At 44.3% G+C, this 72,089-nt stretch overlaps 1 protein-coding gene across 2 annotated transcripts; it reads left to right on the plus strand.

Moving 5' to 3' along the window:
* The first annotated feature begins 12,815 nt into the window (after positions 1-12,815).
* LOC138776789 (phosphatidylcholine transfer protein-like) lies at positions 12,816-48,841 on the plus strand. Of its 2 annotated transcripts, XM_069956194.1 has the most exons (7): positions 12,816-13,154; positions 29,145-29,262; positions 32,595-32,674; positions 34,153-34,324; positions 34,409-34,476; positions 40,741-40,849; positions 48,031-48,841. In XM_069956194.1, exons 1-6 carry the CDS (start codon positions 13,026-13,028, stop codon positions 40,813-40,815), a joined length of 642 nt encoding a protein of 213 aa, XP_069812295.1. In that variant the 5' UTR covers positions 12,816-13,025; the 3' UTR covers positions 40,816-40,849; positions 48,031-48,841. The 2 variants fall into 2 exon arrangements, with proteins under 2 accessions (XP_069812295.1, XP_069812294.1); XM_069956193.1 differs by lacking the exon at positions 48,031-48,841 and having other exon boundaries at positions 40,741-44,780.
* Positions 48,842-72,089: the final 23,248 nt, after the last annotated feature.

Here is a 72,089-nt window from a genome sequence, read left to right on the forward strand (position 1 = left end):
TACTTTGGGTGTCTTACTTTAGGAGGATGCCTAATTTTTGAGGACACATGGTAAGAATGGCTGCTTTGTTGTTTTTACGATAGCAACAGCACAACATCTTAAAGGAGAAGTCCGGCAAAATTTTATTAACGTATTGTTTTGCCCCCCAAAAGTTATACAAATCGCCAATATACACTTATTACGGGAAATGCTTATAAAGTGCTTTTTTCTCCTGCACTTACTACTGGATCAAGACTTCACTTACTGAATAAAATGGTGATGTCACGACCCGACTCCCCGAGCTGTGGCTGCTGGAGAGGATGATGGCAGAAGGATGCTCAGTGTCCCTCCAATGCCCTGTGTCCCTCAGTGTCCCCTTGCCATCATCCTCTCCAGCAGCCACAGCCCGCACAGCTCTGGGAGTCGGGTTGTGACATCACCGTTTTATCCAGGAAGTGAAGCCTTGATGCAGTAGTAAGTGCAGGGAAAAAAGCACTTTATAACCATTTCCTGTTATAAGTGTATATTGGTGATTTATATAACTTTTGGGGGGCCATACATTACTTTAATAAAAAACTTTTTACTGGACTTCTCCTTTAAGATTTACAAAGCTATACAGTGATCCCTCAACTTACAATGGCCTCAAGATACAATATTTCAACATATAATGTTCCTTTTTGGACCATCGTAACTTGAGACCAGACTCAACATACAATGCTACATACAGTTCAGGGCTGGGTTCACACTATGTATATTTGAGGCTGTATTTGGTCCTCATAGCAACCAAAACCAGGAGTGGATTGAAAACACAGAAAGGATCTGTTCACATAATGTTGTAATTGAGTGGATGGCCGCCATATAACGGTAAATAACTTCCATTATTTCAATACAACAGCCGTTGTTTTAAAATAACAGCACATATTTGCCATTAAATGACGGCCATCCACTCAATTACAACATTATGTGAACAGAGCCTTTCTGTGTTTTCAATCCACTCCTTGTTTTGGTTGCTATACAGCCTCAAATATACGTAGTGTGAACATAGCCCACATCTGCGAAACATGTAAAAAAACAAAAAACACAACAACTAGCTGACCGACCAAAGTAAGTGGCCATTTCACTGGTAAAATCCCATTATTAGTGAAGTTTATGCACTGGCTGTGTCTGGTATCTCCTCTACAGTACAGTGTGATGCTACATGTTCTGTCCAGCGCAGAGAGAGGAGGCGCGAGAGCCTCCCATAGACTGTCGTCATGACAGGGTGGCTGGCGGCATTCCGCGTCGGATAATTCCAAGTGTTTTGCTCTGTGTGCACAGCTTGCAGAATGTAGCAAAATGCTTTTATTATATAAGAGTCAGGCTTTTCTTGGCTCCTGAAGTGCAGCAAGCTGTAACACCTCTTTACTCCACTTTCCCATCCCTGACCCTGTTAGGGCTCGACTTCCAAGTGGCAATCAGCAGGGGGGATAGGGGAGGTGTAACAGCATTCGGCTATTCTGGAAGCACAGATGGTATATGAAACGCACCATGTGTCTCCTTGATCCATCAGTTATCTAACAGGATCAGCACTTGAATTACAGCTAATAGATTCCCTTTACAAATGTAAACCCCCACCCCCCAAAAAAAATTGAACCAATAAATATTTTTTGAAAAATTGTTTATTTGAAAATGTCAATATTATATTAAAAACATAAATCTTACAAGTGAACATTTACAAGAATTTATGAGATTATTTTGATTAAACAAAGTCTTCATACTGTAGATAAGGGAAATAAAGGGGAACTCCGGATAGGAAAATTCAAAATTACTAACCTGGTAATTTCTTTTCTTTGAGCCCATGACGGCACCCCTGGAGAGGTCCACCTCCTACTCCCATAGGACAGGAAACAGGATACAGGAAATTCCTGGATCATATAAAGAAGTAAACTCCCCTCCCTCGTCAGTATTTACCAAGGACCTAGGAGCGAAGCTCACAAGACGCACACAAAAAACAAATACATATATACAAAAAACTTTTTTTTTTTTTGTGTTTAAAAAGTTTACTTTTTCTATATTTATATAAGAAATTATTACTATTATTATTATCTCTCTTTTTTTTTTTCTTTTTTATATATCTGGGCGGGATGCCGTCATGAGCTCAAAGAAAAGAAATTACCAGGTTAGTAATTTTGAATTTTCTCTCTTCGCCCTATGACGGCACCCCTGGAGATTAGAATAGGAATATAACCGCCTAGGGAGGGACCACTGCCTGCAATACTCTACGTCCAAATGTTAAGTCTTCAGTGGAAGACAGTTGTAACCTGTAGTGTTTAAAAAATGTATGTGGAGTGCTCCATGTAGCAGCCCTGCAGATCTGATCAATGGAAACAGCTGCCCTCTCAGCCCAAGAAGTCGCTACAGCTCTAGTTGAATGAGCCCCGAACCCAACTGGCGGTATCATGTTTTTGGCTCTATAGCATTCTCCAACTGCCTGTTTAACCCATCTGGCTATCGTCTGTGTGGAAGCTGACTTGCCCTTGGTCTTACCTTGAAAGGATATTAGCAAGTTGCTACATAACCGCCAACTTTCTGTGACCTTTAAATAATGTAGAATAACTCTTCTAACATCCAGACTATGGAAACTTAATTCTCGATCGTTAGCTGGTGTGTTGCAAAATGATGGTAGTATCACTTCCTGAGATCTGTGGAAGTCCGTAACCACTTTTGGAAGAAAGGCTGGGTCGGGAGATAATACAACTCTGTCCTCTCTAATGGTCATGTAAGGAGCTTGTATAGAGAAGGCTCTAATCTCACTGACTCTACGAACTGACGTTATTGCCAATAGAAAAGCCAGTTTGTAAGACAGGAATTTAATACTGCAGTCTGCTAAAGGTTCAAAGGGATTAGCGGTGAGGCCGTTCAAGACCAGATTCAGATCCCAAGGCGGAACCCTAGACCTGATCGTGGGACACAATCTGGAGGTTGCCTTTACAAATCTTTTAATCCATTGATATTCAGCCAGTTTATAGTCATAGAGTGCACTGAGGGCGGAGATCTGTACGTTGATGGTGCTAGGCCTGAGGTGCTTGTTCAGACCTTCTTGTAGGAATTGCAAGATCAAAGGAATGTCAGGAGGAGCTAGGACATTAACAGGTTTATTTACAAATTTACAAAATGCTATCCATGTACGTAGGTATATAGCAGAGGTAACTCTCTTTCTACTGGCTAGCAACGTGGTGATCACTTCGGATGAAAGGTCTCTGTCTATCAACAATTGCCTTTCAACAGCCATGCAGTCAGGTGAAGATTTTGAACTTGCGGGTGAAATACTGGGCCCTGGGTGAGGAGATCTGCCCTGTCCGGAAGAATCCATGGGTCCGTCAGAGACATCTTCCTGAGCCAAGTAAACCACACCCTTCTTGGCCAAAAGGGCGCTATTAGAATTATGTGGGCCCTGTCCTGCCTGATCTTTCTGACTACTCTCGGTATTAGCCTGATGGGTGGGAATGCATACAGTAGGCCTCTGTCCCAAGGCTGGGCTAGTGCATCCAGAGCCCTGGGCTTGTCTGCAGGACATAGGGAAAAGAGTTTTTGGGTCTTCCTGTTTGTCCGAGATGCAAAGAGGTCTATCTCTGGTGATCCCCACAGTCTGCATATTTGTAGAAACACCTCCTGGCAAAGCTCCCACTCCCCCTGGTTTAGAGAGTGTCTGCTTAGGAAATCTGCCTTCACATTGTCTACCCCCTTCAGGTGTAGTGCCGAGAGGGACAGACAATGTGACTGTACTAGTCTGAACATGAAGTGGGCCACTCTCATAAGTTGTACTGATCTTGTGCCTCCCTGGTGGTTGATATACGCCACTGCCGATCTGTTGTCTGTTAATATTCTTACGTTTCTGTCTTTTATTAACGGAAGAGCCTGGGACAAGGAGAAGAATATTGCTCTCATTTCTCTCACGTTTTGTGGGTCCCTGGCCTCTTCTGGGGTCCACAGGCCCTGGAATACTTGAGTGTCTGAATGGGCTCCCCACCCCCTGGGACTGGCATCTGTGGTGATGGTCAAAATGTTGTCCAGAATCCAAGGAAGTCCCTTGGATAGATGCTCCCTTTCCTTCCACCAAGAGAGAGATCTGAGTGTCAAAAACAGAGTGGAGTAAAAACCCGTACCACACTCCGCCTCCGGAACGGGAACCAAAACCTTCTTCACGAGTAAAGACTGCACCTCCGTAAAAAGTGCTGCGTGTTTTACGGGATCGGATGATAAATCCGTAATGACGAATCTTTCCCCTGGGGAGGACAAAAAAGAAATCTTCAAACCGTGCTTTATTGTATCCAATACAAAGGAACTATTGGAAATACCACACCACTGTGACCAAAAAAGAGAAAGACGACCTCCCACGGGGACCTGGCGTCATTGCGCAGGTTTTTTGGTATTGTCTGAACCTTTAAAGAGGAACCCCTTGGATTTTTTGGTGGGCCTCCATTCCTTTCTATTTGTACTAGGATTAGAATTCGTGTTAGGGGCTCTCTGTGTGTTCCTACCTTTTCCCCTAAAAGGGCGGCTAGATTGCTGCGGGATCAGAGGGAACCCCTTTTTTCTGTCCGAAGCCTTCTCGAGAATGTTATCTAAGGCTGGACCGAAAAGCAGGTTGCCTTCACAAGGGACTCCACATAATTTAGATTTTGAGGTGACGTCCCCCTTCCATTCTTTAAGCCACATGGATCTGCGGGCAGAGTTAGAAAGTGCTGCTGAACGAGCGGAGAGTTTAAGAGCATCCGCTGAAGCATTAGATATAAATGAGACAGCATTTTCTAGGGTCTCAAAGGGTTTGAGGAGTTCCTCAGCGAGTGTCCCTTTACTAATCATATCTTTAAGCTCAGACATCCATACTCCTAATGATCTAGAGACTGAAGTTGCTGCCACTAGAGGTTTAAACATGGCAGTGGACGCTTCCCAGTCTTTCTTTAAATAAATCTCTGCACATCTGTCCATAGGGTCTTTAAGAGTTGCACAGTCCTCAAAAGGTAGCACATTAAGTTTAGTAATCTTGGCTACTGGAGGATCTATCTTTGGAGCAAAGCTCCAGGAGTTTGATTCCTCATGGTCAAAGGGGTACTTCCTTTTGAACTGAAAAATAATTGAAAATAGGTGTTTAGTCATATATACCAGTTTACGCCTATACTTGTTTATCTAGGAACAGAAAAACACTCACAGCAGCCGGAACAAAAAATTTCCTATCCGGGTTGGACCATTCGTGTTTAATCAAGGCCTTAATGTTCTGATGAATAGGAAAGACCAAGCGTTTCTTAGGCGCCAGCCCTCCAAACATACGGTCTTGTATAGTATTGGCTTCCGGAACCTCTTCTATGCCCATAGTCTCCCTTACTGCTCTGAACAATGATTCTATATAGTCAGCAGAAGGTGATGGTGTAGCCACTTCTTCCTCCAGACTTTCTACATTAGATGGGCCTGCTTCTGGTTCGTCTATACCCAGCGATAGGTCCTCATCGTCCCCCAAGGAAGATGGAGGCTGACTGTGAACAGACTGCTCCACCTCAATAATAGGGGGTACTGGGGTAGCCAAAGGTAACTGAGAGGCTGGTGCAAGTTCTGGAGGAGAAGCTGTGGCAGTGGCTGGAGTCTGAGAGGGCATGGAGGCCTGAAACCAAAAATAAATGTACAAAAGAAGTTTCCCCCCTTTTTTTTTTTTTTTTGGAAAAGACAAAGAAAAATTCTACCTACCCTAATTTCCTTCTTTATCATGTTCTTCATGTTACGCATAAAAGAGGGTCCCTGCTCCTCAAGGACTCTATTCATACAGCTACCGCAAAGCACCTTAGTGTAAGAACTACTTAATCTTTTCCTACAAACGGGGCAATCTCTGCTCTTAGCATGACTCTTTTTAGTAGGACCCTCCTAAAATGAGAAACATGGCGATGTATTAGACAAAAAAGAAAGAAAATTCTGTTGGGGAAAATCCCCTCTTACCCACTCCATACCACTGGGGCTTGAATCATAGCTGGAGTAGACTCTGATAGTTCAGCGCTTTCAGCCTCCATAGTGATCAATCGAGGTCTTGGAGGTGTAAAGCTCTCTGCAGCCGTTGTTCAGAAGCAGTAGAAAAAACGCCAGGCAGCAGTAAAAAGATACTGCTAGAGTACACAGACACTGAGCACTCACCTGGCGTCCTTCTCGGCACCCCTTTTGAATCTGGCGCCGAAAGTCACGTGACCGGCTGGTTCCGCCCCCTCCGCCGCGCGCTGAAACGACATCACCCTCCCGGCGCTCCACCTGAGCAGGCCGTAGGCCCCGGAAGTTGCCGAACACGGCCAGCAGAGCAACCCCTTCTCCAGCACAATGCAGTACCCATGCCGCAGGGCGCGCGAACGCAGCGCCGCGGATCGGGGCACCGGACCACGCCGAGGAGGGCCAGGGGAGCTCCAGGGACCCATCTTCTGGAGGTGTCGGGGGAGGAAGCCAGACTTGGAGGCTGCTCCCCACTCGGAGCCTGACGCCGCCGGGAAGCCGGTAAGTTATTACCCGGTAACCCCCAGTCATCTTCTTCATCCAGGGAAGGGAAGGGGAAGAAGCCCTTCCAGCTCCTGCTCCCATGGGGACAGGAAACAGAAACTGACGAGGGAGGGGAGTTTACTTCTTTATATGATCCAGGGATTTCCTGTATCCTGTTTCCTGTCCTATGGGAGTAGGAGGTGGACCTCTCCAGGGGTGCCGTCATAGGGCGAAGAGAGAAAAATTATTTTCTATTAAAGTTATATAGCTGTCGCTATATAATGTATTACCATATCTGTGCGGTTCTGCCACACTGGTAGTTGATCCAGGAAGTAAAGAAAGCTATATGTGTATATGACGCACACTTTCAGCGCTACCCTGTATTGTTATGTTATGTTCACACTCACTATTTGCTACAGTGTAGGAGCTGCGTATCAGTAGAGTTGTAACCTGCCAACAACCTCAGTATGTAAAAGGTCATATGTTAATTTATATAAATTAACAAGTGAAGAAAGCTGGCCTCTATGCCAATCCACACTGTCTTCTGCTCCCTCTGCTCTTCCCCCTCAGGAGATTACATGCCTTTGTCTCACATTGAGTTTGTTTGCTGAGCACAGGCTTATGGTACAGACTTGACGGGGCAGGACGTGATGTCACAGGAGAATACAGCACGCTGTGCAGGTAGGACCACAATTAAATGATAAAGTAATGCAATTAATCCAATAACACAATGAAACTGCAATGTTTGAACCAGGGCTGTGGAGTCGGTCTCTATTTGGCAGCTTGTTTCTGAGCTGAAAGAGTCCATTTTGTGGGGGGGAGATCTGTGCTGTTCTCTTACTGGTTGCTGGATGATTGAATATGTGCAGCAGTGTAATATGAAGATATCCTGTGTAATATAGAGGTGGAGGAGAAGCCATAAGTAGTGTAGCAGTAACCTCTGTCCTCAATGTGGTGTTTTCTCTCAGAGAGAGAAAGGCTGTGTGTCTGCTATGGCTACAGCAGGCTGTATGTGTGTGCTATGGCTCAAGCAGGCTACATGTGTGCTGTGTCTGCAGCAGGCTGTGTGTGGGTGCGTGCGTTACAGCTGTAGCAGGCTGTATGCATATGCTATGGCTGCAGGTCTGATAAATCTGGGCCTATGGCTGACCCCTCTGTATCACTATGGCTGATCTCTTTATCACATCGATCTGGCATTGTTAGCAGTTTGTGTATGGTGAATATTTAGTTAGAAGTGGCAGTAAAAGACCACCTGGTCCATCTAGTCTAGTTCTGAGTTGTTTAACTTTAAGACATGGAGGCTGCATCCACTGCACACACACAGGAGAAGCTGCTTTATATCTTTCCTTATTCCCTCAGAAGTCGACAAATAAGTCCCCTGGTGTCTGACTGTTTATGAAGGAGCTGAAGTCGGAGTCAGAGTTGGTCCTGATAAAATTTAGGAGAGGGAGCCGGAGCTGTGGCTTACCGACTCCACAGCCCTGGTGTGAACACAGCCTAAGATGTTCTAGAACAGTTTGGGCAGGGGATGTGATGAACAGTACCCGGAGTACCCCTTTAACCCCTCCAGGACCAGGCTAATTTTCATTTTTGCACTTTTTTTTCCTCTTGTTTAAAAGACCATAGTGCTTGCATTTTTCACTTACAGACCTACATAAGCCCTAATTTTTATGCGACACCAATTACACTTTCCAATGGCAGACTTCATTTTTCCATAAAGTATGCTGAAGTCAAATAAAAAAAACAAAACAAAACAATGTTTTCATTTTGGGGGGTTCACATCTACGCTGTTCATCCTCTAGTAAAACTGAAACGGTATTTATGTCCCTTGAAACAGTACGGTTACAATATGTAATTTAGATAACTTTTATTTTACCTGACTGCTTTTAAAAAAAACACTGAGGGACAGGACAGGAGGGACAGGAATCTACTGAGGGAGGAGAGGAGGGCCTTTCCTTTTATCTCTCCCGCTTTCCTGTCCCTGGCCTTGGAGTCCCTCTCTCCGGTGGTGCTGTCACGTCAATAGGGAAAATCAACAATTTTGCACTTTGGCGGGTTTTTGCGCTGACGCCATTTATTGTGCGAGATCAGGAGCGTGTATATATGCTCCTGCTGCACGGGGCATCTGCAGCAGGAACATATATATATATATATATATATATATATATATATATATATACACATATTGTGGACATGAATGGGGTTGATAATGTTGTTATGCAGTTGCTAACCAATGATGCATAAAGTACTTCTTACCATTGATGTGACTTCTTGTGCTGCAGGTTTTGCTGCAGGTTTTGTAGTCACACACACTAGGGCTGGGCGGTATACCGTAAAAATACCGATACCGTCACTGACCTCAACTTTGCCAGGACGGTATCTGCTGTATTTTTACTATTTTCCTGCCTGAGCCTTAAAGCGTAACTGTCACGTTTTTTTTTATTGCAGAAATCAGAAGTATAAGCGATTTTAAGAAACTCTGTAATAGGTTTCATCAGCCAAAAAAGCCTCCTTCTGTACTAAAGAAGCAATCTCCCAGCCTCCCCCCCCCCCCCCCCCCCCCGACTTCTTATCTGTGCATTATCAGGCAAACACGTCTTCATTACAGAGAAGCCAGTGAAGACGGGCTCTGCTCTCTCCATTGTAAGCCTATGAAGGGGGGAGGGGGAGGGGCTGAGGGAGCAGGAAGAGGTGACATGAAGGTCAGCTGTTTGTAGACTCTCTGGGCAGCTAAAACGCTAAATTCAGGTGTCAGAAAGGTCAGTGCTTATCTATGAACTTACTGAGAAAAGATTGCAGGGTGTTGTGCTTTGCAGGACTGCTCCATGCTCAGTCACTCCTAACAGCCCCTCCCCTCTCCATAGCCACATAATGGAGACAGAAATCCTGCTTTATCTGATGTGAGGGGGGAGGCTGGGAGATTGCTTTTTCAGTACAGAAGGAAATTCTTTTAGTACATAAAACCTATTACAGAGTTTCTTAAAATCGCTTGAACTGTTGATATTTAATGTTTTCAGAAAAATGGCCCTGAAATGACAGTTACGCTTTAAGCGCTGCACAGGTTGGAGGAAGTCTCCGATGTGCAGTCTGTGCAGGGATGCACAGACTGCACATAGAAGACCGGCACCATGGGTCTGAGCGCCCCTGCAACCCCCTACTCTCCTGCCCCCCCCGGTACAGCAGAGCGCCTCGCCCGCCCTACAGAGCGGACCCCCACTCGCCCGGAACAGCAGAGCGCCCCCCCCCCCCCCTCCCCGGTACAGCAGAGCGCACTCCCACTCGGCAGAGTGCCCCCGCCCGGCACAGCAGACCCCCTCTCAACCGGCAAAGCAGAGCGCCCCCCCCTGCACAGCGGGTCAACCCTCTCCCTACACGGCAGAGCGGACCCCTACTCACCCAATACGGCCCTTTGCGTCCCCTCACATAGTAGATACCACACGGAGTGCTGCGGGACACAGCCTGGCCCCATAGTCCACACTGCATATGTTCTGTTATGCCCTCCCTTCATGTTCAGATCCTTGTCTGTTCCTAGCTTGTTTTCTGCCGGTAGAGCCATCCTGCCCCACAGTCTACTGCTGCCTGCTCTCAGCTGTATCCAGTGTAGGCAATGCTCTGTGAGCTCCAGACTGATACATTGTACATAGCTAGTCGTGCTCTCAGCTGTATCCAGTGTAGACAATGCTCTGTGAGCTCTACAGCCTGGACTCCACATTGATATATTGTACACTGAACAACTCTTTGTATAAACCCTTGTAGTGAAGTTAGGATTTAGCAGAGCTTTCAGTGCCCTTATAATGTGCCACCATGTGCCCCCCTAACATACCAGCTACATCCCCCCAATAATGTGCCAGTCATAGTGTCTCCATAACAGTGCCTCTGTACTGTCACCTATATGTAATATAATACCTGTAGTACATAGCTTTATACCTGTGTATACACGTGCTGTAGTGGCTGTATACCTGTGTGCACATGTCCTGTAGTGGGTGTATACCTGTATATACATGTCCAGTAGTGTGTACATAGCTTTTGTTGCTGCTCGGTTACTTCTTATAATTATTTTGACGTCATTGAAACTAAATATTGCATTTGGCACAACCAAGTAGGTGTAGTTTGTAAAAAAGGGGCGTGTCATAATTATCGCTCAATTATCGTTACCGCAGGTATATGTACGCTAAACCGCAATATAGATTTAGGCCATTATCGCCCAGCCCTAAAACACACACCCCTGACCCCCAACACACACACACTACCCCACCTGACCCCCACACACACACCGCCCCATCTCACCTCCCCACACACACACTACCTACGCCATTTGAGCCCTCCACCATGCACACCCACACACATACTACCCCATCTGAGAGATAGGAGGATGGGCAGTTAAGCTGCTGATGGTATATTCATTTTAAACAATGTCAGAAAGGTGCTCTCTGGGCTCTCGAAATGCTCAGATACACTGTCAAATTAATAGACCAACATCTGATCTGTGTGGCTGATGCAGAAAAATAGGAGCCACAAAGTGTACTATAAGGGCGGCCTTCACAAAAATGCCAGGAAAAAAGCCAATGTGGGGAATTGCCGTTTCTGTCATGTATTTGCATTGCTGAGGTCAGTGTTTGGGTCCAATTGCTGACCCAAAGGCACTTGCGCCAGAAAGGGTTAAATGCCCATTTCCTTGCTGGGCATAGTGCTTTTTGTGTGCTGGGTTGCAAAGATGGGGGGAGGGGGGGGGGGGAATAAGTGACAAGACTGTCTGTGGGCAAGACTGTGCTCCATTAAAATATAAAAAAAAATTAAAAAAACGTTACCCCTATCACCATTGCAGAGGAGGCAGCATCTGATGCACATAAAAAAAACTACGCAAGTGGGGGAACTGGGCGGCGTTTAAAAAATAAGTAATTAAAGGTGCTGGCGCTGATTTGGTTCAAGTGACTGTACCACCAGGCCCAGGCAGAAGCACTGGAGGCGGGCCGACCCACCCTTAGTGGGAAGAAACTCCAGCCCCTCCATGACGTGACTCCATTAGAATCAAAGGAACGCTATCATAGAGGGGCTAGGGTTTCCTCCCACTAAGGGTGTGCCAGCCCGCCTCCAGTGCTTCAGCCTGGGCCTGGTGGTACATTCACTTTAAGGGGGGAAAAAAACAAATCAATGGACCTGATGATGCATTCACTTTAAAATAACAGCTGTTGTTTTCATTCTTTACTGATTTTCACGAAAGTCTATGGAAACATTGCTGCTGGTTCACATAGTGTATAAAATAATGGCTGCTATCCGCAGTTTCTAAACAGATGATCAGCTGATGGAATAAAACATCATTGTTTTAATCCACCTCCTCACTGGCCAGTATTAAAAAAAAGAAAGTCTCCTGCTTGGAGTACCCCTTTAAAAATCAGCAGAGCCCAGAAAGTGTCCCAAGTGAACAGAAAAGCACATCAAAGCCCAGCATGCCTCCCACTACAGAAGTAAACTACAAAGCCCAGCATGCCTGCCCCTACAGAAGTAAACTACAAAGCCCAGCATGCCTCCCACTACAGAAGTAAACTGCAAAGCCCAGCATGCCTCCTCACCACCCCAAGTGAACTGCAAATGCCAGCATGCCTCCCCCTACAAAGTGAACTGCAAAGCCCAGCATGCCCCACCCCACAAAGCGAACTGCAAACCCCAGCATTCCTCCCCCCCACAAAGTGAACTGCAAAGCCCAGCATGCCTCCCCCCACAACGTGAACTGCAAAGCCCAGCATGCCTCCCCACCACCCCAAGTGAACTGCAAATGCCAGCATGCCCCCCCACAAAGTGAACTGCAAAGCCCAGCATGCCTCCCGCTACAAAGTGAACTGCAAAGCCCAGCATGCCTCCCCTCTACAAAGCCCAGCATGCCCCCCCACAAAGTGAACTGCAAAGCCCAGCATGCCTCCCCCAAAGTGAACTGCAAAGCCCAGCATGCCTCCCCCAAAGTGAACTGCAAAGCCCAGCATGCCTTCCCCCCTACAAAGTGAACTGCAAAGCCCAGCATGCCCCCCCACAAAGTGAACTGCAAAGCCCAGCATGCCTCCCCCCCACCACCAAAGTGAACTACAAAGCCCAGCATGCCTCCTCCAGAAGTAAACAGCATAACTATAATAAGATTTCCTCACCCTAAGAGTATACTTGGCAGGTGAGCAGCCCAGCATGCCCCCACCCACACAAATACAAGTAAAACAACGATTCCCTCCCCTCAGAACCTCCTCAGCACAATGTGACAGTCAGCACCTTCTCTGCACTACAGGAGCCTGCCATTGGGCGCCCGGGAACTCTCTTGAATCTCCAGGAGTCACATGGACAGCAGCACCACGTGATCATGCTGTCAGACCTCACAGAACCACGTGATCACACCTCCTCCTGGTCACTGTACTTCTAGCTTCAACAGTGGCCTTGGACCCCGCAGTAAACACGGAAGTGATGGCAAGTTCCCTGATTGGTCCTCTAAAAGTTCACCAGTTACCTGATTGGCTATGGCGCTGTTCGACTAGTGACGTCACCGACGCCCTGTCAATTCTCGTGCTAGTGCCGGGATAATGGAAATCAGGTTCGGAGAAGAGCAGTTCCAGGAGGCCTGGAGGGAGCTGGATGAGCGGGCACTGCCCGCAGGGTGGGAGATGTTCACCGAGAGCATGGGCATTCAGATCTACCGCCGCTACGACCAGGTACTGTCATCCTGCACACTGTGACGTCACCTGAGCTATCCCTCCTGGTAATAATACCCCTTTAAGGACAGGGAGAATGGGAGAAGTCACAGACAGAGCAAAGTAGTCACCAGGAACATTGGGTGTAAGCACCCTGAATGCATATTCAGCTACCTACTCAGGATAAGCAGAAAGGAGGACTTTCCCTTTAAATCACTTACACTGTATGTATGTACCACGTGTCATAAGAGAGAAGCCTGAGCCATCCATAGCTGCTGCTAGTGACAGATAGAATAAGCAGAACAGACAATGGATTCCCAATCCCACTATTAGTTCTTTATACTGAAAATATTAAAGGGATTTACAGTATTGTCAGGCTTCCTGTTTGCTGTCAGTGAATGATGGCGGAGGCTGCATCAGACTGGATATTGTTTTATTCTCCTATATGACCCTGACTCTCTGACCAGGTTGTCTTGCTGACATGATTTGGCTCTGGCCGCCGTCTCTCCGGCCGTACATTTGCCCATTTTTCTTGCCATCTAATGCATCAGCACTGACTGTTCATTTATTGGCTGATACAAACCACCCTGACAGCGGCTATTGTTTGCAGATAATCAATAATATTCACTTCACTTTCATGGGTTTAACCCCTTCAGGACCAGGCTGATTTTGGCCTTAAAGTTTTTTGCCGATTTAAGCTCACTTGTCCCCTATGCATAGGATTGGAGACAAATATGAGAGCGTGGAGGGTCCGACCTCTGTGTGCCTCGGCCCCCGTGTTTTGAATGGATCTGCAGGTCGGCACACTAAAACTAAATGTAAGATCAGGTACATATATATATTTTTTTTACATTAGCAAACAGCCCCGGCGCAGGGATCCTGGTGGCGTGTTTTTTTTTTTTAAAAGCCGCCTGATTCCCGCGCTTGGTGCTATTCTATTGCCGTGCACCAGCCTGGCTCTACACACTGGAGCCGGGCCTGCCGCCCCCCCGGTGTGACTATATCACCTTCCCTCTGGTGTAATTTAATGTAGTGTAGTGTACAGTGCTTTATTGAATGAATACATCTATGGAATACTTTGGGGAGCAAGTGTCCCTGCTCCCCAAAGTATTGCATAAATGTATTCATTCAATACATTAGGATATCACAGTAAGCCCGCCGATCCGCCGCATTCCCGCCGATCCGCTGCATATACACTGAACTACAGCTCCCATCATCTGCTTATAGTATGAACAGGTGATGGGAGCTGTAGCTGGGTAATGGATATCACTTGCCTGCGATGCCACTGCTTATGCCGCCGGGCGCAGGGGGGAGCCGCTCAGTACACAGGAGCGCTCCCCCCCCTCCTCCTCCTTCCGCGATTCTTCCCCCTATAGCACTGCCGACTCCCCGCCTGGCCGCTGCTCTCATATACCGGCTCGCGATGCATCAGCGCAGACAGAAGGGAGCATCGGGAGACGGTATATGAGAGCGGAGAGCGGCGGCCAGGCGGCCAGTCAGCAGTGCTATAGGGGGAAGGTATCCCGGAAGGAGGAGGAGGGGGGAGCGCTTCTGTGTACTGAGCGGCTCCCCCCTGCGCCCGGCGGCATAAGCAGTGGCATCGCAGGCAAGTGATATCCATTACCCAGCTACAGCTCCCATCACCTGTTCATACTATAAGCAGATGATGAGAGCTGTAGTTCAGTGTATATGCGGCGGATCGGCGGGCTTACTGTGATATCCTAATGTATTGAATGAATACATTTATGCAATACTTTGGGGAGCAGGGACACTTGCTCCCCAAAGTATTCCATAGATGTATTAATTTAATAAAGCACTGTACACTACACTACATTACATTACATAGAAATCCATAGAAACAATAAAGTCCCATAGACTTCTATATAGAGAGCGCCCCCTGCTGGACACTCCATAGGAATTACACCTTTCGTCGTGACGTCACTGGATCTGAGAGAATTCTAACACTTCCTGATCTACTAAATTAAGGGAAATAGCCCTATATGTGCATTTCCTATAATTAATGTACATTAGAAATTTGTATAACTTTTCATAAGTAACAACATATCAAAAATTAATTTTGGCCGGACTTCTCCTTTAAGCAGCTTAACTGCTGATGATCCCATATACAGTGTAGATTTCAGCTCACCTATGGCGGGTCCTGTCTAGAAGGGAATGGCTTTAACACATAATAAGCCCTGGAACATATCAATGTTATCACTGGGTGATCAGGAAAAGTTAGTGGAGCTCGGGCTAGTGAGCAGTGAGGATTGCAATGGCAGTGGTGGGGAGCAGGTAAACAGTTTTTTGTTGTTGTTTTTTTTTTACCTATGTAGCCCAGCCTGGTCACTCTTACACATAAAGGATATTGTCGGACAGCCACATATAACATTGGTTAAACCTCCAAAATAAATTCTGCTTGTAGTATGCTTTTGAGACTAATAATGACTAGAATGTCTTTCAAATAGTAGCCCCCAGTAGATAGGTGGTCCACTACTAGTTCAAGTAGAAGGCTGGGGATGGCCCCAGGCATAGAAATTGATGTGGACCCCTTCCAAGTAGCAATGCCATCTGATATTTGGAAAGATGACATAATATGTGGATAACTTATGTCGGCCATAACATTAAATAATTTTGAATTTGCCAACAGGCTGACCCTAAGACTGTAAATCAGCATTGCCTGATGTATCTTGTAGCTTTTTATCTCCCTTGACCATACTGTCAGGGGTTCTCCATCGACAACCACCTTGACTCACCCCATTTTACTTTTAGAACCTCTTGGGGACAATATGAATGTGTGATGTGATGGATCCGCCATACTGTAGATTCTGTAGTGTCAAGAAAACCTTGGCAGTGCAGCTTACAACCTTAAAGGAGTTTTCTCAGCAAAACAGACTGATAAGCTATCCACATAATGGGTCATTAGTCACTGATCGATGAAGTTCCAAGACCTGGCACCCCTGCGGATTAGCTGTTCAGTGCCCACACAACCCAGTCATACAGACTTTCTGCTCATTCAGTGCTAGAGATAACAGCTAAAGTAAACATTTTTTTAAATAAAGACCTATAGAGAATTTTTTTGTACCATAATAAGTATTAAGCAAGAATAAAAATAATGTTTTCCAAAGACTATAGACACCATAGTAAGTATTATTATTCTGCACAGAATCCGCAAGGAAAGTGTTCCACCCCCAATCAAAAATTTCAGAGCAGAAACTCACTGCTCAATTCATTTCAATGGGATTCTGCCAATAAAATCCGCCAGAAGTATTGACATGTCAAATCCTTTGGAAGGAAGAGGATCAACGGTGGAAAATTCTGCACAGAAATTCTGCTTTGTTAATTGCAGAGTGCAAATTCCATAGAACTCAATGGAATTTGGCTCTGCACTATATTTTCGGGCAAAATTTTCAGTGAGGAATCAGTGCTAAAATTCAGCGCTGATTCCTCAGTGTGAACTGGCCTTAAAGGACAACTCCCACAAAAATTTTTTTTTGCTCATTTAACACACATTACAAAGTTATATAACTTTGTAATGTGGTTAAATACCCGGCCTGGCCCCCTTCCCCCACTTTCGGACCCCCGACCCCCCACCCCGGAAGTTAAGGAATGTATACATTACCTATTACGATCGTCACGGTCCTCTTCTCCGGGGCGGCATCTGGTGACGACGACGTCAGAGCCGAGGGGCGGTCCGGGTCTTCTTCCTCCTCGGCGTCTTCATGCAAAGTGAATGGGGATGAAAAGGTGCACCAGCAGCCTTTTCATTGGCTGGAGCGCATCACATGGCTTCCAGCTTGCTCAGCCCTGATTGGCTGAGCTTGCTGGAAACCATGTGATGCGCTCCAGCCAATGAAAAGGCTGCCGGTGCGCAAGCGCACTGGCAGCCTTTTCCATCCCCTGGACCCGGAAGTTGGAGACATCGCTGGATGGCGGACGGCGGCGACGGAGAGGCGGACGGCGGGCGAATCGAGTGGCGATCGTCACCGGAGAGATGGTGAGTATGGTGTCTGTGTGTGTCTGTGTTTTTTTTTTTTTGGGGTCCCGCGGGAGTTGTCCTTTAAGGAGTTTAATCCCTATGCTAAATAAGGCTTTTTGGCACACTGGACGTGGGACTTCTGTCCTCCGTGCACTGGTCTGCTCTGGCCAGCTGACCTCGGGGGTCAGCCCACCCAGTGGTCCTGCTCACCCAGTTCTTCAAAAAGCCTATTTAAAGGGGTTGTCCAGCGCTACAAAAACATGGCCACTTTTCCCCCTACTGTTGTCTCCAGTTCAGGTGCAGTTTGCAATTAAGCTCCATTTACTTCAATGAAACCGAGTTTCAAAACCCCACGCAAACTGGAGAAAACAGTAGGGGTTAAATGACCATGTTTTTTTAGCGCTGGATAACCCCTTTAACATAGGGATTAAACTCTTAGAATGGAAACAGCACTAAGGATGAAGGTAAGAAACTTCATACTGAGCGCCCTGTGTGCTATAGGGACATATCAGGGGGTTAGATGGTTCAAACCTAGTTTCCCTCTAAAATTTCTCATTACCAGTGCTGTATTCATTCAGCCATCCTGTATTACGCAGAGTCTGTAATATCAAAGATGAAGTTCAGGTTAGGGAAGCAGAGCCTCTTGACTTTTGCTGTGTCAATGTCCTATTTCTTGGGCTGTTCTTTCCTTTGAGGAACAAATATAGAGAATGCAAACATGCAGGTCATCCTAGTTCGTGTGAAAGGGAAATGGGAGGGAAAGTAATGATTCATTATAAGTTCTCAAAGTCACAGCCGCAAACCGTCCTGAGATGTAGTGACGAACAAGTCTGCTTTGACTGGTCTCAGAGTCTTCTCCCATTGTTATGTTTTCAGGTAGAAATTACAAAGAAAAAGAGCACAAGAGAATTTGGTGCCCACTATTGTTTTCCAAACCTAAAGGCCCTATTCCAAAGAACGATTATCGGCCGTTACAGCCCATAATCGTCCCGTGGAATAAAAGGCAACGATCAGCCTATATCGTTCATGGCGGCTGATCATTGCGTCATTTGTCTTTCAAGCATGTTGAAAAACAAACAACTGGGATAGCAGCGTTATGCTGCCGTCGCTCCATGGAATATTATCCCATTAGCCCATTATCCTCTATGGGCTGTCCAGACGATCTAGCGATCACCCGGGCAGCCCCCCTGCAGCTCCCCGCGGCCCCTCCTGCACTCACCTGCTCGCTGCTGCCGCGTGGAATAGCTGTGGCAGCAAGCGGGGAACGAGGAGCTAATGAGCACCAATAGCGCTTGTTTGCTCCTCATAGTTGCCCTGTGTAATTGGGGCTTAAAGAGGATGTACCACCAGGTACATCCTCTTTAATCTGAGGCCACAGATCGAACGCCGCTGTCACGGGGAAGCCGGTGCCGCTTTCCCCTGCTTGGCGCTGTTCTATGCATCGGAACCGGCCGGTGCTGAAGCACTGGAGGTCGGCCGGCCCGCCCCCAGTGGGAGGGAGTTCCCTCCCCTGTATGACGCGGCTCCATTTATTCTAATTTTCTTTTTTTTTTCTTTTACAAGACCCTTGGGGGCCTTTTACATGTAGTCTTTAGATTGCATTTACTGATCATTGCTATTCCATAGGCATAGCATTGATCAGTGTAATAGGCACTCTGCTCATTGAGCCTGCCTGTGGCAGACTCATTGAGCAGAGTGCTGATTGGACCGCACCGAGTAAGGTAGGAGACCTCTGGCGGTCTGTGAAAGCGATCAGGACCACTGCAGTCACACTGTGGGGGTCCTGATCGGTAAGTGACAGGAGCTGCACCTGTCACTTACACTAAACGCCATGATCGTAGCAGCCGTCATTAACGGTGAGGGCCCAACTACTCACTGCAGCCGGCCCCCACCTGCTTCATAGCTCCTTAGTGACCCAGGACGTACAGTTACGTCAAGGGTCATCTGGTGACAGACATCCATGACGTACCTGTTCGTCATGGGTCATCTAGGGGTTAAAGAAGCATTCTGGAAAAAAAATTTAATTTGTCCCCCTGCTGCATGGTGGCGTGTATACTCACCAGCAATGATTGGTGTTCCTCAGCGCGGCTTCATTCTGGTCCTGCGGCGCATACAGAATATATTGGAGAGCGTGACTTCCGGCATTAAATCGACAGGGGTACAGAAGGGCAGTGAAATTGAATGGTGCCGCAGGACCGGAATGAAGCCACACTGTGGGACACCGATCATTGCTGGAAAGTATACGGGACATGGGGGGGGGGGCAATAGCTGAACTATATTCTAGAAAATACTGAAATGCATCATATGGCTAAGAAATTAATAAGAAGAAAAAATGCTGTAACTGATGGATTGTACAGAAATTGTAGTTCCTTCAGTGTCTGTACTAAATCTTTTTTATATCCGCACATTCTTCAACCGCATGAAAAAGCCGCTGGAGGCCGGAATTCTTGTATTGCTGTAGGGAAGCTACATTCAGGTAGAACGGCTGCACTGTAGAAAACAGGATAAAAAAGCATATGTTAAAGAATGAAAGCATCCAGATTTTTAACCCCTTAGGGACACAATTTTGGTCTTAAAGGGATACTCCAAAAGAAATAAATAATATGTTGAAATCAGCTGGTGTCAGAAAGTTATACGCATTTGTAAATTACCTCTATTTCTAAATCTAAAGTCTTCCAGTACTTATCAGCTGCTGTATGTTCTGTGGGAAGTGGTATGTTCTTTCCACCCTGACACGGTGTTCTCTGTTGTTACCTTTGTTTTTAAAAATACCTTTGTCCGTGACAGGAACTTCCAGAGCATGAGTGGTTTAAATCATCATAGAAAATCTCTACTGCTCTGGATGCGTCCTGTAATGGGCAGAGGTGGCAGCAGAGAGCAGTGTGTCAGACTGGAAAGAATACACCACTTTCTGCAGGACATACAGCAGCTGATAATTACTGGAAGGCTTGATATATATATATATATATTTTTTTTATAGAAGGAATTTACAAATTTGCATAACTTTCTGACACCAGCTGATTTGAACACTTAAAAAAATACTGTTTTATTTACATTTAGCTCCAAATTACTCACTTTCAAAAATGAACACAGAGGTATGTGCCATCTGTACATAATTTCTCCTGTGTAAAGTGGTTCCCCACATGTGACCTTATACTGCTGTTTGTGCATATAGCTGGGTTCAGAGGGGGAGGAGCGCCATTTTTAGTGCAGATTTTGCTGGACTGGTTCTAGTGTGCTATGTTGCATATGTATAACCTCGCAAATATCAGTAAAGTAGGGACCCCTGACAAGTGACTCCATTTTATAAACTCTTAAGGTATTTATTTAGGGGTATAGGGAGAATTGTAACACCATCCCAGGGCAATTTTTTCCGCAAATATACCAGTTTAGTGCATAATATTTAACCTTTTTATGTTACCTTTTTATTTAACAAATTTTGCACAATAAAAACACCTTAAGGGGTTACTCCAAGATTAGTTTACCAACCATCCACAGGATTGGTAATAAGTGATCAATTGGGGTCTGACTGCTGGAACCGCACCAATCACAGGGGGCCTAAGTGTATGGGTGCCCGGAGGGAAGACTCTATGAGGAGATTGCCAATTTAACAGGATAAAAGTAGTTATTTCTCCTGCGCAAGGCCGGCCCTCCTCCTGCAGTGCTCAGGTCCTCTCCTCCCCTGTGCAGCGCCGGAGCATGACGTCATCCGGATCACAGGTCCAGCAAATCAGTAAGGGGACTTGCGGTCTGGGTGAAGTCATGCTCTGGCGCTCAGGTAAGAGAACTCTCGGTGGGGGTGATGGCTGTGTGGGGGGAGGGCTGGGGGTGATGGTTGTGTGGAGGGAGGGCTGGAGGTGATGGCTGTGTGGGGGGAGGGCTGGGGGTAATGGTTGTGTGTGTGGGAAGCTTGAGCCTGGGGGCAGGATGGGGGTGATAGTTGTGTGTGGGGAGGGCTGGGGGTGATGGTTGTGGGGGAGGGCTGGGGGTGATAGTTGTGTGGGAGAGGGCTGGGTTGATAGTTGTGGGGGGGTGGCTGGTGGTGATAGTTGTGGGGGGGGGACTGGGGGTGATAGTTGCTGGGGGGTGGCTGGGGGTGGTTGTTGTGTGGAGGATGGCTGGGGGTGGTAGTTGTGGGGGGAGGGCTGGGGGTGGTAGTTGTGTGGGGGAGGGCTGGGGGTGGTAGTTCTGTGGGGGGCTGTAGTTGGTGGGGAGGTAGGGGTGGTAGTTGTTTGGGGAGCTGGGGGTGGCACTTGTTTGGGGGCTGGGGTGGTAGTTTGGCGGGGGGCTCGAGGTGGTAGTTGGGTGGGGGGCTAGGGGTGGTAGTTGGGTGGCGGGCTAGGGGTGGTAGTTGTTTGGGGAGCTTTAGTTGGGTGGGGGTGTTAGTTGTGTGGGGAGCTGGGGGTGGTAGTTGTGTAATGGCTGGGGGGGTAGTTGTGTGTATGGCAGCGGGGGGGTGGGGTGGCTGATGGGTGTTGTCTGGAGGCATGGGAGGCTGAAGGAGCTTTATGTTACCTTAAGGGGGGAGGGCGCCAAAAAAAGGTTTCGCACAGGGCGCCATTAACCCTAAGGCCGGCCCTGCTCCTGCGCCTGTCAAGGAAAGTGATCGAGATGGTCCTGATCAGTCAGTGACATGTACTTATCCTTTCACTTACTCCCTTAAACACTGCGAGTTGCTGTAGATCGTGGCGTTAAAGGGGTATGAAAAATGGATAAAAAAATTGGGTTGCAAAAACGTAGTGTGGACCCAGTCTAATTAACACACCTTCTCTACACGCATGTGGCCCCCGTGGGCCAGACCACGAGAAGCCAAGACCTGATGGCATAGATGCAAAGCAATGATTTTGACCCATTGGGGTTGTGTGCCATCCAGGATATGCTGAAGACCCTGGGGGAGATTTATCAAAGGGTGTAAAATATAGACTGGTGCAAACTACCCACAGCAACCAATCACAGCTCAGCTTTCAGCTCTGGTAAGATGAAGGAGCTCTAATTAGTTGCTGTGGGCAGTTTGCATCATTCGAAATTTTACACCCTTTGATAATTTTCTCCCCCTTTGTTGTCAAGATTGGTGACACCCCTACTGAGCATAAAGTAATAAGAAATCTTTGCAATGTCCCTGTAATTTTATAGCAATTTAAGATATTTATGATCACATAACTGTTGTGGGAATAGTTAGAATTATGCCACATCCTCTGCTGACATGCTCGATAGATCTGGTGAACTGCAGAGGTCATCAATGTGAATATTTGTTGGACTATTGAGGTCCTTAATAAATAGGTTCTGCATCTACAAAGACTTGTTTTATACATCTGGGGTGGTCACCTTAAAGAGGATGTACCATTAGGTACATCCTCTCTAATAAGACGCATGGTAAGAACGGCAAAGCCGGTGCCCCAGTCTGTTTTTTGAACCGTGGCCCGGTTCCCGTGTACGGCACCGTTGTATCCACGGGTACTGGGCCGGGGCTGAAGCATTGATTCTAATGGAGCCGTGTCATAGAGGGGAGAGAATTCCCTCCCACTAGGGCCGGGCCGGCCCGCCTCCAGTGATTCAGCCCCGGCCCGGTATCCGTGGATAGGACGTTCTATCCGTGTGTCATAAATAAAGAGGATGTACCTGATGGTACATCCTCTTTAAGGAATTTCTGATAAATCTAGGAAGACCAACACATCGTAGTCTCTGAAGAAAACCTTGTCTCTCTGCCCGAGTTCTTATAAAACTCTTAGGAAACAAGAAAAATAATGAGTAAGATTTATACCTGTCTAGTCCCATTTTCTTTCTTTAATTCCTTTTTGACTTTTGATTTATGCAAAGTGTCTTGAAATGACAGTGACCATTTAAAGGGATTATGTCATCAAGTGTTTATGTTAAACAAAAATTTTTGGGTGTTTTTTTTTTTTTTTTTTTTTCATTTTTCTGTCTATATTATAAAATAATCCTGAAATCTTGTCGTTTTCACTCTCACCACTAGGTCTAAAACTAACCTCAGACTTCCTGTCCTGTCTATGGTGATAAGAGGAGGCTGCTGTAAAATGATCAGTGCAGCATTACAGAGACAGGTGACACCAGTAGATAGATAGCACCAGCAACAATAGCAGCTCCCTGTGGAATGTACTCTTTATAGGTCACAGAGCACGCTCAGTATTGTTTCACATTAATCTCAATGGGGCAGGTCCTGTTTTTTTTGTAATGTATGTCCATGCCACTTGCTGTAAAGCGTATCACTAAATGATGTTAAAAAGGCTCAGGCAGTGTGCAGTGTTTGGCTACTAAATAAAGCTTGTTGAAAGACTCCTGAGCTGCTATAAAGCAATCTAATAAACATTGTTAATTCAGCTCCTAACACAGTGGACAAGCATATATGTATTGCCAGAGTCCCTGCTTGCAAAGCCCCGCAACACCCCAAACATCCACGGGTACACTCGTTACTAGTAGAGACCAGGGGCTTAACGAGAAATGGCTGGACCCCATAGCAAACTTTTCATTGGGCCCTCCTCCCACCACGTCACTCATCTGCTGGAACACAGAGGGAGAGTGGGAGTGGCCTCTGCAGCCACAAGAGTGATTGGCAGAACGAGGGGCCAAAGGTTCCCAACTCTGTCATCATAGCACCGCATTTAACTTCAAGTGCTTGTCAGGAGTACTTGCAGTTAAAGGGACATTTGCAGCACCCAGGAGGCCAGCTTGGCTACCGGGTGCTGCAAATGATGAAGGATTAGGGGGCCCAGTGTATAGCAGGAGCTGGACACTTGGGACCCCTAATGCTGTGGACCCCATAGCAGCCGCTACTGCTGCTACGGTGGTTGTTAGCCCCTGGTGGAGACAATTGATGCTGCTTTTATTGCTCTTCTATTGCCTTTACTTGTGACAGTATTGATACGTGTTATATTGATATGCTTGGGGTCAAAACGTTGCACCCGTACCCTGATGTGTGAATAAATCCAGGTTGCTTCGTTACGGATGCTGTAGGAATCTTTCTTTAGTATGGATACATGTGTCACATTGGCTACAGTCACCTTGGGCTACTTCAGGTTGACCTTAGGTTGTGTAGCAGCCAGTGGCCCTGAAAGTAGTGACTGCTGCCGAAGGTATCATTGTACACTAACCAATTTACATTAGCAAGGAAGCAGTAAGGCCGGTCATACACATTAAATTAATGATAGATTAGCAGGACCAGGCGGCCATCTAATGGATTAGGAAGCTTTCTGATTCTTCCCTGATGCCACATGTCACAGGAGAGAAGGAACAGACAGTTACATTTTAACATGCCCAATTCTTTTGTTGTTAAGGAAGATAAATCATCTACCTATTAAGTGTTTGGCTGACATCTGATGGTTATGGCTAAAGATAAGCTAATTTATGGGGAGATTTATAAAGGGGGTTTAAAGTAGAAGTGGCTCAGATGCCCCTAGCAACCAATCAGATTCCACTTTTCATTCTTCACTGATTCCTTGGAAAATGAAAGTTGGAATCCGATTGGTTGCTACGGGCCAAAATCAAAGCGGCGGAATTCTGTGGCAGAGCTCCCACCACGGAATCCCGCCTGCCTCAGTGTATCAATGAAATACTGCCCTTGAGAAAGTCTTAATACTGAGACTGAACGCGTGGGGGTTCCCGGACCCCGACATGGACTCCCTCCTGTGGTGATATTGATTTATTGATTTGGCTCTCACTTAATTTCATTTATCTTTTGTTTTGTATTTACTCTGTTTAATTCATTGTGGGCCATTATTACCAGCTATAGGAGTGGTCATAATATGTATACATGTTGGTATGTTCTGGTACCGTGCTTATTAGACACGGTCCTTTGTTTGCTGTGTTTTTAAATTATTTTATTGTGTATGTCTTGTACTTGTAGTTCTATGTACTAATAAAAGTCTATGGTTTACACTTGAGCATACAGTTTATTATCATTTTTTGTGGATGTGCCACCCATCTATGTATGACATGGCTTTTTGCTTTTCTTCTTGGGTCATACGCTTCTTTCATGTCATGTTGGGTTGAGCTCCCTGTATCACTACTGTATATTTCTTTGAGGAGTGCCTTGTCCATTTTTTGTTTTTGTTATTGCATCAATGAAATACCAAACAGCTTTGCTCTCCACTCAAAGAATCAACATGTCAATTCATTGAGCAGAGAGCGGTGGCGCGCAGCATCCCATTGATACACTTAGGCAGGCGGGAATTCCGAAGCTTTTTATGTGAACATAGCTCGGCAATCTGCTTATCAGCCTGCTGTTGCTTTTGAAGTCTGTTCAGCTCTGCCCTGAGTGTCTGGAAAAGCTGAATATAGTTCTAAGAGAAGTTTCCTAGGACTGGATCCAGCTTTTCCAGGCACCTGAGGTGGAGCTGCATGGAGCGGCATGGACTTCAAAAGCAGCCGGCTGATAAGCAGATTGCTGGGATAACAAAGAGATTTGCTTCATTTGTACTGTAAATTCGCTCATCTCTAGTTATGGCCATCCTAATACAGTAGTGCATTAGAAATAGGCCGTTTGTAAGTTTGTTTCCTGCAGTGATTATGTTGGCTCTATTCATAATATGTATACATACATTTGCCTATACTGTACATGGAACAATTCAGGGGTATGATATATGGAACTGCTAGTATATAAACATGAACTGTCTAAAGACACACAGGGTTAAAAAATGTGTGACCATTCCCATTTGCATTCACATAGCCATCTCCTTTAGGCTATGTTCACACTGGGTATGTTTCCGGCCGTAGTGCGAACCGCGAATATACGCACATAGTTTTTAGGTTGATGCGTTCGCTTGAAAGTATACGATATACGCCCGCACAATGCACACTACGTATGAGCTTACGGCCGGATCGTATACGGTGCCGTGAAAAATGAACAAGACCATTGTTTGAGGACGGAAATGTTGAAACTCACGGCCGTGGATTTCCATGCGGTCCCGTACGAAGTACTTATTTCAGCCAAATTGAACTTGATTTTTCGATCCAAAAGGTTCTGTGTGGTTTACGGGGCTGGGCGAAGATTTCCAAGTAAATGACCTGCCTCAGATCGCTTCGAAACAAGCTAGGGAAGCATAACTGTACTACGGGCGTACGTTCGCGGTTCGTACGCATCCGGCCGCATGTCTATTTTTCGAACGCCCGTAGTTTCAGCCGCACATGTACGGCGGTGTATGAAATGCGGCCGGACTCATACGCAGTGTGAACATAGCCTTAATGTATTGGACAAACCCAATCTATACCGACTTAAATTGGTGTTGTTCCGTTTAGAGGCAGCACACAGTTTCCTGAAGTTTGCAGTACTTCTCTGCTAGCCTACAACTCTGACATAGAGAAACCTGTTGACTCTCTGCATATTTAGCCTCTAGGCTTTTCATCTAACAATCCAGAGGAAAAACAGCGATCAATTGAGAATAGCTCTGAAGCAGTAGATGGTATAGAGAAAGTCCATCCCCCTGTTGGTGTGACATAATAATCCCAACTTTCTAAAGGTTTCCCTGTCACTGAAGAAGCAATCACATATCCTAATCTGGTTCAGGAAGCATATTGGGAGAAGTAGTAAAGAGCTGAGAAGTGACACTGTCCCCCCTTTCTGTATGAGGACTTCTCTACACAGCTGTAAAGTGTTAATTCTGCATTTTTTATACCTTACTTTATAATAGATTTCTTGGTGCTTGGTTCAGTAAAAAATGCTTTTTATTATTAGTGGATTGTGCCACCTTGGCACAGCGCCACTTAGCCCAAACGATGTCGGCACTGTAGGCCCCGCCCCTCCTTGATGTCATTACAGTCTAGGTCCCATTCCCTCAGAGGCCTTTGGAATGGGCCGACCTAGAGGGGTGGGGCCTACGGAGCCGATGTGGGTGGGGATGTGTGGTGCTTCACTCAAAGCCCCACAAAATTGGCACGATCCACCAATGATAAAAGCATTTTTCACTGAACCAAGCACCAAGAAATCTATTATAAAGTAAGGTATGAAAACTGCAGAATTTAGGCTTTATAGCTGTGTAGAGAAGTCCTCATACAAAAAGGGGGTTACAGTATCACTTTAACAGTCACCAAATGGTGTACACTCTTAGCTAATCTTTGGACCATCTAGGTTAAATCCTGCATCTGGTCTGTAAATGTTAGCATAGGATCCATTGTAGAGGGTCACCAATGGTTCTCAACCACTTCTTGGACGATCCATCATAAAGAACGACCCCCAACTGGGCAATGGTCCCTACACAGGAAGGAGAGCTAAGACATGCCAGGTCAATACCAAATGTGCATGTATGAACAGAAAAAGTGATGGCCTGTAGTAATTCTCTCAGAATCCCAAGTGGAGCCTGCACCGCGGACACCGATTCAGAGGTCTACCTGTCCTTTTCATTGAACAGGATGCTTTGTGCACCCTCTGCTCTCCATCGAAATATTTGACATGTATTAAAGGGGTTATCCAGCGCTACAAAAACATGGCCACTTTCTTCCTGAGACAACCCCACTCTTGTCTCTAGCTTGGGCGGGGTTTTGCTACTCAGTTCCATTGAACCGCACCCAGTGGCGGATTAAATGTACCCTGGGCCCCGGGCTGTCCACCCAACCTGGGCCCTCTTCCCCCCCCCGGTCAATCCTCCCAAACCCCCACATTATAATCCGCTACTGCCCTCCCACGCTGTCCCCAATAAACACTGCCTCCCCCCCTCCCTGCTGGCCCCAATAAACAATGCCCCCCCCCCCCCCCCCCAAGGTCACAGCACATCTTATAGGGGAGGTCACAGGGTCACAGCAGCACAGAGGATGTCAGGAAAGGAGGGTGCTGATCTTATAGGGGAGGTCACAGCAGCACAGAGGATGTCAGGAGAGGAGGGTGCTAATCCTATAGGAGAGGTCCCAGCAGCACAGAGGAGGTCAGGAGAGAAGGGTGCTGATCTATAGGGGAGGTCACAGCAGCACAGAGGATGTCAGGAGAGGAGGGTGCTGATCTATAGGAGAGGTCCGAGCAGCACAGGAGAGGCGGGCGCTGATCTTATAGCTGAGGTTGCAGGGTCCCAGCAGCACAGAGGATGTCAGGAGAGGAGGGTGCTGATCTTATAGGGGAAGTTGCAGGGTCCCAGCAGCACAGAGGATGTCAGGAGAGGAGGGTGCTGATCTTACAGGGGAGGTCGCAGGGTCCCAGCAGCACAGAGGATGTCAGGAGAGAAGGGTGCTGATCTATAGGGGAGGTCACAGCAGCACAGAGGATGTCATCTGGCCCCCTCTTCCCCCCTTATAGATGGTCCCCCTCTTCCCCCCTTATAGATGGTCCCCCTCTTCCCTTTTCCCCCCTTATAGATGGTCCCCCTCTTCCCTATTCCCCCTATAGATGGTCCCCCTCTTCCCTATTCCCCCTTATAGATGGTCCCCCTCTTCCCTCCTTATAGATGCCCCCCCCCTGTGCAGATAACACACAAAAAACAAAACACAACTCACCTGCCATCCGTTTCCCCGTCGAGCCTCTCGCCTCCTGGTCTGTCCCCGGCTGATACGCGGCTGCCGGGGGTGTCCCGTCCTATCCCCAGCAGCGCGCGCATTAGTGAACTCCCCGTGCGCCGGAAGTCACAGCCACAGGTGCACGGGGAGCTCTCTGATGTGCGCGCTGCTGGGGATAGGACGGGACACCCCCGGCAGCCGTGGTGGATTATAATGTGGGGGGCGTGGCATGGGTTCCCCCGGGGCCGCCCAAACCGCCCATATTATAATGCGCCACTGACCGCACCTGAACTGGAGACAAGAGTCATGTTTTCTCTGAAAGAAAGTGGCCATGTTTTTGTAGCACTGGATAACTCCTTTAAATTACTCAGTGTGAACGGGCCCTAAGACAAGAAAAAAGCCAAATAACACACCAAAGGGTCAAAAACAGAAAGTCAGAGAAAACAGGTCAGGCAGGTTAGGTCAATACCAGGAGGCCATGTCAGGTCCAAACACAGGCTGGAAATTGGGACCCTTTGTAGGAGTTTTTATATATCCGTTATGTGATAATTTTTTGTTCCTTCTTTATGTTTCATTTTACTAATGATGACTGCATATTACAGACAACAGGCCTCTACGAATATAAAATCTATGGTGGTCTGGCTGATTGTCCCGCAGAGCTTTGTGCTGATGTGTACATGGATCTGGATTACAGAAAGAAGTGGGATCAGTATGTAAAAGGTAGGAGCAGTAATATACATGTCTTTTACCACTCCTATGTACCACTCCCTTTCATGACGTCTCCTCTTTTCTCCCACTGTCTTTGCTATGAACAAGACACCTGTACACTACTAAGGCATAAGCTGTCACAGTAAACCTGCAGTCTGATCTGCCAGTGTCATGTTAGAAAGCCGGAAAAGCTGATATATAGTTTTATGTGAAAAGTATCATTATAACTTGATATTTACTCATTGAATCTCTGCTCATTCTGGGGTTAGGAGTCAAGAGGGCGGTCTTACAGGGCGACTGACAGGTGTCACTATGCATGTTTATGCAAAGAAGAATGTCAGTCACCAATTAGGATCACTGGATTTCCAGGCCAGAACAAGCAGAGATTCAATCAATAAAATACAAGTTCTATGAAATCTTTTCCCACTGCACTATACATCAATCTGACCTTCTCCCTGGCTCTGTAATATGATGGTAGTAGATTAAACAGCATGGTCATAATAACAGATTCCCTTTAACGATGAGATGAGAAGATCATGTTAGGATTCTTGAAAATTAGGTCCAGATTTTTAAAAAAAATAAAAATCCTCTTTTAGGCCCCCTTCACACGTCCGGAAAAACCACCCGGATTTCCTATCAGGAAATCCGGACGGTTTTCCGGACCCATACACTTTAATTAGGCACGGACACCCTTCCGGATTTCTCCGGAAGGGTGTCCGTTCCGGAAAAATGATCCGGAAAAAATAGGACATGTCCTATTTTTGTCCGGAATTCCGGCCCGGACGCCCCCATAGAAGTCTATGGGAGCGCCGGAATCACGGGCACTTTCCTGATGTACATCAGGAAAGTGGCCGTGATTCCGGACTGCCTTCTCACCCCCCACCGCCTATACCCCTCTCCCCCACAACTCACCCTGCACCCGACTCTTCCGTCCTCCTGCTCCCTGGTGCCGCGCGTCCTGGAGTGCACCGGGTCCTGCTGCTGCCGCCGCACCTGCCCTCAGGTTGGCGGCCCCCGCCCGGCCCCCTCGCTTGGCGGCAACCGACAGACACCCACCCCCCCCCCCCGGACTTCAGGTTGACGACCCCCCCCGGACCGCCCCCAACCGCCAGCAACGGCGGCCCCCGAATCTCGGCCGCCCGCCTGCTCGCTCGCCCGATCGCTCACCCAGCAGCCCAGCAGAAGACCAGGACAGGTGAGATCACTGCTCTCGCTCTCCTCCCCCCCCCCCCCAAAGACGTAAAACTCCCACCATGTCCTGTCAGCAGGGCATGTTGGGGGTTATACTTCTGCAATGGTTTTTTTTTCAGCTCTTGAATTGTGCTGACTCTTTGTTGTAGTGTGTGAGTTGTTCTCCACATTTTACTGTACTGTGTGTCAGACTTCACTACGGAATCCGTAACCACATATAAACATGTCCTGATGCTTTTCATAGCCTAAGCCAAGGCACGGGAAGAAATGTGCAACAAATCTGCCACCGCCCCCTGGTGGCTGTTTAATGTTAAAGGCTATGCACTTGTATACAACAACAAAAAGTATAAGTTTTTTTTTTTTTCTTATAATGTCAGTGGTTAAAACAGAATCTGTTGTATAGCATACAGCCATTTTTATCATCCATTAAATGTATATACTACAAGTAAACAAAAACAGTGTGAACCCCCATCAACAAACAATAATACTTGAATCACATTTTTATTATATACATATTTAGAGGAATGTTTATGACTTCAAATGACAAAATTATATACAGTGTTTTTTTTAGACTATAAGATGTCCCTTACTATAAGACACATACCTGGAAGGCAGTGGAAGGGTCAATGTCACTAACTTTTGTGGTCTAGAGTTGAAGAGGGGGTATAGTCAGATCCTGTTAGCTTAGTCTCATCATGTTCTGACCAATACAACTATAATGGTCCATGTTACTGTGTTACATTAGGTTGTCCAGGTTAGGCTGTTTCTCCATAAACTTAAAGCGTAACTGTCATTTCAGGGCCATTTTTCTGAAAACATTAAATATCAACAGTACAAGCGATTTTAAGAAACTCTGTAATAGGTTTTATGTACTAAAAGAGTTTCCTTCTGGACTGAAAAAGCAATCTCCCAGCCTCCCCCCTCACATCAGATGAAGCAGGATTTCTGTCTCCATTATGTGGCTATGGAGAGGGGAGGGGCTGTTAGGAGTGACTGAGCACAGAGGATTTCTGCAAAGCACAACACCCTGCAATCTTCTCTCAGTAAGTTCATAGATAAGCACTGACCTTTCTGACCCCAGAATCCTGCGGTTTAGGTGCCCAGAGAGTCTACAAACAGCTGACCTTCATGTCACCTCTTCCTGCTCCCTCATCTCCCTCAGCCCCTCCCCCCTTCATAGACTTACAATGGAGAGAGCAGAACCCGTCTTCACTGGCTTCTCTGTAATGAAGACGTGTTTGCCTGATAATGCACAGATAAGAAGTCAGGGGGGGAGGCTGGGAGATTGCTTCTCGAGTACAGAAAGAGGCTTTTTTGGCTGATGAAACCTATTACAGAGTTTCTTAAAATCGCTTATACTACTGATTTCTGCAATAAAAAAAAACATGCTTTAAACTTGTTTGATAAAACTTTTGACATATCATAGAGACACATTAAAAGTTTTGATTGATCCAGGTCTGAGTGTTCGTGAAAATGTTTCGGGAGAAGACTGGGCTAAGCGTGGTCCTCTCCCGGCTCTATGCCATGTGATGATGCAGTTTCCTAATGTAAATCTATGGAACCCAACTCACGGACACAGAGCGGGAAGCTGCAGTGCATCCTCTCCCCCCTATCATCGGTATGGGTCTAAACACTCAGACACGGATCGATCTAAACATTTGACATGTCTCTATGGGAAAACAGAACAGTGGATGCAGCATTATCCTTTTATGTTCTGTAACCTGAGGAAGAGGCATAGACCTCGAAACACGTTGTTTTCATGGAGTTCTAAATAAATAATCATTTTACTTACAAGGCCTGCGCTTATCATCATTTGCATGCTTCTTTTTGCATTTGATCTTCTTGACCGATTTACTCTTGGTATACAGTTGAGTGATGCCCTAGTTGCGGATGATGATCTACCTACCTACAAAAGTGCGTAATAAACAGTTGTGACTATGCACAACTGAATGAGGTGTGCATACACCTATTGAACTGCTTTTACGTTTTTGGCTCGGTTACATGTCACCCAGTGAGACGCCGTGCCTTTGTCTTTTCTTTGCCGTGCCTTTTGTCTTTTTCTTATATATCCTATTAGATTTGTAAAGAAACTGACTTTTTTATGACAGTTTTCATAGATGCCTCTTTGCTACACTATTCTTTTTATTCTCTAGTTCTACATGAAGAACAAAATGGAGAAGACAAGGTGATCTACTGGGAAGTAAAATATCCATTCCCTCTGTCGAACAGAGATGTATCTTTTCATATATTTTTTAAATGCGTGGATGATTTGTGGAGAAAGATGTTGGCAAATAAAATTAAAGGGGTATTTCCATCTCATGCATTTATGGCAAATTAACATGTCCTAGGGCCCTATTACACGGGACGATTATCGTGCAAAAAATCGTTATATCGTTCAAATTTAAACGATAGTCGTTCCGTGTAATTGCAGGCAACGATCGATAAATCGTTTGTATGTCGTTGATTGTTGATTTAGATCTGAACCTAAAATTATTGTTTATCGTTCGCTAATCGTTCTCTGTAATTCCACGTTCATTCGCTCAAGTTCCACATTTTTTCACTAATCGTTCAGTGTGATAGCACATTGCCCATTGTTTTCCTGAGATCAGAAGGAGTTAACGATCATAGTAATGATCGTAATAACAATCGTATCTAACGACCATCGTTCTGTGTTATATGGGGAACGATTTCAGGTTAACGATAAACAATCTCGTTTGCGAACGTTTATCGTTAGTCGTTAAAATAGCTCCGTGTAATTATAGGACCCTTAGAGACAGAACCCATTCCCAATAGGATATGGTCCCAGAGGAAGCCCCATTATGTGTATATGTCATAAATGGCTAACATGACAAAAAAACCTTAATGCTAAATCATTCTGGGAATGATTGGTTAACCGATTGGAAGGCCATTGTTGACTGCTACCATAGTTAAAGGGGTCATTTATAAAATCTTTATCACACCTGTTGTTGCTTTGTTAGATTAACCCTTCAGAAAAGTGACAAGGGGATTTTAGTGTTCTCTTTCATGGTGCACAGCTGTTTCTCATTCTCTACATTTCAGGGGCAGGACCAGAATTGGGCTGTTTGCAGTAGTTGTACACAGAGAATGAAGGTTCTCGCTTAGTTGCCAGCCAATCACTGCACAGCACAACACTTTGTCCTTACTTCTATGGCATGACATAGTGCTGGGGAAGGGGGGGGGGGCTGATTTACTCAGTACACTACTACACATGGTATGGGAAGGGAGAAGGGGTTACTGATGCAGTGGTTTTACAAGATGCTCTGTGAGCAAAAATAGAAGATATAGAAGTCTCAATAAACCACTGTTACTGCTGAGTAGCTAAAAAGAGTAGGAACAGGAAAGATTACACTGTGGACATTCAGTAGTAGGCACATTGGTATTCACATTAGGAATACTAGGATAAAGCCCTGGTTTAATTTCTAGGAACAGTGTAGACAGCTTCACAGATGGCAAGTACACAGTCCAGGCTCTCCTGCTCATAGCACATGGTAAACCCTGCATCCTTCCTGTGTTTTGACTTGTTCTATCTGTTACTAGAGACAAATTACCTGACAACAGGCAGTGGATGGCAGATTGCAGGGAAGTGAGACACCTAGTGGCCAGGACTTTGGAATAACCTTCAAATGTAGAGAGGTGTTTTGAAACAGCGACCATATATATGGTTCCTTCTTTCCTTAAATTTGATGGAAGTATGTGTATGTTCGAGATCGAAGGGATTTAGACATCAATGGAAGAAAGATCTTTGTCATTTTGGCCAAGAGTGTATCTGTTCAGCAATATCCAGAGAAGTCGGGAATTACCAGGGTGAATGGCTACAAACAGAGCTTGGCAATAGAGAGTGATGGCAGCAATGGCTGTAAAGGTAAGAAGGTTGGGGAAACATTGGGATATGTTTAATGTGAAAGTCACGCACAACATTTCATTGTCCTGTTTCTTTACCTTGCAGTCTTCATGTATTACTTTGATAATCCAGGTGGCATGATCCCTTCATGGCTTATAAACTGGGCAGCCAAGGTAATTTTACAATTACTTAACGTGTTAAAAAATTTCTTTTGGAGTATATAATAGTATCATTGCATAGACCTGTATCTGACGTAGCCATTGGAGAAGCCTTTCCATCTTTATGTAGTGCCATAATATGTATCTCCTGCAAATGAATTCCACATCTCATATAAATCTTCCACTCTTTCCTTTCCACAAATTTCTTTAAAAAGATTTTCCCACAAAGAACGCACGTCATCTATCTGCAGGATAGGTAATGAATGTTTTATTAGTAGGGATCTGACTGCTGGGACCGCCACTGACTGCAGGAACTGGGATGGACTACCATGTTCCCAAACTTGAATATTTGGGATCTCTATTTATGGATTTGTGCAAACTATTAAATTATAAGATTCCTTTTTGTGGACAATTAACAGCGTAAACTTAAGAAAATACCAAAATATATAGACATCTATATTTCTAGTTTTTGATCACATCACATTCTAGAAAAATGGAATAGAAAGTGATCAAAAGTCATATCTTAGCAAATTAGGCTGCAAATCATGGTGCAAAAAATGAGCCCTCGCTTAGCTTCAACATGGCGTTGCACAGATTCATTTTTTTTTTTTTTTTTTTTTTTAAATATTAAATGGGGCAAGTAAACAGTACAGCTAAAAATAAGCTCCCACCAGCTCTGTCAGTGGAAAAATAAAAATGTTGGGTCTTAGAAAATTGGAAGAAAAGGAAAGCCAGAAATCTAAATTTGGAGGGTCAGGAAGGGGTTAACAGTTCAAAAATAACTGTGATACTAGTTATGTTCGTTTTTTGTTTTTTTTTTGCACTTTAGATTTATTTAAATAAATAAATTAAATAAAAAAGGGGTGATTTTTTAAAAAAAAAATAATAATAAAATGTTTTGCTCCCTTTAGGAGCAAAATGCTAGGGTGGTATAGGAGCACCAACATAGCAGCCATGGAGGTTCTTAAGGGCCCCTGACTCCCATAATAACTGATAAGCACCATGTGTGCTTTGTGGGGTTGGGAACCACTACAAAACAGACTAGGTGTCACAATCACTATTGACTGTGACATCTAGTGGGTTGATGACGTCAGAGTGATCTCTGATGTTTCACTGACATGGGTGTCAGCTGTGGATAGTAACTAGAACCTGCCAGGTATGGCGCCACACACACACACAATTGACATACATGTATACACATAAGATAGTAGTAATAATAATAATAATAATAATAAAAAGAGTTGAATAGTCTATTACCCTAGTTTTGCATTACTCTATTATAATCGCTGTATTTGCTCTAACCAAGTAAGAGATATCACTAAACTTTGTTAGATAGAAAGAAAATGAGAAGGGAATAACATAATAATCATGCCATTATTCTTGTACGTACTGATAAGTCTTCTTTAAGTAGAATTGTATCTTTAATAGCTGACCACATTTTCCCACTAACCCTGGCATCTCAGCCCATTTCCTTTCACCCAACTCTTTAGTAAATGACAGTAAATTAGCTACTCTGTAATTTTATTGCTCTGCTGTACTAAAGCTGTAGACGCCAATGAAACAATTCTGTGTCCTGATGTCATTTTTCCTGTATCCTGCTGCTGCAGATAAGGGATTGACGTAAGGAGACCAGAATATTGTACACAATCTGATTACAAGATGCCTATGCTTTAAAGGGAGCAGGGTGTGGGCCGAGGCTGCGGGATGAATAACAAACCTCTTTTGTACGTGTATGTTAAAGTACCTTAGTGAAGCATGACTGTTACAGCATGGTTTAATTTTTGCATATTGCCATTGTTATGCTTCTGTTATCAGCAACTGGTAGGAGGGAATATTAGGAATTATGAATTTTCTTCACAATAAAAAAAGGCCACAATTGCAACTACTAAAACCCTAAATACAATTCAACCCTCCCATATCTTACCCCATGGCACAGGGAGAGAAGACAATAATAAAGAAAGAAAGCCGGAAAGGATTTCTTTTTTTACACAAAACTTCATTTTGCAGGCTTTTGCCTTAAATATAAGCCCTACTCCAAAAGGTTAAGGTCAGCTGACCAGATCCTAGACACTGGGTGGCTTAGCATCAGCCAGTCAGTGCCAGACTTATGTTGCCCCTACCTCCTTTACCTGCTCAACACAAGGGACAGAGGGTATTTGGGCTAATTACAGAGGTGACAGGGAGGTATACAGTATACAGGCCTAACTACAGGGGAACTTACAGTATAGGAACTTAAAGTGACACTGTCACCCCCTTTTGTGCATTCTGACATCTCTACACTGGTGTAAAGGGTAAATTTAGCAGTTTTCACACCTTATTTTATATTATACGTCATAGTGCTTGTTCAAGTAAAAAGTGATCTTTTATGAACTGCAGATTGTGTTAAGTGTGCGGGGCCTCGCGACATAAGCGCCACTTAGCCCCACCCACAATGCCTCCATTGGCCCCGCCCCCTTGGTGTCCATTGGTGGGACGACCTAGAGGGGGTCGGGCATAGACCTTTAGGCCAGCCTGTTCCAATGGCTGGTGAGGGGGCTGGGCCAACGGAGGTGTTGTGGGCAGGGCTAAGTGTTGCTATTGCCGCGAGGCCCCACCCACTTAACATAATTTGTTGTTGATAAAAGATGTGACAGTGTCACTTTAACAACAGTGGGCTAACTACCGAATAGAGTGGTGGTACAGTGTAGGGACATACCTACTTTCTCTGTAAAAATAAGACCTACACCGAAAATCATCCCTAGCCCTTTTTTTCTAAGAAATTTTTTTTATATAAGACCCTGTCTTATTTTCGGAGAAACACGTCAATAAAGAGCCATATTCCATATTAAGTTTGATTAGATTTAACCACTTATCTATTGGAAAAGTCAAGATGGACCAATCTTACTTTTACAGTAACATGGTGTGTTCATTTATTGAGGTTACAATTATTGAATTCAAAGCTAAACATGGGAACATGGGCTTAAAAAAAAAAAGAAGCACCAGTCTTTTCATCCCTAGCCCTTTTTTTCTAAGAAAAAAAATTTAATATAAGACCCTGTCTTATTTTCGGAGAAACACGTCAACAAAGAGCCATATTCCATATTAAGTTTGATTACATTTAACCACTTATCTATTGGAAAAGTCAAGATGGACCAATCTTACTTTTACAGTAACATGGTGTGTTCATACATTGAGGTTACAATTATTAAATTCAAAGCTAAACATGGGAACATGGGCTTAAAAAAAAAAGAAGCACCAGTCTTTTCTTTATACATGTCCTCCATTTATGATCTGGCTTAGATTCACTAATTGCAATTCAAAATTTATATGTGTAAACACAACCTTGTAGAAGCCACAACATCACACAGCCACACGTCATGCAGCCCTTAAGGTAGATCAGAGAGGGCTCCCGGTGTGAGCCCTCTCTGCAGCCCGCAGTCCACGGTTGTTATGTGTAGCCAGGGAGCGCAGGTCTTAGCAGCTGCGGCTGGCTAATTAACTATTCAAATGCAGCTGTCAAACCTGACAGCTGCATTTGAATAGTGTATGCGGCCCCTGTCCCTGGTGTCTAGTGGGGGACCTCCCCCCCACGATGCGATCGCGGAGGGGAGATCCATTCTAATGAGCCGGCCGGGGCTCAGCGTCGCAATGACGCTGATCCCGGCCTGGCAATCCACTCAGATGGTCTGAAGCAGACCATTATAATATAGTACAGATCTGATTGATTATTGCTCTATTATATACACAGCATTGATCTCAATCCCCCAGAGGGCTTCTAATTACTGTATGTGAAAATAAAATAAAGTGTTTTTATTAATAAATAACCCCCTCCCCTAATAAGTCCAAATCACCCCCCTTTTCCCATTTTATAAATAAAAATAAATAAATAAACATGTTTGGTATCGCCGCGTGCGTTATCGCCCGAAATATAAATTTATTTCATTCCTGATCTCGCACGGTGAACGGTGTAAGCGCCAAAAAATCCAAAGTGCAAAATTGCGCATTTTTGGTCACATCAAATCCAGAAAAATTGTAATAAAAAGCGATAAAAAATTCGCATATGCGCAATCAAGGTACCAATAGAAAGTACAGATCATGGCACAAAAAATTATACCTCACCCAGCCCCATAGACCATGCAAAAATTCAGCCTGTCATTGCAAAGTACAATTAGTGACCTAAAAAATAAGGGCTCATTTGGGTCCATAGGTGTAAAAATGCAACTGCTATGGCCTTATATACACAAGGAGGAAAAAACAAAAACGCAAAAACGAAAATTAGCCCGGTCTTTAAGGGGTTAAAAAGAACCATAAATATGTGATGAAGCGTGGTTATGATTATCAATATTTTTACCACTTAAATTTTTAGCTGATGTTTCTGAGTTGTTTTTTTTATGCTCTATCACTCTATTGGCAAAAGAAGAAAAGTATTGGGTCACATATCATAAGAATTAGATTTAGATGCTTAATTTAGTCTCACTGCTTAAGACAGGGATGAGCAACCTTTTCCATGTTGAGGGCCAGTCGGGCATTAATAAAATCACTCGAGGGCCGCATACTGTGCGTGGCAGTTAGTAGCGTGGGTTTGTAGCACCCGGGGCAAGGCAAAGTATTGTTCCCCTAATGCCCCTGCTATTGTAGTTAGCCCCTAGTGATGTCCCTGGTAGCCTAATTAACCCCCTTCAGTCATGTCCCTGGTAGCATAGTTAACCCCCCCAGTCATGTCCCTGGTAGCCTAGTTACCCCCCCCCCCCCCAGTCATGTCCCTGGTAGCCTAGTTAACCCCCTCCAGTCATGTCCCTGGTAGCCTAGTTAACCCCCCCTAGTCATGTCCCTGGTAGCCTAGTTACCCCCCCCCCCCCCCCAGTCATGTCCATGGTAGAGATGAGCGATCCGGCCGAACTCAGAAGCCAGCGAACTCTCGCCTTCTGATTCCCGTTGTGTACTCGCTCCGTGGAGAGGGTGGATACAGCCTGAGGATGCCTGGAAAACTTGAATACAGCCATAGCCATAGGCTGTATCCCAGTTTTCTAGGCGGTCCTCAGGCTGTATCCACCCTCTCCATGGAGCGGGCAGGCAGCAGGAATGAGAAGCCGAGAGTTCAGGTTCATACGAACCCGAACCTCGTCCGGTCCGCTCATCTCTGGTCCCTGGTAGCCTAGTTAAACCCCCCGCCCCCCCCCCCCCCCCCAGTCATGTCCCTGGTAGCCTATATAACCCCCCCAGTCATGTCCCTGGTTGCCTAGTTACCCCCCAGTCATGTCAATGGTAGCCTAGTTAACCCCCCTGTCATGTCCCTGGTAGCCTAGGTAACCCCCCCAGTCATGTCCCTCGTAGCCTAGTTACCCTCCAGTCATGTCCCTGGTAGTCTAATTAAACCCCCCCCTTCCCCAGTGATTTCTCTGGTAGCCTAGTTACCCCCCCCCCCCAGTCATGTCCCTGGTAGCCTAGTTAACCCCCCAGTACCTGTCCCAAATAAAAAAAGTAAACATCCCACTCACCTTTCCTCCGCTCCCACGGTGCCCAGGTCCTCTTCTCTCCCCTCTAGGCTGTGCCCGTCTTCTGTAGGCGGCACTCACAGCATCCTCCTGTGTCTGGCAACCGTCACAGACACAGGTAGATGCTGTGAATGCCAGGTCCTGCCCCACCAGAGCAGCGCGCACATCACAGGGGAGCCGCAGGCCGCATCGGTGTGGTCTCAGGGGCCTTATGCGGCCCGCGGGCTGGAGGTTCCCCACCGCTGGCTTAAGATGTATAAAATCCACATCTACCAATAGTTTCTACCATTACAAAGTTTTGTGAAAGAGTTGTTCTAAGGAGATCACAGAATTTCAGCATGGTACTGTAAAAAGAAGCCACCATTACAAGTTAGTTCATAAAATTTCTTAACTCCTAGATCTTCCACAATCAGCTGTGAGCCATATTATAAAAAGTGGAAGCAGATCCGTGGAAGCTGGTATTACTGCATAGCGAGTACCAACTCCACGTTTAGGGGTTTTCCAGTCTCTTGGTAGGAGAGTATGGCTTTTTTTTCTTGCTTTTACAGCACCTGGGGGCATTAAAAAAACAAAAAACAAAAACATTCTACCTAGAAAGCCCTTTGAATTGCTATGGATTTAGACTGGGATGTCCTGGAAGCTGTAGCTGTAATGTGTTGGTGCCCCAATACGTTTGTCCATATACAGATTGTGGATTTACCTACTGAAACACTACAGCATTTCTGTTATGTGCCACATACTCTTTATTAAAATGTCATGTTCTTTCCTTTTAATTACTTCTTTCCTTTCCTTTTAATTACTATAGAGCGGAGTTCCAAATTTCTTAACAGATATGCAGAAGGCATGCAAAGGATATCAAGCAAACGATTCATCAAAGTAGATAGATCAAGTATATTAATTTAATATGATATCAGGTAAAATATAAACTAAACTTGAATCAAAATGTGGGATTTAAATACTAATGGCATTACTGAATTGTTTTTATATGTTTGTTCTTTTCTCTGTGGTGAGAATTGCTGCTACTGGAAATGAAAAGAGATATTTGTAGTCAGTAGGTTTGATTGGTGTAATAATATGTCTATAAAGCTGGTGTAATAATGTTGTTTTTTTTTTTACACTTTGTGGTGTATTTTGTGTTTCCTAAATCTGAAATTTGACCACTTTAAGTTGCAGCAAGCAGGACAAAGGATTGATCAGCCAGAGTTGGGATCTACATCTATCAGATATTTAATGGCTTATTAACTAGAGGTGAGCAAACTGGGCCAAGGTTCGGGTTCGCGCAATCCTTAACCATCAACATTTAAATCCCGCAGTCTTCCCGTTCCGTGGGGAAGGTGAAAGCAGCCTTAGTCCCGCCTGGAAAACACAAATACAGCCTAGGTCATAGGCTGTATCCCTGTCTTTCCCACAGAACGGGAAGACAGCGGGATTTAAATGCCGATGGTTCAGGTTCATACAAACCCGAACCTTGATCCGGTTCGTTCATATCTAGTTATTAACCTCTTAAGGATGCATGACGTCATGCATCTGCAAGTGGTGTTCAGAGCGGGGCCTTGCAGCGACCCCGCTCTGAACCGCCGCGATCCCGGGTGCTGCGTGTAGCCCACTACCGCGGCTATTAGCGGGCACGGTCCGATCGCCGTGCCCACTAATCAGGTAATCAGATGCAGCTGTCAAAGTTGACAGCTGCATCCGATTACCTTCCGCAGCACTTCCCTGGTGTCTAGTGGCAAAGATCGCCCCCCCGGGACGTTGGTATCGACGCGTGCGTAATCGGCCGAACTATTAATTAATCACATTTCTGATCTCGCACGGTAAACGGCATAAGCGGAAAAAAAATCACAAAGTGCAAAATTGTGCATTTTTGGTCGCATCAAATCCAGAAAAAATGTAATAAAAAGTGATTAAAAGGTCGTATATGCGCAAACAAGGTAGCGATAGAAAGAATACATCATGGCGCAAAGAATGACACCTCAGACATCCCCATAGACCAAAGGATAAAAGCGTTATATGTATGGGGATAGAGCGATTTTAAGGAACATATGTTTGTTAACAATGGTTTGAATTTTTTACAAGCCATCAGATAAAAGAAAAGTTATACATGTTATATATCGTTGACGACTTGTGGAACATGCATAACAGTCAGTTTTACCCCAGGGCGAATGGAATAAAAACAAATACCCCCCCAAATAAAAGAAATACGTTTTTTTGTTCAATTTCACCACACATAGAATTTTTTTCTGGTTTTGCAGTATACTTTATGCAAGAATTCAGCTTGTCATTGCAAAGTACAATTAGTGGCGCAAAAAATAAGGGCTCATGTTGGTTTCTAAGTGGAAAAATGCAAGTGCTATGGCCTTTTAAGCACAAGGAGGAAAAAACGAAAATTGGTTCCGTCCTTAAGAGGTTAAAGTGTCACTGTTGTTTAATTTTTTTTTTCAGACATCGATAGTACAGGCGATTTTAAGAAACTTTGTAATTGGGTTTATTAGTCGGAAAATCCATTTTTATCATGAAAAAGCAGTTTGAAGCTCTCCCCCCTGTCTTCATGATTTTCTCTGGAGAGGGGAGGGGTGGAGGGAGATGAGGCATCAAAACAGGACAACAAAGAGTTAATTTACAGCTACATCACCGGGCTATCTCCTCTGAAATCAGCACTGACCTCTCTGACCTCTGAATATGGGCTTTTACACAGCTCCTACTGTGTACTCCTTTGTTCTCTGCTCTCTGCTGGTGACTAATCTCCCTCCTCCCCCCTCCATAGGTTAGACAGGGCTCGACTGATGTAAAAAAGTTGAGTTTTTCTGATAATGAGCAGTGAATGAGAAAGAGAAGGGAGGGAGAGACCTGGGGAAAGTCTTTTTGAATGCAGATAATGGCATATTTGCCTAATAAACCCAAATACAAAGTTTCTTAAAATCGCCTGTACTTTTTAATTTCTGCCCAAAAAAAAAAAACCTGACACACTTTAAGCCATTAAATATCTGATAGATCACAACTCTGGCCTCATCAATCCTTTGTCCTGTTTGCGGCAACTTAAAGTGGTTGAGAACCCAAAAACAGCTGAAGCAGCTGTTTTACAAAGTTTTTGTAACGCCAGTTGCCTTTAATGGGTATTGTGAAAACAGCATAGCACTGTATAAAACCTAATACAGCTTTCCTACCACCTCCAGCTATCACATACAAGCTTACGGGGACCAGGGAGCCCTCCATCACTGGTTAGATGCAGGCTCAGAAGTCGATATGCTATAAATGTTGAGATGGAAATATCCCTTTTAAATATAGAAAAAAAATCCTGCTAACCCCTTTAAGAAAAGGTATCTTCCATATTTATGGCTTCCTAACAGTAAGAAATCTCAGTCAGTAAGATATCTCCTATCCTGCTGAAAAGAAAAAAAAAAAGACCAAAAAGCTCATGTAAGTTTGTGTTCTTGTTAAAGTGAATCTGTCATCCCCTGGCTGCTTACCAAGATGGCACCACTGGAAAAATATCAATCATCATATTCACAATATAGCATATTGCCTGTCTCTAGCCATTAATTTTTTATGTGAATAGTGACAAAGGGGGGAAGCCTGTCATTGTCTACGCCCGAGCTACACGGGCAGTGTATTAGTTCACACAATGTTTTTTCAGCTCTGTTTAAATTGACAGCCATTATTTTGAGGCTAAAATAACGGACGTTATTTAGCAGCCTGGCCTTCCCTTAGTGCAATGACTGGTGGGTGTTTGTACATTATTCTAGTTTGGGATTACTAATTGAACTTTGGGTGTGTCTTAATTGAAAAGTCTATTGAATTTAATAGTAAAGACAGAGAAAGAACGGTGGATAAAGGAAAACTGTGTGTGAACTACTAATAAAAAAACGTCCGCTGTTTGCAAAAGACGTTCGAAAACAATGATCATGATCATAATTTTGAAGTCCGTGGCAAAAACATCCGTTATTCAATACACTGTGTGCATTGGATGTCCGTCTTCCCATTGACTTCGATGCATTGCCATTGCAATCAGTTAAATTGCGGCAAAAACAGCCGTTATTTTAAATATGAAAACCGTCCGCTTCTTCTCTATTTTCGACGTTTTGTGAACATAGCCTATGCACTTATTATGCAAGGGGCAGGCATACAGCATAGTGACACTTAGTGGTGCTAGGGCCCAGGGCCCATTTTGGCACAAATCACAGCCAGTCACATTCCTGATCTCACATGGTAAACAGCATAAACACAAAAACCTGCCAAAGTGCAAAATTGACGATTTGTTTCATCACATCCCAAAAAAAGGTGATCAAAACATAATAAAGTACATATTATAAAGCAAGAAATTAACCCCTTAAAAAGCCCCATAGACTTAAAAAAAAAAAAAAAAAGTTATAAGGATCAGAAACATAAAAATTCCAATTTCATTGCACAATATTTCAATCCCATTTTTATTTTATTTTTTTGTGGTGGTGGTGGTGGTGAATTAGGAATTTAATGCTCCAAAGTACGATTGGTGTAAAAAAAAAAAAAATAAGACCCCATATGGGTCTGAAGCTGAAAAAAAATGAAAACAGTATGGCCTTTGAAAAAAATGAAAACAGTATGGCCTTTTAAAATAAAAGTCCAAAAAGTGAAAATTTGCTTGATCATTAATAGGTAAAACTTAGACCTAGAAAAGTGGAGCACTACATTTATTATGTGCCTTACTTTGGTCAACATGCTCTTAAAACTATGCAAATTCTACTGTAGTTAGGCCACCAAAGATCATTTCTAAGTGTGTTTGTTTTATATAATGTACCTAGAAAAAAACCCTCGGCTGGATAGGTTAAAAAGATTCTGGGGGCTGCGGGCGATCGTGCGGCTGGGGGCTGCGGGTGATCGTGGGGCTGGGGGCGATCATGCAGCTGGGGGCAATGGTGCGGTTGGGGGCGATCGGGGCTGCAGGGGGGAGGGCAGGATATACATTACCTGATCCCGGTTCCTGCTTGCAGGGCACGTTCCGCCCGGGCAATCAGTGCGCTGCCCCGCCGCAGCGCACTGATTGGCCGGGCGGGCCGTGAAGACACCGGGAGCCCCGAAGCAAGCAGGAACGGGGACCCGGTAATGTATAATGTCTGGCGGCCATGGGGTTAATGGGGCAGGCTGCAGACAAAATGGCAGCAGGGATGTGTATCCCTGCCGTAATTTTGTCTTCCATTGAAAGAATAGGGGCCGGATCCGCAGCGAGTCTCGCTGCAAATACGCAGCAAGGGGACTCGCTGCGCATCCGGCAAGTGGGTTTGTACCCTAAGGCCATGTTAACACAACATATAACACCGGCCGTTCTGTGACCCGGCCGGTGTTACTGAAGATCATCCTGGCTGTTGCTGCAGTACCGGCCGGATGATGTTCACTTTTGCTGAATTCGGATGTGGGCGCATTAGTGTGCGCCCGAATTCCCTGCTGCACACAATGGAGCATGTGTCTGGAGCCGCACGCTCCATAGTGTGAACTGGCAGGTTCTCTTTGACCGCTATTCACTGAGAAGCGGTCGCAGAAAACTGACATGTCGGTTATTTGCGTAGCCGCGAGCGATCCCAGACGGACTGTATACTATGGGGGAGATTTATAAGACATAGTGTAAAGTGAAACTTGCACAATTGCCCCTAGCAACCAATCAGATTCCTCATTTCATTCCCTCACAGACTCTTTGGAAAATGAAAGGTGGAATCTGATTGGTTGCTAGGGGCAACTGAACCAGTTTCACTTTGCACCATGTTTGATAAATCTCCCCCTATGTTTATACACTGTGGCCGGGACTTTCTCTAGCTGCAGCACAATGTAAGTAAAGTATTAATCATGGCCGTGTTGCAAATCGGCAACAACGGCCGTGATTAATACTTATGTTGTGTGCACATAGCCTAACAAAGTAGCTAAAATGAAACCATACCCCCTTCCAAATGTAAAAAATGTTGCGCAAACTGCTTAAAAGTAGAGCAAAGGCCCTGTAAATCCAGCACAATTTTGCATGCCATGCATTAGCCCAGTGTTAGCCCCTTTGTGTGCTGCACGCAGCTGAAGTGGCTGAGAGTCATAATGTATTACTGCAATGACCTCAGGCGTCCTTGCAATGTAATAACACAGAGCACACAGGCATTTGTGAACATACTGTGGGGAATACAAGAGAGTACAAATACAAAAATTACAGATTCAGAATCCACTTTTTTTTTCACCTGTTATAGTGCGTTCACACCTACAGGATCTGCAGCAGATTTTCTGCAGCAGATTTCATTTAAATAACTGAACACAGCATAAAATCTGCTGCAGATCTGCTGCAGATCCTGTAGGTGTGAACGCACCCTTACAGTGATCACAATAGATTGGAGAGGGTTTTTTTATGGTGATTCTCTCTAACTTAACTACATTGCTTATACAAACTACAAAATATTTACTGCACAAGTGTGGCACTAATGCCAGTTCTAATAAAGTCATTAAAAGGGGTATGCCCATCTCAACTAACATATCTTTTCAAATACATTCATTTAACAAACTTGCCCCCTTCTTCTGATATGCTGCTCGTTCCCTCCCATTGTCGACAGCCTGTTGTATAGGTGTTTCAGTATGACCACTGGTTTTAGAGCAGAGTGGTGGTCGGTAACAGACAAGAGTTGTCAACAATGGGAGGAAAAGAGCAGCGTATCAGGAGAAGGAAACAAGTTTGCTAAATTAATTTATTTGTAAAAATATTTTATTTGACATTTCCTTAAAGTATAACTGTGTTAGTTGAAATGGTAATATCCCTTTAAATGTCATTGTATATGTAATATACAATATTGCATATTATTTTTTTAAGTTTGGAAATGTAAAACTTAATGTCTGAATTGTGCAAAATAATTTCAAAGTTGTGTTGTGTTATTAATTGATTCTGTAAGGCTTAATCTACATGTGGGCAAAACTGCATCGAAAAATAATGGTGCTGAAGATTTTTAAATCAATTTGTAGGAGATTTTTACTGCAGATCTTCGAGCGGTGAAAATCTTCTGTGATTCAGCATTTTCAGCAAATTCCACCATGTGGATCCTGCTTATGTGTCTTGAGATTCGCTAATAGTAGGTATGTTAAAGAAAGATGTTTCAACCCTACAGTGTTTATCTATTTTTAACTTTTTAATTTTGCTTTGCTGCTCATTTTAAAATTATTAAAGGGAACCCGTCACCATGAAAATGCCACCTAAATTACTGGCATCATGTTATGGAGCAGAAGGAGCTGAGCAGATTGATATAAATCTTTATGGTAAAAGATTCAGTATAACTTGTAATTCATTGATTGGAATCTGTGATGTTTCCATGCTGAGGAGTCCAGTCCATTGAGTGTGTATGTATATATAATATCAATCTTCTCAGCTTTTTCTGCTCTATGACATGATGTTGATAGATTAGATAGCATGGTATTGGTGACAGGTTCCCTTTAAAGAGGTTGTACACCCTAAACTAACTTGTCCCCTATCCATTAAGTCTGACCTTCGTACCCCCCAGCGATCTCCAGTTCAGTCCCCTGCTCCTTTGTTTTGAATATAGCTGTGGGTACGACACGTGCTCTCCCTGGTGGATCCATTCATTCTCTATGGAGAGAGCAGAGTACAGTACTCTGTGCTCTCCGGGGGCTCTATTAGAATGAAAAGAGCCGCGAGTCACGTGACGTACCCACGGCTCTATTCAGAACAAAGAAGCAGGGGATCTGGGAGATCGCTGTAGATCACCGGGGGTACGACCCACCACAGTCTCTAACTTGTCCTTAAGTTAGTTTAAGGTGGACAACCTCTTTAATTGAATTTGACAAAATTGTTATTCATGATTATTATGTGCATTTGTACTGTAAATGGAATTCATCTGGACATTGTGAAAAAATAAACTGAAATAACAGATAAACTCCCCATTGTTATTATTAGTCTTTTTAACTATACGACAGACTAAGACAGGTTTTTTTATACGCCAAGAAGACCCCCACCAGTGCACTCACACTGGATTTATCAAGAAGCACTGTGGTGAAAGCTTATACTTTGTGAGTAGAATAAAGTATACCCATTACAGGTTTTTATCAGTATTACACAAGATATCTGTGTTTCCTCTATTTTCTACAGTAGTTGATGAGAGGTGGACTTTTAACCCAAGGACTGGAGGACCGCTGCCAAAAACCAACCATGAGGGAGAAAGAACTGATTGTAGAGCTCAGAGACAGGATTTTCTGCACTGAAAGTTCCCATGTGCACAGTGGCCTCCATAATCCTTAAGCAGAAAAAGTTTGGAACAACCAAGACTCTTCCTAGAGCTAGCTAAGTAATCTGGAGAGAAGGGCCCTGGTAAGAGAGTGACTAAGAAACCAATGGCCACTCTGGCCGAGCAGTAAATATCCTTTGTGCAGATGGAAGAAAATTCTAGAAGGTCAGCTATCACTGCAGCACTCCAACAATCTGGGCTTTATGGCAAAGTGGACAGAAAGACGTCTCTCCCAATATTCTATATGAAAATATAATCCAAAGTGCTCTTGAGTTTAGACTGGGATGCAGGTTCACCTTCCAACAAGACAATGATCCTAAGTACATAGCCAAGACAACACAGGAGTTGCTTAGGGACAACTCTGTAAATGTTCTTGAGTGGCCCAGCCAGAGCCCTGAATTGAACTCAATGGTCCATCTATGGAGAGACCTAAAAATGGCTGACTACTTATGGTTCCCATTCAACCTGGCAGAGCTTGAGAGAATCTGCAGAGAATAGTAAAAAGAAAAAAATCACTAAACTCAAGTTTGTAAATGTTGTGGCCTCATACCCAGGAAGACTGGAAGCTGTTACCTCTGCCAAAGGGTCTAGATACGTATATCCTTTCCTTTTCAATTAGTAAAGATTTTTAACATTCTGATTTTACTTTGTCATTATAGGGTATTGAGTGTAGAATGATAGGGGGGAGTTAAAGGACAAGTGCCATGAAAAACTTTTTCCCAGTAATTGAAGCACATTACAACGTTATATAACACTGTAATATGCTTCAATCACCTATCTGCCTCCCTTCCCTGTCTTTTCCCCCCTCCACCCCCCACCAGGAAGTGTCCTAACTCACACAGACCTAATAACTGCCATCACCGTCACCAGGCAGCTCCTTCTCGTGAGGAAGAGTCATCAGCAGGAGGGCTGGTCTAGCTCCTGTTACAGCAGCCCCCCCCCTCCCCAAGTGATGGCTTGCAGTTGTTCAGCCAATGGGAGCTGAGCAAGCTGAGTCACCTGACAAGGCAGGGGAGGGGGGAGGCTGCTGTAACAGGAGAAGGAGCTGAGAGAAGAGCTTGGTGACAGTGATGACAGTAATTAGGTCTGTGTGAGTTTCTTACACTTCCTGGTAGGGGGTGGAGGGGGAAAAGACAGGGAAGGGAGGCAGATAGATGATTAGAGCACATTACAGAGTTTTATAACTTTGTAATGTGCTTCAATTACTGGGAAAAAGTTTTTCATGGCACTTGTCCTTTAACAGAAGAAAATGTGAAAAAATGAAAGGGACTGAAGACTTATATTGCCCATCAATGTACATTATCTATTTTGTGACAATTAGAGATGAATTTACAGTAATAATGAAGCAAACCATTTCATTATCTCTGCAGTCTGCTTATCAGCCTGCTGCCTTTTAACTCACTGCCGTTCCGGGCTCGCGGAAAGCTGTGTGTGTGTGGAGGAAGGGGGGGTGGGGTTGTAAAATAATTTTATTTGAAGACCTCAATCCGAGTATGCGAAGTAAAAGTTATCTATGTATTAAATATGAATGTCTGTCTGTTTGACCCCAAATTTGGCATGCAAATACATTGGGTGTCTGGGAGAATTAGAGAAAATGTCCCGTCCTTGCCAGATGTACCGAGGGTGAATGGGAGAATCTCCACACTGCACACACAGGTGACATCATTGCGGCTGCGTGTTTCCCCAGTAATGCACAGGTGCGGGAATTAGCCTCATTCAGAGCTATAGAGACAAACATGATAGCCAGGCCTGGTGGTAACTCACAAGAAGAGGGGTGTGGAAAAACAGACCCATAGAAATAAATAGTAGATTGTTCTGTAGATCAGATTTTACCTTACAAAGATTATGTCAGTGTCATTACACACACACACACAATACACTACAGGAATACAGGACCCCTGCTAACTATACTTTACAGGGATACAGGACCCCCAACTATACACTACAGGTATACAGGACTCCCTAAACTATACACTACAGGTATACAGGACATCCCCCCCCAACTATACACTACAGGTACACAGGACCTCCCAAACTATACACTACATTTATACAGGACCCCCCCCCCCTTTCAACTATACACTACAGGTATACAGGACCCCCAACTTTACTCTACAGTTATACCCCACACACACTAAACTACAGGTGTACAGGACCATCCCTAGCTATACACTACAGTTATACAGGAGCCCACCTCTACCTTAACTATATACTACATATATCCTCCTTTGAGAAGGACTTGCCATGCAGAGCCTAATCCCCCAGTGTCCCGACTAGGCATACAACCCAAGCTGCACAATCTGGGCCACTCTAAAGGCCTAACTTTACAGGCCATTCCACAAAACTACAACTCTCCACCAGCATGCTTGGGCTAGGGGTTCCCCTACAGCTTCCAAAACAGAACCAACTTCTCCAGGTTTGAGTATTCCTCCAGCCTCCCTAACCAACTAGAGAAAACAGCAAGAAGCAACCTATGTAGTCCTTCCTGTGGCTGTAGTGATCATTAGCTGATATAGGTGATCTGTTACAGATCTCTGCTGACAAGTAAAACTTTCCTTTATATGGTCTAATCGCTTTCCCCCCTTAACACACTCTAGGAATACTAAACATTGATCTGGACAAGCCATTATAATCTAAAATGGTACTTTAAGAAATGTAATAATGGAGACAAATTACTGTAACAGGATTGTTTCTTATTCCACAGCTAATATCCAAATGGCAAAATGAATAATTATTTAGATGCATCTGGTAATGTACTGTATGTTATCTGATCTTATTACTTGATGTCCTTTTCATTATGCAAATGTTCTTTTCAGATATGTGGAAACAGCCTACGCTTGTATCTTCCAAATCTGAGATCACCAGGTTCTTCTGAGATTTAGACATTAACCCTTTGAGGACCAGGCCCAAAATGACCCAGTGGACCGCGCAAATTTTGATCTTAGTGTTTCCGTTTTTCCCTCCTCCCCTTCTAAGAGCTCTAGCACTCTCAGTTTTCTATCTACAAGCCATGTAAGTGCTTGTTTTTTACAGGAATAGTTGTACTTTGTAATGGCGTCATTCATTTTACCATAACATGTATGACGGAATCCCAAATATATTATTTATGAAGATATAAATAGGTGAAATCGTAAAAAAGAATGCAATATGGTAACGTTTGGGGGGTTCCTGTGTCTACGTAATGCAGTATATGGTAACAGCGACATGACACTATTATTCTATAGGTCAGTCCGAACACAACCATATGCAGGTTACACAGATTCTCTAATGTTATATATATATTTTTTTATGAAATCCTTTTTTTTGTCAATTAAATATTAATAAAATGGGCTTATTGTGACGCTTATAACGGTTTTATTTTTTCACCTACGGGGCTGTATGTGGTGTCATTTTTTCCGCCATGATCTCTAGTTTTTATTAATACCATATTTGTGAAGATCGGACGTTTTGATCACTTTTTATTGATTTTTTTAAATATATAATGTAACATAAAATCGGTAATCTGCGCACTTTTTCCCCTCTTTTCGTGTACGCCGTTTACCGGTCACAATGACGCTTGTTATATTTTAATAGATCGGACAATTCCGCACGCTACGGTATATTATATGTTTATCTATTTATTCATTTTTATATGTTTTATTTATATAATGGGAAAGGGGGGTGATTTAGACTTTTATTGGGGGAGGGGTTTTGGGGTAGTGTGTTAGTGTTTTGAACTTTTTTTTTTTACACTTTTGAAGTCCCTTTGGGGGACTTCTACATACAATACTTAGATTTCTACACTGATGAATGCTATGCCATAGGCATAGCATTGATCAGTGTTATCGGCGATCTGCTCATTGAGCCTGCCTGTGCAGGCTCAGTGTAGCAGATCGCCGATCGGACCGCACGGAGGCAGGTGAGAGACCTCCGGCGGTCCGTTTCAACGATCGGGACCCCCGCAGTCACACTGCGGGGGTCCCGATCGGTAAGTGACAGGGGACTCCCCCTGTCACTTACACTTAAACGCCGCGGTCGCGCCGTGATCGCGGCGTTTAAGGGGTTAATGACACGCGGCAGCGCGATCGCTGCAGCGTGTCATTGCCGGTGAGGTCCCGGCTGCTGATTGCAGCCGGCCCCCACCTGCTATGAAGCGCGCTCCGCTCCGGAGCACGCTTCATAGCGGGAGAAACACCCAGGACGTAAGGTTACGTCATGGGTCGTCTGGGGACAGACTTCCATGACGTAACCCTACGTCCAGGGTCGTCTAAGGGTTAACTGCCACAGGCATATTACATAGTTCTGAATATCATAAAAATTGCATAATTTTTCCAGGGCTTTGACAAAAAAATTTGGAACACACATTTGCTATTATGTGCCAGGAAAGAGATTTCATAGATATTATTATAACACTGCTAAAATCAATCGGAAATTCCAGTGATGATATAAGTGGGTTCTACCTGTTATCGCACCCCCTGGTGGAACAACATTTGTAAAGATGGTGTAGCTCTAGATTGGTGTGTTATGAAATGAAAGAATCAGAAATATAAGAAGATAAAAAATTGTGAGGACAATGTCACTTTAAGAAATCATATTGAAGAGCTCCGCACACATCTTTACCTTTTATCCTGTCCTTCTGACCACCACCTGGAATGGCCGGACACCGCAGACTGCTTGCCCAGAAGACCTTACAACCACTGACCCGCTCATCTTCCCCCCAGCTGAGCTTGCAGAGCTTCCCTCGGTCGCAGATTCCCACTGCTGCAGAGACCCCTTCTCCTAAGATGGCGCCCACGCAGCTTGGGGAGGCGCTGGAGCATATAAAGCTGCTGTGGACCCGACACTTACATTGTGAGACTGCTCCAGGTAACAACGTGCGTCCTCAATCACCCTTTAGTGACGACTGAGACAATACTGCCTGCACAGGGTCCCAGCCCGCTGCATTATGCTTCCACATGGGTCACCCCTTCCATATCATCATACAGAAGGACTCTGACATTCATGTTAAGGCAAAACATCCATGTTAAGGCATGTTAACCTATTGTCCCAGCATTTCCTCTCCGCTTTTAAGGGCACATATTACTGCCTAAACCAGGAAAAGACAATATACTTCAGACCAATTTCACTTCTTAATGTTGACCTGAAGTTGTTTTGTAAGATTTTGGCATCTCGCCTAGACACACTCCTGGGGTCTGGGTTCACATTTCCTATCATGTGTCCTCTCACTTTACTTTCCCCCCTTGGCTATAGTCTGGGTGAACGGCATCATAGCTACTGATTTTCCTATTGCTAACAGAACGCGGCAGGGCTGTTCCTTGTTCCCACCTATCTTCATCTTAACGTTAGAGCCCTTTCATTGCCAGGTCCGTCCCAACCCTGATGTTACCGGATTGCAGGTCAATAGAGCTCATCATAAGATTGCAGCCTACATAACTCCTCCTGAGATATTTCTTCTAAACCTGATGAAAGAATTTGATGAATACGCCAGATTTAAAATGACATTGAACTTTGTTACAAAGATTGTTACAAAGTCTGTTATTATCTCTGTATACCTGGAAGGATCGAGATGTGAGATTTCCTTCAACAAACTCCTGTATATTCTGTAAACTTATGAAAACTAATAAAAATATGTTTGAAAATGACATTGAACTTTAACATTTATAACTTTAAATGATATTGGAGGCTTTAACCCCTTAGGGACCAAACGTGTTTGGGCCTTAATGACCAGGCTCATTTTTCAAAATCTGACCTGTCTCACTTTATGCGCTTATAGCTCAGTGATGCTTTAACGTATGCTAGCGATTCTGAGATTGTTTTTTCGTAACATATGGTACTTTATGTTAGTGGCAAAATTTGGTCACTGTCTTGTGTGTTTTTTGTGAAAAACATCAAAATATAATGAAAATTTTGAAAATTCTGCACTTTACGAACTTTGAAATTCTTTGCTTCTAAAAAAAAAAAAAGGCAAAAATGACAAAAATTAGTTAGTAAGTCACATTATCAATATGTCCTCTTTATTCTGGCTTCATTTTGTAAACATATTTCACTTTTTTAGGGTGTTACGGGGCTTAGAAATGTATCAGCAAATTATCAAATTTTCATGAAATTTCCAAAACTGATTTTTTTAGGGACCAGTTCTTTTTTTAAGTTGATTTAGGAGGCTTGTATACTGGAAACCCCCATAAGTGACCCCATTTTGGAAACTAGACACCTTAAAGAATTAATCTAGCGGTATAATGAGCATTTTAACGCCCCCTACAGGGGCTGGAGGAAAGTATTCACAATTAGGCCGGAAAAAAATGGAAAATAGACATTTTCCAATAATATATTTGTTAAGATTAAAGTATCTCATTTTCATAATAAACATGAGAGAAAATGCACCCCAAATTTTGTAACGCAGGTTCTCCTGAGTACAATGGTACCCCATATGTGGGTGTGAACCACTGTATGGGCACACAGCGGGGCTCAGAAGGGAAGGAGCGACAATTAGCATTTCCAGTTCAGATTTTGCTGAAGAAGTTTCTGAGCGCCAGGTGCGTTTGCAGAGCCCTTGTAGTGTCAGCAGAATAGAACCTCCCCAAAAGTCACCCCATTTTGGAAAGTACACCCCTCAAAGAATACATCTTGGGGTGTGGTGACCATTTTGACCCCACAGGTATTAGAGGAAAGTATTCAGAAGAAGACAGTAAAAATGAAAAATTGAATTTTTACAATAATATGTTTGTTTAGTTTGAAATTTCTCAATTTCACGAGGGCAGGGGAGAAAACTCACCCCCAATATATGTAACGCAGGTTCTCCTGACTAGAACGGTACCCCATATGTGGGCATAAACCACTGTGTGGGCACACAGCGGGGCTCAGAAGGGAAGGAGCGCCAATTAGCATTTCCAGTTCAGATTTTGCTGAAGAAGTTTCTGAGCACCAGGTGCGTTTGCAGTGCCCCTGTAGTGTCAGCAGAATAAGCCCCCTCCAAAAATCACCCCATTTAGGAAAGTGCACCCCTCAAAGAATACATCTTGGGGTGTGGTGACCATTTTGACCCCACAGGTATTAGAGGAAAGTATTCAAAAGAAGACAGTAAAAATGAAAAAATAGAATTTTTCCAATAACATGTTTGTTTAGTTTGAAATTCCTCAATTTCACGAGGAACAGGGGAGAAAACTCACCGCAATATATGTAACGCAGGTACTCCTGAGTAGAACGGTACCCCATATGTGGGCATAAACCACTCTGTGGGCACACAGTGGGCCTCAGAAAGAAGGGAGCGCCAATTAGCATTTTAAGTGCATGATTTTTCTGAAGAAGTTTCTGAGAGCCAGGTGCGTTTGCAGTGCCCCTGTAATGTCTACAGGATAGAACCCTCCCAAAAAGTCACCCCATTTTGGAAAGTACACCCCTCAAGGAATTCATCTTGGGGTGTGGTGAGCATTTTGACCCCACAGGTATTGGAGGAAAGTATTCAAAACTAGACCGTAAAAATGAAAAAAATTGAATTGTTTACTGGCTATATGGGGTGGTTATGGGCAATCTTGGGGTGTTTACTAGCTATCTAGGGGTGGTTACTGGCTATCTGGGGTGGTGATGGGCAATCTGGGGGTGTTCACTGGCTATCTGGGGTGTTGACGGGCAATCTGGTGGTGTTTACTGACTATCTGGGGTTGCAACGGGCAATCTGGGGTGGTGACGGGAAATCTGGGGTGGTGACGGGCAATCTGGGCTGGTTGCGAGAAATCTGGGGTGGTTGCGAGCAATCGGGTGGTTACAGGCAATTTGGGGTAGTTACAGGCAGTCTGTGGCAATCTGGGGTGGTTACGGGCAATCTGTGGTGGTTACGGGCTGTCTGGAATGGTTATGGGCTATCTGGGGGGGATACGGGCAATCTGGGGAGATTACGGGCAATCTGGGGTAGTGACAGGCAATCTGGGGTAGTGACAGGCAATCTTGGGTGGTGATGGGCAATCTGGGGTGGTTATGGGCTATCTGGGGTGGATACGGGCAATCTGGGGTGGATACGGGCATACGGACAATCTGGGGAGATTACAGGCAATCTGGGGTGGTTACAGGCAATCTGGGGTGGTGACAGGCAATCTGGGGTGGTTACAGGTAATCTGGGTGGTTACAGGTAATCTGGGGTGGTTACAAGTAATCCGGGGTGGTTACGGGTAATCCAGGGCACTTGACTTTGGTGACAGGCGTAAAAAAGTGCCGGTACCATTTGGAACAAGCGATCAGTGGTATATAGTATATACCGCTGATCACTTGTACTGGGACCACACCGGGTGGTCACCGATCTTGCCCCATGCTCTCCGCCACCTCCGGTGGTGGAGAGAATGAAGCTTTGATCATTTTTAGGAATCCATCACTGTGAACAGAGTCTGTTCACAGAGATGGCGGCGGCCATCTTGGATCAGATGGCCGCCCTGGGAGGGGAGGGTCAGTGACCAGGTCACTGGGGTTAATTCTGGGGACAGGGGGGGACATGTTCTCATCTCCTCTCACTGTGGATTCACGGTGAGAAGAGATGAAAGCGTTCAGCTGCGCTGGCAATGTCTTACCGGTGGCCGCCGTTATTCTGGTAATAACGGCGATCGCCGGTGAGGGGACTTGCCGGGACTGACCCCACACTCTGCCCCAACCCCTCAGCTACCGGAGATAGCTGAGAGGAGGGGGCTGCGGGCATTACCGGCGCCGCTGCACTATTCTGCACCATCGCCATAAAGAGCTGATGGCAGCAGAATAGAGCCCATTAGTGATCGCCGTAAAAATCTGTATCGGCGGTCACTAATAACATAATACATGTATTCTCTGGGTCACTACGGTTACGGCGATACCACATTTGTGTAGGTTTTTTTAACTATTATCACTTTGGCGCAATAGAAACTATCTTCCTAGCAAAAACCCACAAAAACTGTCGCTGCATTGCAAGATCCATAGCGTTCTCATCTTTTGTGCGACAGAGCTGGTTTTGGGCTTATTTTTTGCGGGAAGATCTGTAGTTTCTATTGATACCAAGTTTTATATGTATATGACTTTTTGATCTCTTTTATGACGTATTTTCTAAAGTGGATTGATAAAATACAGCTATTCTGGTACTGTTTTTTTTTATTTATTTTTTTACAGTGTGTGTCGTGCGATATAATTATTGATATAGTTTTATAGATTGGGTTGTTACGGATGTGGCGATACCAAATATGTATAGGATTTGTGTTTTTGATCACTTTTATGTCACGTTTTATTGGGTATAGGGAATGTAATGCATCTTTATTATTGGGGGGGCTGTGTTGTGTTTGGTGCACACTTTTTTCACTTTTTTTTACTTTTACACTAGTGTACATTACTGTATACTAGTGTAAAATACTTTGATCACTGATACAATACATTGCAGTACCTGATGTACTGCAATGTATTGTATCATGCCTCATGCTGACAGGCAATAGCCACAGCCACCCCTGTCAGCATGAGGCATCTCCATGGTGACCCCGAGGACCTTCATTAGGACCCCGGGATCTCCATGGAGACATCGTTACCCCGGACGGCGCCGCGGGACATCGCAATCACATAAGTGACCCACGGCGCTGTCAGGGATCCACCGGGACCCGTTAGATGCCACTGTCATGGTTTGACAGCAGCATTTAACGGGTTAAACTGCCCAGGCAGTTACAGGAGGGTGTCAGCGGTCACACTGACCGCTGATCACCCGTCCTGCAGCCGCCGCCGGGCGGTAATTTATTCTGATGCTCCTGCCGTTAAAAGGCGTACGCTTCGGAATAAAGCCCATTAGTGGCCGCCGTGAAAAGGCAGCATGGCTGTCACTAAGGGGTTAAACATAACCTTATTAGAAACTATAGTATTGAGCCTTCAATCTGCCTTTAGCCTCAAATGGGCCTCAAGCTCTCTCAAGTATCTAGGGGTCAATCTGACTGACGACCTTAGTAAGCTTTACCATGACCAAAAACATGTTTACCATAAAATTTTTATTTACTTTCCTGGGCAGATGTCATTTGGTAAAAATGCTCATCTTTTCTAAGCTTTCGTACCCGTTACAAACCATCCCGCTTCTGCACAAGCACAATGGCATCAAAAGACTTAACTCAGCTTTTTCTAGATATATCTGGAGCGGCAAACGGCCGCACATAGCCCTGCAGAAGCTAATGCTGTCACGCTTTGATGGGGGGGTTAACTTCCCGAATATTAGGGGATATAATTTAGCTTGCCTGCTGAGACACGTCCTAGATTGGGTCCACAACATCAGTAACTTTTCTAATTTACTTATGGAATCAGAACTATCCGCGCCCTGGAACCTAATCTCCTGTTTACATACTAAAGTTCCCCTTCTACCTCCCCTTCTCCGGAAATCCCTGATCATTCGGGACACGGTGTTGGCATGGAAGGCGGTACGGAAACTATTTGGACTATCCTTTCTGGTGCCTTGGGCACATCCAGAATTTCCCCAGGGGAGAGAAAATGCCCTCTTTTCTGACTGGAGAGAGAGAGAGGGGTAACGTCGGCCAAAGACCTTATGCAGGATAATGACAAAAGATGGCTCACTGAACTCGAGGTTCAGGCGAAATATAACCTAGATCAGCCACATTTTTTAGCGATAAAACAGATCATGTCTTTCTGTAAGAAAAGACTGACTAATTTATCTAAGGAACTATCTCCCAATGGCTTTGATAGCTTTGTAGGATCGAGCACTCGCAGAGTAACTTTATCCGACACCTATAGAGCCCTCAACTTTTTGACTGTAGACAAGAAAAAGATCTCTAGATGGGCTGACAGATTAGGAGTAGAAGACCCCAGGGAACAAATCTTAGAGGGTTGGGACAGGGTCAGGAAACATGTTGTGTGCGAAGTATGGAGGGAGACCTTCTTTAAGGTCATGCATATTGCATACTTCGGATTTGATCTGCTGGCAACACCTTTGTTTCCAGATAGGATACTGTATTGTCCTAAATGCAAAGCGCAGGCAACTGACTTTTGGCACGGCATGTGGTCCTGTTCCCATTCCCAAACCTTCTGGCAGGCAGTGGTGGATTATTTTGGTAGGCATTGGAAGCTCAGATTGCCACTGGAGCCTCTGCCCTTGGTCTTCCAATGCATCGAAACATCGTTGGTTGAAGCCTCTGGCCTGAAATCGGTTCCGGCTCTTGTCCATGCAATCTTGTTGATAGCCAAAGTTCTTCTACGAGAATGGATCCGCCCCGATGCGCCATCTGTGCCAGGGGTCATTGATGATCTGAAACTGTTCTTGGCCGCTGACAGGCTAGAGGCAGACCGGTTTTTCAGCAAATGGAAAACATTTCTATTGACACATTTTACGACTGAGCAGGTCCTTTGTGAGACCATATAGACCCACTGACTGGTATCTTAAAGGAGATATAGCGGTACAACTGGGAGGTTTGAGGCTTCCAGCTGGGGGATCACGACCGGTAGACAGGGCCTCAAGGCCAGATGGATAGTTCTGGAGACCACCCTCAGAAGGGTATAGGTGCTCTCCCCCCCCCCCCCCTTTTTTTTTTCTTCCTCTTGTTTGTTCCCTGTGTCTAGACTTTGTTCTGTCTACAACCCACTCGACACCCTACTCTTCTTTCTCTCTTCTCTGCTTGCATGGCCTTCACGGCTACTCTGTGCCTTAGAAGACGGCAATACTAAGATGTAATTGTTGTACTGATATGTTATCGTACTTTTGCTTTATTGCAACGTTTTTGAATATTCTACAAATGTTTTCACGACGATAAAATGAAAAATGGGCGCTGTGTCGCCATAATGGTTGTTAACTGTTCTGTCACAGCTTCAATAAATATTGATTAAAAAAAAAATTGATTTAAACAATAGAAAAGACATTCTCGTGAAATGTCAGAAGTATGCCATGTCCAGTGTCCACTGAAGATCCTCCAGCTCTCAACCCAGTAATCCATGATAATCTAGTAGCATGGTTAGCATTGACACCTGGTGACCTTCTAGTGTGTTAGCTTATTACTTGTGAATTCATTGATTGGAAAAGTGGTCACAAGCAATAGCAGCAGAAAAACTGGAAGAAGAAAGTGTAGCACAGACACAGTAAATGGGCCTCAGTGTCCATTTATGGAGGGGATATCTATGAATTTTCATAATGAAACAGATGATGTGGTAAAAGTAAAGACAAAGATTTTCCTGCATAGTGACTCATAGTCTCTTCAGACAGAGCTTCAATCCTGTCACTTTATAAAGACATACAATATAATGTGTTAATGTATCATGCGCATACATGCATAAGCGCCAAGCACAATTAATGCCTTGTAGTTCTGAATATTACAAAGATGCCTATTTTTTACCCCCAAAAAGGTCAGTTTAAATATTATTCAAATTATTTTCTGTGCGGTGTTAAGTAAACCTCTGAATAAAAGATTATCGTCCAGATGTTCTTGCCTCAAATGAACTTCCCTGTCTGCTTCGGACTTCCTGGTAAATGATCCTGTTATAAAAAAAAAAAAATGTGCATGTACAATATGCAGATCAGAAAATATACAGTCTGCCAGAGTTTTTGTGACAAAGCAATAACTGGGGGTTTAAGAAAAAAATATTAGTTTATTCTCTGTTTCTTCCATCTTAGTCAGAACAAACATGTGATTTAGGTTTTTTTTATGGCATTTTCTATGGTCAATATAGGTATATTTTATTGTTTCTATTAGGGAAGCCAAGTAGTTGCTGTGATTTTGTGGATTACACGTAGTACAGAGAAACATAAGAAAACACAAGCTGTGAGGTTAGTGTATGTTTCCATATAGCAGTTGAATGTATGATCCTTACAGATGAGGTGAATAGGGAGAGTAGGTATGTTTTTCTTCTCAGAATATGAAAATAAAAAAATATATTAGTTACCTTTGTGTATGTATGTACCTTACCAGCAGTTATGGGGGCATTAGGTTACTTTATGCAGGATAAGGGTACTATGCCATGATTGAGGAAGGACATAAGATGGTATGTTAGTGGGAAAGCTTGGGTTGCTTTTTGGAGGTGTTTGAGCTTAAATAGGGGCCGGCCAAGTACAGCTGATATTTTTTTTGTGTAATAGGACCTTAACTCTGCCTGTCGGCTATGTGTGGTGTCCCACTATTAGTGTTCTGTGCCCCTGTCACAAAGTTCTCACTTCAGGTTAAGTGGTGAATGAGGTATTCTAGGGTTTCACCACTAGGTGTCAGTGTTTTATATATGTGTATATTCTTATATGCACAGCTGAGGGAGGTTATGGGTTAATGTTTCTGTTATGCCATGTGTTTGTTGCTGACCAATAGGATGTGCTTTCTCTCTCTTTCTCTCTCTACCTATCCCTGCTCTCTACACACACTCATCCCCTGTAGGAGGAGTTAATTAGCTCCGTGTGGGAGGAAGTGAGTCAGTGGAGTTGAGTCTTGTCACTGAAATGAACAGATGCAGTTAGAGACCAATAGTTCTTTCAATACTACCGCTATATCTACTATGCAGTGCTCAGCCAATTGCGGCTGAGCAGCTGATGACGCGGCAGAGGGGGTCGGAATGAGGGACGGCTGGAGCGGTGAGTATAATGCAACACACTTCCGGGGTGGGGGGAACAGGGGGAAGGGGGCCATTCGCTTACATAACACACATTAAAAAGTTGTATAATGTGTGTAATGTGCGTTATTTTGTGAATAAATGTTTAGCGCCGCACTACCCCTTTAAGATCTCACTCAGCACTTTTGTTTTGGGCACAATAAAGTATGGCTTAAACATTCCTTTCTTGTCATCTAGGTGATAAATTTGTGGTCACAGATCTCAGCTCAGATCCAGAGGGGCAGTCAGCCCTTGTCTTAGAGGTCCAGTCTTTGTTGGAGAAATAGGTTCTGGTTCCTGTTCCGGAGGATCAGAGAGGAGAAAGTTTTTACTCCACTCTATTCCTGGTAAGGAAACCTAATGGTTCTTTCAAGATCATTATACATTTGAAACCTCTTTGAGTGCTCTACTATGAGAAATTCAGGCTGGAATCAATACCTTTTACTATCCTGAATCTCTAAAGACTGCTACATGGCCACTCTAGATCTGAGAGATGCTTATTATCATGCCCCCATTCATCCTGACCATCAAAAGTTTCTAAGGGTGGCGGTTAAGATGGTGGATTCTATTCTGCACCTTCAGTACAGGACCCTTCCCTTTGGGATTTCACTGGCCCCTAGAGCATTCACCAAGATCATGCCTGAAGAGAATGACATTGTTATCATCCCCTATCTTGATCACTTCCTCCTAGTGAGTAATTCTATTTCTTCTCTGCAGAGTCAGATTAAAGCAGTTAAGAACATCTTCTCCAGGATAAGCTGGGAGGTTAATCATGAGAAACCCAACAAGACTCCCTCTTGGCAGTGCCAGTTCTTAGGGATTTGTTTAAATTCTCAGGTTCAGAGATTTTCCAAGTAATTTAACACTCAGTGACCTTATTGCTTTGGGTAACACTATTTTTAAGGGGGGGGGGGGCTTTGTCTATACTGGGGCTTTTAACATGCATTCCAGCTTTCCCTTTTGCCAATATCACACACGGTTCCTTCAATCCCAAATGATAGAGGAATGGGACAGTTCATCAGAGTCCTCAGATTTGCCTTTCTCTCCCTCTATTCGTAGACCCTGAGGTCCTTGGCTTGGTGGACAGAACCATGTCATCTAGAAAAGGGTCTTCCCTGGTCTGTCCCAGACATCTACACCATTGCTACAGGTGCCAATTCTCTGAGGTTGGGCGCTCATGCAGAATCTTTGGTGCTCCAAGGTCTTTGGTGACCAGAGGAGGCCAGGGATTCTCAGAACATCAGAGAGCTCTGGGGGATATTTCTGTCTTCATCTCAGGCCCTTCCTACCATCCAGGGCAGAGATGTCAGGATTGTAACGAATAATGCCTTAGTAGTAGAGTACATAAACCACCAGGGGGGCACAAGATTAGAGGACCTAGTGGCCATTAATTTTCTCAACTCTAACTGCCCTGCACCTAAAAAGAACAGACAATACCAATTCAGACTTTTTGAGCATACAGTTTATTCAAGAGAAGGATCTATCCCCAGTAGTGTTTCACCAGATTTGCAGGCTATGGGGGTTCATAGAGACAAATCTTTTTGTCTCCATGGTGAACAGGAAAGTTCACAAATTTTATTCCCTCTGCCCAGTGGACAATCCTCTAGCTCTAGATGCTTTTGCTTAGCCATGGGACTGGGGTATTCCTTAGAACGCATTCACATGTTTCATGTATCGCATGGAACACGGACGTGGAATGCAGCCTTACCCCGGTCAGGCTAATCCCAAGGGTCCTAATAAAGATCAGGCAGGACAGAGCCCAGGTTGTTCTCATAGCTCCCTTTGGCCAATGAGGGTGTGGTTTTGGGTTGGGAGAGATGTTAATAGCCAGCCCATGGGTCAGCCCTTTTAAATCCGGGTCCGTTCTTTACCTGAGGGCATGAAGCTTGAGTGGCAGCTTTTGATATACTGAGGGTTATTCAGTGAAGTTATTTTCACCTTACTTGCCAGCAGAAATAGTGTAAACTCCCAAATATATCTTGGAAAGCCTTCTGTCACTAGATAAATTCATTAATATCCTTGCTCCCCTGGACATTTCCTTAGTGCTAGACAGGAGGGACTTAACAACTATTTAAAGCCCAGCAATATTAAGGTCCAAATATTGTCTCTCAGTGCTCTCATTATAATATTTTAGATCATCCCTGGGTCAAAAGATTCGTCAGGGCCAGCATCAGAATTTATCCCACCTTAAAATCCAGAATGCTGCCCTTGGATTTAAATCTAGTATTCTCAGGATTAGCTCTAGTCCCCCTTTAAGCGCTTCAGGAACTCCATCTTAAATTCTTATAATGGAGGCTAACTTTTCTACTGGGTATAACTAGTCATAAGTGAACATCCCGATGGTTGGTTCGGATCACAACGACGAACATTTATGAACAAATGACGAACGTGCAGTAGAAGCGTATGTTTCGGTCTAGAGTTATGTACATGCGTACAGATTATTAGGTGCAAATCGTAAAAAAAACATTAGCCCATCTTTATTCGCCTGTGTGTATATACTGGCAATCACTGGCACATAACAGGGCAAGACAAAGATTAATGGGGAAAAAATAAAGAAATAAATTAGCCCTAAAAAGGGCTGTTGGGTTCTTAAGTTTTTTCATAGAGGAAGTCTGGTCACTACAGGGTTAAGAAAGGAATCGTTATACACTGACAATTTCACAACGTTCTAAGCCCTACTCTGTCAGCTCTCCCTCCCTACACTGACTAACTACCACTGTGAATATTGCTCCCTAACTAAATTCAGATCCTGTTCCTGCTCGTTTCACTCTCCCTACTGAACAGCACAGGAATCAGGAAAGACTGTGAGAAAATTCGCCTCAGAGTCTCGTTTTTATAGCATTTTTATAATGATGCTAATACCAGTAAAGCCATTAGTAAACATGGCTACTACATTACCTGATGTGCTCATCTTTCCCCACGCGTTCATTGGTCCTTTCACATTGGTGGGAGGAAACTTGCAAAGTTGCATACATCGTGAGATAAACATTTGCATGTTCAAAAATGATCATTATAACCATTCCGGTAATCAAACTAATTGTTTGTGATTGGCGAACACAAACAATTAGCATCATGTTCATACGAACATTTATGAACATGTTCACTAAATATGACTTCTGTCAGGAGGGTAGGGTTATTACAGCCTTATCCATTCAGCCACCAGACATGTCTATCCACGAAGATTGAGTTGTCCTTTCTCCTGATTCCACTTTTCTCCTTAAGGTGGTCTCTGATTTTCACAGGTCTCCAAGAATCATTCTACCCTCTTTATGTGATACCCCACTAAGGAAAGAAAGCCTGGTTTCATTGCCTTGATGTCAGGAGATCTATTCTACACTACCTTCAGGTTACTGAATCATGGAGGCAATCCAGTAACTTGCTCATTCTGTTTCAGGTCAAGAATACATTAAAGGCAGCCTCTTCCTAGATGATAGCTAGGTGGATCAAGTAGGCTACTGCTGTGAATGCTATAAATCTCTTGGGAATTATGTGATGTCCCCTCACGGCTGTTGCTTGTAGTTACACCCCTTGCAAAAGCCTGTACTTATTGTAAGTAAGTGGTGATGAAGTAGTGATAAAGTTTTGCCACAAGATGTGGCTATTGTAAGTGTATGTACTTAATGGATGAACAGCTGAAGAACTGTAAGGGTTATTGTTTATAAGTATGTAACATGGAACTGTAGACCAATGAGCGTGTTCTCTTCTTCTATCCTATCACCTCACTATTTACTTCTTTTGTATGCACTCTTCACCCATACACAGCACACCTAATAGGGGGCTGTTGATAGGAAATCACATGGGAAGAGGAAGTGTAGAGGCAGTCCTAGTAAGGTTCCTGTACAATAAGGAAGCAAGACAGGACAGTCTCAGTGACAGCCTAGTTGGGCCCTGGCCCTCCGCCAGGTCTTCAGTCCCACTGTGTGGTCCAGAAGCAGACACAGACAGATGCAGTTAATCTTTTCTTCTTCAGTAACTCCACCCAACACTATGCAGTGTTCAGCCATTCTTTAGAGAGGACACGTCAGAGATCATCTCAACCCACCTTGTGGACAAGGAGAGTCACAGTGCAGGACAGTATCCACAAAGCAGAAAGCTAGGAACTGATCCGGATAGAGCAAAGTTGCTAGATACCTATGAACTCTATCTTGCAGCGTGGGTGTCAGCAGGGAACCCTCAGAATTCAGCTCATCCCAGGTAACAAGGTCTGGGGCTTGTGTCAGCCAATAGGTTGGGTCCCCCAACACTGGTAGGGCAATTGGTGGTGCTAAGGTAACAACACAGGCACAAGTATTCTCTCTTTCTTCTCAAGTATTCTTCTACCTCATCCTCCAACATCCCGGTAGAGCACAGTACTAATTGGGTTGGGACTCTCACGACCTCCTCCTCTCTACTTCTCTGACTCTATACTCTCAGCACACAACTCAGTCCACACGACTGTACTACTCCTGCACTTACTACAGATCTGGATCCTAACTTATTAAGTGCCTTATTGAGTGTGAAGCATCATTTCAAGGCAAAGCTGTATGATTTGCTGTACACCAGTGTTTTCAAGTAAACAGCTCTTATTTATGATAAAGAGACTCTGTTATTACTCACCCCACAGCAACACAGTACACAAACACTCCTTGGGTCATCTCCCCTTTCTGTGGGTGGCAGTGCCAATAGTCCAGGTGGGTCAACAATCCACTCCGGACCACCGTGACTACAACCCAAGTGACCCCGCAACAGCCCGGCAGGTCACTGACCACAGGGGAACAAGGTATAACCGGCCCTCTAAAATAAAAGCAGATGTGCCAGCATACCTGTGTGCCCAACCGGCACTGGCGTCACAACACAACATCATTGGGTCTGGCTATATCTCGGCCAACCATTATAGAACTGGCGTCACACTTTACCATCTAGCAAGTCACCGGCCGTACCTCCTCCCTACCACCGGAGGGGTACTCCACAATTATATACCGGTAGGGTTTGGGGCCTAAACTACTAGAGCAGTTGCCATATCATGGGCAGAAAGGGCTTCAGTATCCATAGAGCAGATCCGCAGAGCAGCTACCTGGATTTCCCCTTTCACCTTTTTTCTATGCTACAGACTGCAGATTTAATCTTTTGGCAGAATGGTTCTGCAGGCTGTGGTCCCCCCAGACAGGTTATTATTTCTAGTCCAATCTCTCGGTTTGTAATTTACATTTTTTCAAGACGGGTATCAATTAGTACCATAAACAAAAAATGTGTCTACTGCTCTAATCTATGGGGGAGATTTATTAAAGGGTGTAAAATTTAGACTGGTGCAAACTGCCCACAGCAATAAATCACAGCTCAGCTTTCAGCTCTGGTAAAAGGAAAGAGGAGCTGTGATTGGTTGCTGTGGCCAGTTTGCACCAGTCTAAATTTTACACCCTTTGATAAATCTCCCCCTATAAGTCTATTCATGTCAGATTTGTTCTTACTTTCATCATAAAAGGTTTGTGAGACATTTAATAGAAGCTGATTTTTCCTGTAATTTTGTCATTCTTGAAGTAATTTCCTATTTATTATGCAAGTTTCTATACATCAAAAATAGAATCAGAAAAGTAGGCTGCAGAAATGGTGCTATATGTGGAGGGAAATTAATTATTTTAAAATATGAAACAGGAACATTATTGTTATCATTAATGTATGATACAGACCTACATTACATTATCCAAACATATATAGTTTAATATTTTCTTTCAAGATTGCAGACTTTATTTAGTTTTTTATTGTTTTCGGCTTTAGAAGTAGTCTGCTGCCATCTAAAGGCAATGTGAATACCAGCTACTTTCTGCAGCTTTATGTTTAACACAATAACGGAAGAATCATATTTATACATAAAATCACTCAAGAATGAAGAGGCAAATTAGACAAGTAATGAAACAGCCAGACTGTAAATTGTTGAGGCAGGACTTAGAAATTGTGTATGTTTTCTAGATAGAAATCACCTCCATGTTTCTGTCTAGAGCGGACTTACAGTAAGTTTGGGTTCATGCAAACCTCAGTGTTCGGTATTTGAAACCTGGTGGCTGGAGAAAATTTATGTAGCCCTAGGGTGGTGTGGAAAACATGGATATGGCTTATGGCACGAGTTTACTGTAAGTTTGCTCACCTCTGGACAAAACCATGTTCGCTCATCTATAGTTTTGTCGCTTTGTTAGCTCGGCAATCTGCTTATCAGCTTGCTGCCTTTGAAATTCGTGACGGTCTTCCCTGGGTGCCTGGAAAAGCTGGAGAAGTTTGCCAGGACAGGATCCAAGTTTTCCAGGCACCCAAGGTGGAGCAGCAAGGAGTGGCATGGACTTCAAATATAGCTGATGAGTAGATTGCCGAACTGACAAAGAAATTTGCTTTGTTTGTACTGTAAATTCGCTTATCTGTAGCTAAAATGGTAGAAACACTGCCCAAAAGACCCCCAAAGACCTCAAAGAATTTATTTAGGGGAGTAATGAGATTTTGATCCCCACAGACTTAGAATTTAGTAGAGCTGAGATGTAAAAATTTAAAATATATATATTTTTCCCAATATGTAGCTTTAGCTTCAATTTTCTAATTTTTACAAGGAACACAGGAGGTCATAAGCACACAGCAGGGTTCAGAAGAGTGTCATTTTGAATATTTAGAGCAGATTCAGGCTATGTTCACACTACGTATCTTTCCGGCCGTAGTGCGAACCGCGAATATATAAGCACGTAGTTTTGAGGTTGATGCGTTTGCTTGAAAGTATACGATATACGCCCGCACAGTGCACACTATGTATGAGCTTACGGCCGGATCGTATACGGCGCCATTAAAAATGAACAAGACCATTGTTTGAGGACGGAAATGTTGAAACTCACGGCCGTGGATTTCCATGCGGTCCCGTACAAAGTACTTATTTCAGCCAAATTGAACGTGATTTTTAGATCCAAAAGGTTCTGTGTGTTTTATTGGGCTGGGCAGGGAAGATTTCCAAGTAAATGACCTGTTTCAGATCGCTTCGAAACAAGCTAGGGAAGCATAACTCTACTACGGGCGTATGTTCTCAGTTTGCCCGCATGTTCACAATCCGGCCGCATGTCTATGGCCGGAAAGATACGTAGTGTGAACATAGCCTAAGCCTGTGTCTCTATGGCACCAGTACAGTGAAAACCTACCATAAGTGACTCCATTTTGGAAACTACACATTTAAAAAAAAAAATCAAAGGAGGTAATGGGCCTTTGGGGACATTTATGAAGACCAGCGCACTCGTACGCCAGTCTTACATTAGGCCCTGCCCCCAATTTTCCCCGACAGATTCACTAAGAGGTGTGCGGCAGGTGCAGAATGCCATGATTTAAAGGGGTTACAAAAAAAAAAACATGGCCACTTTTCCCCCTCTCTTGTCTCCAGTTCAGGTGTGGTTTGCAATTAAGCTTCATTTACTTCAAAGGAACTGAGTTCTAAACCCCACCCAATCTGGAGACAAGAGAGGGTTAAAAGTGGCCATGTGTTTGTAGCGCTGGATAACCCCTTTAAGCATGGGAGCAGGTGTAAATCATGTTAAATCAGTTGCGGGAGGGTGCCATGCCTCCTCCCTTGCCTTGCCATGCCCAGACGCAGACTCACGCCAATGTAACTCCCTCAGACTCAGATTCTGCTGTATAAAATACATGTGAAACCAAAATGCAGTTCTTAAATCCAAGACCCCTCTATCTGTTAGGCCACGGTTCTTTTCTTAGCAAAAGTAAAAATATAATCTGAACCATCACTATAACTTTCCCTTCCTCCAACTGTTACATCTATTCTAGCAGTGGAAAGAAAAATAAAATAAAATACACACCATCACAAAAACACATGTAGCAGTTGTCTTTTGACAGGCTGAAAAGTCAATTTGGGATGTTTTTTCCCCCTGGCCCAGACCCTTTAAAAGCTATCAGGATCAACGAGAAAAATATTCCAGCCGACAACCCCAGACACATTTGCTGTATCTTCAATATTGCTTAGTAGCTGTATACAACTTTTCTATTAAAACTGTATGGTTGCAGCCTTGTGCTATTGAAAGATTCTATGATCTCACAATAGTGATATCATGACTGAACCCTGCAGGGCTATATAAGCAGACTTACAGCCACCTGCCTTAAGTCCTTCCCCAGACATACAAGTGTTTGCTGGAGGAGGCTGAGGCCAGAAGGGGTGATACAGTCTCTGCCACCTGTCCTCTTTATAGAGGTGGTGGTGGTGGTGGGGGTGCTACACTCCTTTTTTATTGAATTTTTTTTTTCTCCAGAACCGGTTGAAGGTTGGTGGCGGCCTCTAGATGAAAAATCTGGTGCCCCCCCACATCACAATTATTCTTTGTAAAAAGAAAAACAGCTTCACTATCTGTGGGTCAACCCTGAGCTAGATGTCTGTTTTCTGCTGGGGACAGGCATTACAATCTCCAATTTAAAATAGAAGCTGCCCCAAGTCGGTCCCCAGTCAAGAGGAAACGCTGCCCCTGGTTAGTCCATAGTTGAGTTTAACAGAGAAGTCAGGACAAAAGAATGTTAAGATATGTTATTGCCCAACAAAAGTTATAAAAATTACTAATAGACACTTATTATGGGAAATGCACCTATAGTGCATTTTCCCTGCACTTACTACAGCATGGCGTGTTCAGGTCTCTGTAAAGTTGGTGATGTCACGTCACATAAACTGCCGACACCTGCTGCAGCGCTGGGACCGACTGGAGCAGCAGGAGCTGACAATTTATGTGACGTGACATCACCAACTTTACAGAGACCTGAACACGCCATGCTGTAGTAAGTGCAGGGAAAATGCACTATAGGCGCATTTCCCATAATAAGTGTCTATAACTTTTTTGGGGCAAAAACATATCTTAAAATTATTTTGCCCGGACTTCCCCTTTAAGGGGGTTCTCTTATGAGGAGTTGGGCATGATAGAGAGACTACTTAGCTGAATCCTGTTTCGGGAGGGGGAAGAAAAGTAAGCAAGGACCTCTGTGCCAGAAGCAGGTGGGAAACAACTTAAAATTGGCAGAGGCAAGAGGCAGGGGCCATCTTTACGAAAGTGGATGCACAATGAGACAGTGCTGTGAGGTACTTAGCGGGAGAATAGAAATACTACAGCTTTGTTCACACTAGCCCAATATTGACATGTGGGGAGATTTTACAGTAGGAATGTTTGTTGCCCATAGCAACCAATAATAGTTGAGCAGGGGCATAGCTAAAGGCTCATGGGCCCTGGTGCAGAATTTTAGCTTGCCCCCCCCCCCCCCAATAAATTTAAGGTTACGCCCTCTAATGTGCCACCATGTCCTAATGAACTGTCACTGCCTCCACCTCATGTACTATACCACTGCCTCCACCTCATGTACTGTACCACTGTACCCTATACTTAATGAACTGTGCTGTGTCATTCTCTAATTATTGTTTACCAATCTTTGACTCTCCAGCTAAAAACCTACAACTCCCATCACGAACTGGCAGCAGGACATGATGAGGTTGTAGTGGCGCAACCTGGAGACAGAAGACTGCAAAACTACAACTCCCATCATGAGCTGCCAGCAGAACATGATTCAGGTTGTAATACTGCAATCTGAAGAGACACTGCAAAACTAGAACTCCCATCATGAGCTGCCAGTAGGACATGATGGAGATTGTAGTGCTGCAATCTGGAGATACAGAGACTGCATAAATACAACTCGCATCATGAATTGTCAGCAGGGCATGATGGAGGTTGTAGTTCTCGGGATAACCTGTCCATGTTCCTGCTCTTCTCTGGGTCTCACATCTACACATATACTGTACATACATACACCATATACATACATCGTATACACATATACTGTGCATGCATACATACACCATATACATACACCATATACATATTGTGCATGCATACACATACATCATATACATACATACTGTACATGCATACACATATACATATCATCTACACACATACTGTACATGCAAACAGTACACCATACATACCATATACATAAGAAACATGCAATACTTCTTTTCTAATGCTCAAATCCCTATTATTAGTAAATTCCTGCAGCACATACAGATGTACATTAGTAATAACATCCATGTATATCACCCAGTGCATACAATGCAGCTTCAGAGAACATCTATTCCTCCAAGTTTGGTCTTTGACATCTCAGGCGTTGTTCACACTGGAGAGATAAAAGGTTCCATGATACATATGCAAAGTTTTAAGTCTTGACAACTAGAGCGTTTGTTCTTGAAACGTTGCACATGTATCATGGAACCTTTTATCTCGCCTCTGTGAACAACGCCTGAGATGTCAGAGACTGATCTTGGAGGAATAGATGTTCTCTGAAGCGGCGTTGTATGCACTGGGGGAAATACATGGATGTTATTACTAATGTACATCTGTATGTGCTCCTGGAA

This window comes from Dendropsophus ebraccatus, unplaced genomic scaffold (assembly GCF_027789765.1).
Source record: "Dendropsophus ebraccatus isolate aDenEbr1 unplaced genomic scaffold, aDenEbr1.pat pat_scaffold_483_ctg1, whole genome shotgun sequence".
Taxonomy (NCBI): Eukaryota; Metazoa; Chordata; class Amphibia; order Anura; family Hylidae; genus Dendropsophus; species Dendropsophus ebraccatus.

Bases quoted from the DNA above. Each gene is read 5' to 3' on its own strand.
- LOC138776789 (XM_069956194.1), top strand. From the start codon at position 13,026: ATGGAAATCAGGTTCGGAGAAGAGCAGTTCCAGGAGGCCTGGAGGGAG. The intron at 32,675-34,152 runs GTATCTTTTCAT...ATTTGATGGAAG, and splicing joins TCCCTCTGTCGAACAGAGAT to TATGTGTATGTTCGAGATCG. The intron at 34,325-34,408 runs GTAAGAAGGTTG...TTTACCTTGCAG, and splicing joins TGGCAGCAATGGCTGTAAAG to TCTTCATGTATTACTTTGAT.